At 40.8% G+C, this 60,948-nt stretch overlaps 4 protein-coding genes across 4 annotated transcripts; all 4 read left to right on the top strand.

The window, feature by feature from the left end:
* Positions 1-510: 510 nt before the first annotated feature.
* On the top strand, positions 511-16,069 carry LOC128399192 (vomeronasal type-2 receptor 26-like). The gene is made up of 6 exons (XM_053360439.1): positions 511-676; positions 3,733-3,913; positions 7,784-8,075; positions 10,281-10,508; positions 12,083-12,209; positions 15,168-16,069. The coding sequence occupies exons 1-6, from the start codon at positions 511-513 to the stop codon at positions 16,067-16,069; spliced, it is 1,896 nt and encodes a 631-aa protein (XP_053216414.1).
* A 100-nt stretch (positions 16,070-16,169) lies between these two features.
* On the top strand, positions 16,170-26,609 carry LOC128399191 (vomeronasal type-2 receptor 26-like). The gene is made up of 7 exons (XM_053360438.1): positions 16,170-16,335; positions 17,666-17,846; positions 21,706-21,997; positions 22,438-23,304; positions 23,585-23,812; positions 24,611-24,737; positions 25,708-26,609. Exons 1-7 carry the CDS (start codon positions 16,170-16,172, stop codon positions 26,607-26,609), a joined length of 2,763 nt encoding a protein of 920 aa, XP_053216413.1.
* Positions 26,610-29,884: 3,275 nt separating this feature from the next.
* LOC128399190 (vomeronasal type-2 receptor 26-like) lies at positions 29,885-36,726 on the top strand. The gene is made up of 5 exons (XM_053360437.1): positions 29,885-30,046; positions 32,281-33,150; positions 33,979-34,206; positions 34,788-34,914; positions 35,825-36,726. The coding sequence occupies exons 1-5, from the start codon at positions 29,885-29,887 to the stop codon at positions 36,724-36,726; spliced, it is 2,289 nt and encodes a 762-aa protein (XP_053216412.1).
* A 2,248-nt stretch (positions 36,727-38,974) lies between these two features.
* On the top strand, positions 38,975-47,243 carry LOC128399188 (vomeronasal type-2 receptor 26-like). Its single transcript, XM_053360436.1, has 5 exons — positions 38,975-39,265; positions 40,921-41,790; positions 42,140-42,367; positions 43,065-43,191; positions 46,342-47,243. Exons 1-5 carry the CDS (start codon positions 38,975-38,977, stop codon positions 47,241-47,243), a joined length of 2,418 nt encoding a protein of 805 aa, XP_053216411.1.
* Positions 47,244-60,948: the final 13,705 nt, after the last annotated feature.

The following is a 60,948-nucleotide window of genomic DNA, read 5'->3' as shown; positions in this document are numbered from 1 at the left end:
TTTGAGATTATAACTTGGACAACACTGTCTGCCAATTAATTTTCAGCTGGAATGTGACTTGACTGCTGCCTTAAGAAGAGACATTAGCTAACAATAACTAACAGACTTTAAAATAATACCAAAGATGCAACCTATTTATTTCAGATTTAGAAAGAAGATAAATGGATAAGGATGCTCTGCTGTTTAAGAATCATCATTTTAACTTTCTGTGAGTACTGCCTTCTTTCTTAAAGAGACAGACACAAGACTTCAAGGCAGACACTGTTAAGGTGGTGGAGAGAAATATAATCCAATATAGCAAAGATATTGTTGAATACCCCACTGATTGTTGGTATTGTGTGGTATTTATTGGGTGAGCAATTGAAAGAGTTCATAGCTGAGAAGGATAAAATGATGAACAAAAATGGATCAGGGAAAAATCAGACCAAAGAATACATAGGATCTTTGTTTGTGTGTATGTGTGTGGGGGGGAGTGATACTGATAAAGGTCTGCCTGAATAGGGAAGGAGAATGGTTGCAGGTGATGGAATGAACAAGACCTTCACAAAGGTGTCTGGAGGCATGAACCAGACAAATGAAGGAGTTGTTATGCTGAAGGATTGGAATGAATCCATTGACAGAGATAGCAAGAAACTTCATGAGATGCCAGAGATAGAGTGGAGAGAAAGGATTCCATGTACAAGTTGGCATGAATTTATTTATTTTTTTAGAAGATATTTATTGAAGTTTTAAAAAACAGAAAAAAGTCATAACAGAAAGAAAAACATACAGAAAAGAATTACAAAAAATACAATAACAACACAAAAAAGAAAAAAAATAGTTAAAAACCAAATCGATTTTTCACATTTTTCAGAATTCTCATTATCTTGTTTCTTTGACCTCCTCACACCTCCCTTTTTTGTATTCCCAATCACATCATTAGTTCAGCAAATCCTTACCCCTTTTTCTTTATAACATTTAACTCAATTTTTCAACTAATTTACATCTTTATACCTTAATCAATTATCAAACCATTTTTACATACTCTTACTTATCTTATTACTAAGTCCACTTAGGTCCAGTCCAACATCATTTTAACATTCATTAATTTTACAATATTTCTGTAAGTAGTCTTTAAATTTCTTCCAATCTTCTTCCACCAGCTCTTCTCCCTGGTCACGGATTCTGCCAGTCATTTCCGCCAATTCCATATAGTCCATCACTTTCATCTGCCATTCTTCCAGAGTGGGTAGATCTTGTGTCTTCCAATATTTTGCCATGAGTATTCTTGCTGCTGTTGTAGCATACATAAAGAAAGTTCTATCCTTCTTTAACACCTGTTGACTGACTATTCCCAGAAGAAAGGCCTCTGGTTTCTTCAAGAAGGTATATTTAAATACCTTTTTCATTTCATTATATATCATTTCCCAGAAAGCCTTTATCCATGGGCACGTCACCACAGGTGAAAGAATGTACCTTCTGACTCTTTACATTTCCAGCATTTGTTATCGGGCAAATGGTAGATTTTTGCTAGCTTGACTGGTGTCATGTACCATCTGTATATCATTTTCATAATATTCTCTCTTAGGGCATTGCATGTCGTAAATTTCATGCCAGTGGTCCACAACCGTTCCCAGTCAGCGAACATAATGTTATATCCAACATCCTGTGCCCATTTAATCATAGCAGATTTTACCGTTTCATCTTGGGTATTCCATTTCAACAGCAAGTTATACATTCTCGAAAGTATCTTTGTTTTTGGCTCTAACAATTCTGTTTCCAATTTTGATTTCTCCACCTGGAAGCCCTTTTTTTTGTCCAAATTATAAGCTTCCCTTATTTGATAGTAATGAAGCCAGTCTCACACTTTATCTTTTAATTTGTCAAAACTCTGCAATTTCAATTTATCTCCATCCTGTTCCAAAATTTCCCAATATTTTGGCCATTTGGCCTCCATATTGAGCTTTTTCTGAGCCTTTGCTTCAATTGGTGACAACCACCTTGGGGTTTTATTCTCAAGTAAATCTTTGTATCTTATCCAGACATTAAACAATGCTTTTCTGACAATATGATTCTTGAATGCTTTATGAGCTTTAACCTTGTCATACCACAAATATGCATGCCACCCAAAAACATTATTAAAACCTTCCAAATCCAAAATGTCAGTGTTCTCAAGAAGCAGCCATTCTTTCAACCAGCAGAATGCTGCTGATTCATAATAAAGTTTAAAGTCTGGCAGGGCAAATCCACCTCTTTCCTTTGCATCAGTTAATATTTTAAATTGTATTCTGGGCTTCTTGCCCTGCCGGACAAATCTAGAGATATCTTTCTGCCACTTCTTGAAACAGTCCATTTTGTCCAAAATCTGTAATGATTGAAACAGAAACAACATTCTTGGCAATACAATACAAGTTGGCATGAATTTAGAGGGGAAAGTCACCAAGCCTCTGGCGATCCTTCTGGAAACAGGATGAAAGAAGAGGAAATAGAAGCGACTTTCTTTTTAAGGACACGAAATAATGGCAAACTGGAAATGGGATTGGAAGATATGGAGCTGCATAACACAGTGATTAGTAGCCTACATAAAGGGGAAATGCTCTTTTATGTATTGTGGTTCCAAGCTCTATATAGCTTTGTACACCAATGCCAGCACATTGACCTCATTTGCAGGCAGTTCAGTTCCTTCATCTGCAGTGGTATAACATGATGGTGAAACTTTGCTCCAGTGAGCAGCGCAGTTTGCGCTAGCTGCACATTCCAGGCCAGTCTCAGGGGCAGTCTCACAAATGGTGCATTGCATTCGTCATACAATCTGGAGGTTACCCATGCAAGCAAAACACCATCAGGAAGTTTTAACAGTCTGAATAATCATTTGATTAATTCTCCTCTTTTTGATGATGCATCTGGTGTGTGGGTGTGTTGTGCTTTGCGGGAGGAGGTTCCCCTAGACTATTAGTGTAAAGAAATGTGTTTCCCTGCCTTCTGTAAAACAAGGGTTGCATGTGTGGCCCTTAGTTCAGGTTTTGCTGTTTTGCATCCACAATGAAAATGGCAGCACTCTGACTTTCCTGGGTATGTTTATTCGCCAGAGAAGATTTCAAGCCACTTGCCACTTAGTGGGCCACTCAGGGTCAGAGGTAACATGGAGTCACATTTTAGAAAACAAACCCAGCTGAACATGTTGGTTACCAAAACTGCTACTCTGAGCTAATACTATGAAAACAATATTATCTATTCGTGCAATTAATCAAATCATTATATTTTGCTCAATTTGACCAGGCTCAAGAGACATTTCAGCAGTCACTTGGAAAAATTCAATAGGAAAGCCTAGCAGTTGTTATAATAAATAATGTTGTATTCAGTAGAGTGGTGAGGGTAGAGGCAAAGGCCAGAGAAGACCATGCTCATGTTATTTCTCACGTTTTCCCTTTATTGGCCAGACTTGAAATGGGTGCTGGCAATCTCACCTTCTAACCAAGGCTCCATTTGTTACACTTTGATTCTAAATGCAACTCACGAATATCTTCTGGAATAGTTTTGCCAGAGCCAGTTATTACCTAATGTGGTCTCTTCTTCTCAAAGGAAATGAGAGCAACTGCAAATTATAAATCAATTAAAGCATCTGAAAATATCTAAAGGCTATACCGATATAGACATAGACTGCAAGATTTTTCTCCTTAAGAGGCTTATGCAAAAAGGAAATAAGCTACACTGCTAGAATGTTTTGTGTATTTGTGTTGCTGTTTTTGCAAGTGCCTGGACTATGCAATGCAGATATGACCAGGTGTCCTACCAGTGATCCCTTTCCTGTTCCCCATGAGTGGTACCAGCCAGGTGGCCTCATCATTGGTGGGATTTCCTCTCAGATCTTTTATACATTTGATGAAGTTTCCTTCAGAGAACAGCCTTCACAGAACATGTTCACAATTCCATAGTAAGTTTCTCTGCGCTTATCCCTCCAAATCCCCATTCCTTTTGTGTCATGTCTCCTAGATTGTAAGCATTCATGTAGTGAGTTTCTTAACATTGACCTATGTATAGTGGCTACTTTGGAAGACTTTTCTGGCTGAAAAGGATAAAAATGCTTCAGGCAAGTACAGTGGTACAGTACCTCTGGTTACAAACTTAATTTGTTCTGGAGGTCTGTTCCTAACCTTAAATCCTGCTTAACCTGAGGTACCAATGTAGCTAATGGGGCTTCCTGCTGCCACCGCACCACCAGTGCACAATTTCTGTTCTCATCCTTGGGCAAAGTTCTTAACCCAAGGTACTATTTTTGGTGTTTATTACCTGAGGTGTTTGTAACCTGAGGTACCACTGTATATAATTATACGGCTTCACAATGAATCATTTACATAACTGAGAAAGCTCCAACAGATCAACCCCTGAGCACTTCTCATTGTCAGTCACTGTCTGGGTATTGCCTTCCATCTTCAAGGAAAAGGAAACCACTCTTCCACTCAGCTTGCAGACTTTCAGCACAAAATTCTGTGGATAGGTGGTGCCTATTTTTTGAATATCAGTTCAAAATTCCATAGTAAGTGTCTCCCCCGTATCCCTTCAAATGTCTCCTAGATTTTAAGATTTAATGTAGTGAGTTTCTTATCACTGAAATATGTAAGCCACTTTTGAAGCCTTTTCTGGCTGAAAAGGGTAAAAATGCTTCAGGCAAATATATGATTATACTGGTTCACAAAGAAGCATTTACGCAATTGAGAAAGCTCTAACAGGTCAACCCCTGAGTACTTCTCATTGTCAGTCACTGCCTGAGTATTGCTTCCCATCCTCAAAGAAAATGGCACCACTCTTCCACTCAGCTTGCAGACTTTCAGCACAGACAGTTGTTCTTCATTTTATGAAGTGACAGAGAGAAGAGAATGAGGTTTAAGTTTGGCTTTAATTGCATCCAAAGTATGTGTGATTTCTACACTGCCCTGGTGTTTGGGAAGTGAAGTGTAAAGTTGAGAAAGATAATGTTGGGGATAAATTCAAACATAAATCTAGTGCTGTATCAAAGGTGGTCCTCCAGTTTCACAAAATATTTCTTCCCCCTTGAAAGTGTTTTTTAAATTCCTTTTACCTTTTTTAAAAAATTTGTGCACCAACTTATTTTAGATGGAATAGGGTTGCCATATGAACCTGAAGATTTCGGTAATGTGCAGGGTTGTGTATGTGCTAATTTGGCACCTGGGGGGGGGATTTTTAATTTAATAGTAAATGTCCAGGATTTTCTGTGCTTCCTGCTAAAAAAAGCTAAACTTTGGACGATCACCCCCAAAAAGGATGAGCAACACTGTCCAGATTTTTACTTCTTGAAATATGGCAACCCTAGATTAATCCTGTCTATGTATCTATCTATCATCTATCTATCTATCATCTATCTATCTATCTATCTATCTACCATCTATATCTATCATCTATCTATCTATCTATCATCTATCTATCTATCATCTATCTATCTATCCATCTATCTATCTATCTATCTATCATCTATCTATCTATCTATCTATCTATCTATCATCTATCTATCTATCTATCTATCTATCTATCTATCTATCTCTATCATCTATCTACATACACATACACACAAACAAACATATAGATCTACATGCACATGAAAACACATGCCAGAAAGTTTTATTTAAATTACACACTTCACAGAATATGTTCAAAGTTACATAACAAGGTCTATATCCCCTCAAATAATAAAAATAATTATTGTTTCATTTTGCGGTGGTAGACCTTAGCATTTCAAAAGTAGTGACAGCCTGTGCAACTCCCAAATCTGGTACCCATTCTTGCCTTCCACCTGTGACTTTTGTGTCATATACTTTAGATTTTAAGGCTTAAAGCACTAATTATTCTGTGTAAACTGCTTTGCTGAAGAAGGGATAGAAACACTTCAAGTAAATAAGTAACTGGGTCACAAATAGTCCAATACAACCACCCCTGGGCACTCCCTATCTCAATCACATTAGGAGAGCAAAGTGTTCTCAAAATGTTCTCTCTCAAATTTCAAGCTCATGCTTCTCAAATTGCTTTACATGAGCATAAGGATGAAAAAAGGCATTTTTTCCATACTGCCTTTTATATATCACATGCAGCACTGATTTTGTTCTGTTGTTCTGAAGTTAATCTTCCACAAAGAACTAAACTATTCATCTTGTTGTCCACCGAGATGAATTTATGTAGGTAACCATTACATTATTTCATGCAATTATTTTCAATGCACAAGAAACACAATAAAAATGGCAGGGAAATTTAATAAATCATTTGTCATTTGCAGCTTGTATGCAACTGGAACAGCATATGTTTATAATATTCCTGGGATTGATTTCCTGTCTGGACATAGAAGGAATGAGCAAACAGTGGTAACTTCTGCTCCCATTTCTGTTTTTAGCAGAATTGCAATTGAACTTATCATCATGAGATATGAAAAGAGCTAAGACATAAACACATGAAAGAACAATTTAAAAGCAATAAAACACATATACTTCAACTTTTATATGCCTTCTGAAAATCTTTCTTACGCATGAAACTTATGCAGGCATTTTAGAATGCATAAATGTTTATGTAATATCTGATTTCTGATTGTATTTTCTTATTGTATCATTTAATATAGATTTTTCTAAATGGATGTGATTTTTCAATGAAAAATTGTATATTTTAAACACACACACACACACACACAGAGAGAGAGAGAGAGAGAGAGAGAGAGAGACTCCTAAATCTCAGTGCTTCATTCCTCTGAGAATAAGACCCACTGAACAAAATTGATTGCTGTTCTGAATGAACATATAGGTTGGAATAGGAATGTGTCAGATGTGTTCCTATTGGGATCAATGGGACTTTGAAAGTCACAATGAACTTGCCTCATTGATTTTAATAAGAACTAACTGTAAGGAAATTATGGTGCTGTCCAGAGCCACCATCTTCTCAAGATGACTGAAGGAATCCAACACGATGTCCTGATGTCACAGGCATGAAGTCGCAAAGAGCCGAGGGTGGAGTGAAAGTGTAGTTTTTTTGGGGGGGTGGGGGGAACTGTCTTGGTACCTAGGACTTTCCTCATATGGTGCAGTCCTACAAATAAGCACCAGAAGCTGTCTTATGCAGAGTCATACTATCAGTTAATCTAGCTCAGTATAATAAACAGTAATAGGTAGCAGTTTCCCGGAGTTTCTAACACAGTGACATTCCCAGACCTAGCTGGAGATGTCAGCTATTGGACCTAGGATCATCTAAAAGAAAGACAGATGATCCACCAAAGTATCGCAGAGCAGCAACCCACCCACAACTGTCTACTAAGAGGTAAGCCCCCCAGGGTTCAATGGAACTTATTTCCTGATAAGTATAAGATTGTCACACACATTCTTTATTATAGTCCAAAGACCGACAAAAGCGAATTTGAAAGCAAGCTACAGCAGAGATTCAGGAAAGACATTACTAGGCAGTCACTGTGTTTAGGGTTCTAGGTTTCACGGTCCAGGAAAAACTTGGTATAAGAATTGCTCACATACCAAAGAGATATAGCTGTGGGTTTTGTTCTGTTTTTTCAATCAAGTCAGGTGAAAAGTACAAGCAACAGATTAACTACAGATTTTTCAATGATGCAGAATGCAAATGACTTGATGAAAAATAAATGTTATTTGGATTGTTTGGTGTTTCTTAGCTTAGAAAGACCATTTACGAGAAGAGAAAATAATCTCATTTCAAACTATATTTTAATTTGAGACAGAAATGATCCATATTATGATATGTTGATTCCACACACTGTAGAATTTACATTTGAATTCATTTGCAGTGTGGTGACGAAATTCTACCAGCACACCCTTGCCTTGGCATTTGCTGTAAAAGAGATAAATGACAGCCCCAAGATCTTGCCCAATCTCACCCTTGGATTCCACATCTATGATAGTTATTACGATGCAAGGATGACTTATCGGACAACTCTGGACCTACTTTTCAAATCAAATAGATTTATCCCCAACTATACATGTGACATGGAGAAAAACCTCATAGCCATCATTGGAGGACTTAGCTCTGATACCTCCTTCTATATGGCTGACACCATAGGCCTCTACAAGATTCCTCAGGTAGCAGCTTTGAATGGGAACAGGGATGTGGATTTTCACAATGTACACTCTTCCATTGCTTATAATCCAGATTGGCCATGAAGCTCAATTGGAAAACATCTTTGAAAAATCAATTGGTGCAAAATAGAGGAGTCATGTTAATAGCTGGGATTCAATTTAGAATGATACTAATAATAGTAATGATGATGATGATGATCATAGAGCTTTAGAAAGATAATATAAAGTGATCCACTAGCCTAACATACCAGTGCTGAATCTCCAGAAAATGTACAAAATGAAGGAAGGAAGAAAATTTCCAGAATTTTTTATTTTAAAAAATTGTAATAATTCTAGAGAATTTAGCTAGAAAAGGAAAGTTGGGTTTAACTGTCCCTGAACCCACACCTTGCTCTGAATTACATTTGTTGAATGAACAGGCACATGCTCAAAATGAAGGTTTATCTTAATGTTAACTCCATCATCTCTGTACACTTCCTTTTAGATCACATATGGATCTTTTCCCCCAGGGGAGAGTGATACAGATCACTTCCCTTCCTTTTTCCGCATGGTACCCAATGACAGCCATCAATATATGGGGATCATCAGCTTACTAAAGCATTTTGGATGGACATGGGTTGGACTTTATGTTGTAGAGGGTGACGGTGGAGAAAAATTCCTGCAGACCCTGGAACCATTGCTGTCCAAGTATGGAATCTGTTCAGCCTTCTTCCAAAATATACCACAAGTAGCCCATTTAGATAAGCTGGGTAAAACGATGGATGTGATCTGGGATCTCTCTCTCTCTCTAAGAGATAATAAAGTCAGCGCATGTATAATCTTTGGAGAAAGTTTATCCCTTGTTTGGATGAGAACTGCTATATTTCTTAGTGATCCTGAAAATAAGGAAAGCTCATCATTTAGAAAGGTTTGGATCATAACAACCCAGATTGAATTAATATTAACAGGTTTTCAAAGGTCTTGGGATCTGGATTCCTTTCAAGGTGCAATTTCCTTAACAATTCACTTAAAAGAGCTTCTAGGGTTCAACACATTTCTTCAGAATATAAAGCCTGATAGAACAGACAGAGATGGTTTCCTCAAGGACGTCTGGGAGCAAGCATTTGACTGTACACTGCCAACCCCCAGTGTGCCTTTGGATAGTAATGAACATTGTACTGGGGAAGAGAGACTGAAGAGCCTTCCGGGGGCACTGTTTGAAATGGGCATGACTGGCCACAGCTACAGTATCTACAATGCTGTCTATGTTGTGGCTCATGCTTTGCATGCCATTGTCTCAACTACATTGAAGCAGAAGACTTTAATGACAGATGGAAAGTTGGATCATCAAGACTTGCAACCTCTGAAGGTAATATATTGAAATCAAATTCTTCTTAATTCAGTGGGTTGAATATTCCAAGGAGAGATTGTATCAACAAGTACCTGATGAAATGGCATTATACATTTATTCAATGAGAAAATTAGAATCATTTAGTCATAGAATTCTAGTGATGGAAGGTCCCCAAGGCCCATCTAGTCCAATCCCAGCAATGTAGGAATGTGTGTGGTTTATGTTTACATCACCTCATGGCAAGGCAGCAAGCCAAACCTGAGATCTGCTGGGATGAGGGTTTATTGGAGTCCTTGGCTCTCCAGCTGATCCATCTGTTGTTTCCCATCCCAGCAATACTGAAGATACTCTGATTACGTCTTCCATCCCAGGTTAACCGTGTTTCAGCTGATTGAGCCAAGGATTTGATAGGTTACAAAGAGGGGGAGGTTGGGGGATGGCAGGAAAATTACTCCAATTCTAAAACCTTTTCAGCTCATTCACAGGAGCCAGAGAACCAGACGAACCCATTCTGGGGCGAAGGGGTCGTACCTTTTGAAATACAGTCACACCTTGATTGTTGAATGCAATCCATTCCAGAAGCCTGTTTATCCATTCCAGAAACCTTCCACAACCAAGGCATGGCTTCCAGTTGGTTGCATGGGCTTTTAACACTCAAGCAGGAACTGTGTCAAAGGTTTGGTTACCAAAAGAAATTAAAAAACCAGAGCATTTACTTCCAGGTTTTTGGTGTTCGGGAGCCAAAATGTAAGATAACGGAGGTGTTTGGGAACCATGGCTTGATTATAGTTATAAAAGAGGGACTTTTCAAATCACAGCATTTTGCTTAAATTGTAAATAAATTTTTACCCCTTTATGTCTTGTTATTTTTCAATTAGCTACAACCTTTTCTTCGTTGCATTATATTTAATAACTCTGCAGGAGAAACATTGAGTTTCAATGGTAAAAAGGAAATGGAAGGTGTATTTGACATTGTGAACATAGTCACATTGCCAAACAAGTCCTTCCTACGAGTGAAAGTGGGACAAGTGGACAATGGTGCTCTTGAAGCAAGAAGAATCATCATTCATGAGGACAAGATTACATGGCACAAGGGTTTTAACCAGGTATGGGTCCTGGATTGTGATTGTGGGCCCTGCAGGCTCTGTCCCACTGGAAAAACTCCAGAGCTCATCTGAATAACAAAATGGTTGAAATGCAATGGTCCCATGTTCAATCCTCTGCATCTCCAAGTAGGCTTTGACAGTGGCGTAGCGTGGGGGGTGCCAGGGGTGCCGGCCGCACCGGGCGCAACATCTGGGGGGGGCGCGAGTCCAGAGGGCCCAGCCGTGTCGTGCCCTCGGCCCGCCCCCATTGTCAGAGGCTCAGCGCGGAAGTGTTAGCAAAGTTTCAGAGGGGGGAGCGAGTGGGGGGGGACGCGGGGAGGGGAGGGGGTCCCCGCTTCTCCGGCCGCCTTGCAGATGCGGCCACCGCCCGGCGGCTCTGCCTTTGCTCGCAGGCCTGCCTGGGGGCTCCCTCGGCTCCAGCGCTGAGCTGGCGGCCCCGATCCCGGGAGCAAAGAGGCGTCGCGGGAGCGGCTAGGCCTGCGCCAGGGCCCTGACCCGACAGCTTCTCCGGCTCCCCAAGCCGAGGACAGCTTCGGCTGTGAAGCTGCGCCTTCTGGGCTGGCCCCTTCTCGGCTTATCAGGCTGGGCCTCGCCTCTCCAGCTCCCGGTGTGTGTGCTCCGCGGTGGTCCCCGCTCCTTCCAGACCCTTCCACCGCCCCCTGCCAAACTGGCTTTAGATACAAGAAGGGCAGCTGGGGTGGGCGATAGAGGACCCTGCCTCCCCCTGCGGGGCTCATCTCTGGCAATTGTCTTAAACTGCTGCAAGTGTCTCTGCTCAAGGAGCCCCCTGAGTTTTGGCATTGTCTCTCCGCGCCCCCCCCGCCTCTCCCCAGGAGCTTTATGGAGCCGCCTGGATCGGGTCTGCTTTGGAGGAGGGGAGCCTTCCTTGACCGGCATGTGGGGCGCCCTTTGCGGCCTTTCCCTCTGGAGAGATAGTCACGCTCCCTCTAGCGCAGTTCCTAATCGCCAGTCGCCCTTCTGTGGCGAGGATTCCTCCGAGCCGGGTTCTTCCGGGGCCCTCCGGCTGCTTCTCTTTCGGGCGGCGGCGACCCTCCAGCTAAATACCCCTCGGGGGTTTGTGGCAGCCTCGCTTATTGTTCTCGGGACTCTGGTTTTACCTCGCCGCGCAATTACGCACAATTGCAGCGCCTTCACCAGCAGTGGCGTAGCGTGGGGGGTGCAGGGGGGGCCGGCCGCAGCAGCCGCAACATCTGGGGGTTAGGGGCGCAAATCCACGGGTTAGGGGGCGCAAATTACTTGCCTTGCCCCGGGTGCTGACAACCCACGCTATGCCACTGGGCTTTGAAAGTGACACTGGTCTGTAAAAAAAAACAAACAAAAACAAACAAAGCCAAAACAGCCAGATGGACCAATGATCAGTTGTCCTATCCACCTTTTTAGGGATGCATCCTTTACTTGTACAGCACAAGTTTATACGTAAAATTTCTGAGATGAGTCTTTCAAGGTCATGAGCCAAAAAGAAAACCAAGAAATTAAAGATATTATTATTATTATTTTGTGGGGAGGAATGGAGACTTTCCCCCACCTGAATGTTCTTTCCTCCTGATGGATAGGTGGTGCCTATTTCTGTGTGTAATGACTGCTGCTCCCCTGGTCATCAGAAGAAAAGGAAGGAAGGGGAGAAATTTTGCTGCTATGATTGTGCTCCATGTCCAGAAGGGAAGATTTCAGACCAGAATGGTTTGTGACTTAGAATTCATGTGTTATTTTCATTGGCTAGGATTGGGATGGTTTGCTACTTTAGATCTAATTGCTATCTTTAATTACCATGCTGCCTGGAATGTTTCTCTGTTGACTTCCAATATCTTCCCAGGGACATTTTGAAAAATGAGGAAGCCTCATGCAATACATTTTATGTGGATTTGAGTGTGAGCGCTAAAATAGACAAAATGATCTATGGTAGTTGTACACCTACTTTATAATATCCTAAACAGAAAAAAAAAATTAAAATGGCCAAAAGAAATGGTCAAAAAGTCCATAGAGAAATGTTAACACTCCTGATGATGGTCATGGAGAGTTTGACAAATTTTTACTTTTAAGAGGCAAAATCAAGCTGTGATTATTATTAGTAGATGCTGGATCAGACATTAAAGTTTCTCCTTAGTGGCCTCTGCAACACATGTCAGGTGCAAAAATCCATGGGGCACCCCTCAAATAGACAACCAGATACACAGTTCTAGATAGGAAACAGTGAAGTGATGATGTACCAGGAATACATGTCTGGCCAATCTGCACAGGACATCACAAATTCAAAATTATACCTTTTATTCCCAGGAAAATGAATTTCTCCAGATCTCTTGTTGAGAGGGTAGGAGAAGAGCCTCAGATGGCAATAGGAAATTGCGTGGCAAGTTCCCTCCCCCATGTGAAATGAAGACACCGGACACAGAATTTTAGGTTAATGGGCATAAAAAGGCCACAACTTTATTGATTACAGAATTGGAAGGTATTGGCCTTAGGCATTGGCTCCTATCGACTACCCGGCATGGGGACCGGGGAGGGTTGTCCACAAACCGTGGGAGTCCTGTTGAAGTACGCCAACTAGGATCCCACGGGTGTCACCGCTCTGGGGCGTGCCGGAGGCCCTTACCTCCCTAGGTTTCGGACAAGGCCACGCCCCTCGGAGTCCTCTACCGGACTACCCTTACTTTTGGGGAAGGTGATGGCGCTTCCTTCCCCCCTTCATTTGCATAACAATTGACCCCTGCCAATGCCTAACCGCCAATACCAAAATAAGTTGTGACGTTTGCTACGAGGTAGGCGAAAAAACCAAAAGGCTTGAAGTGCGCCAACTTGGAAAAATTCCTACCAGGCCCCTTGCGGCGACCAACCGAAGTCCATAGCAAGGTCAAGGCTAGCTAAACCTAAAGGGAGGGTGGGATGGGAAAACCGCTCAGCTGGAAAGGGGGCAAAGAGGGCGGTCCCCGGCCGTGCCTAGTCTTAAATAGGCTAGGCTACGCCTCCCCGGCCCGCTGATTGGCGGGCCGGGACGCTGACACGCCCGGGGATTCCCTAACCACGCGGGGGCAAGGGCCAGCCCCCGCGTGTGAGATGTGGGAGGGATTTCTGCCCGCAACCCCCTCTCCTCCCAGGTCGGAAATGGCTTTCTGGTACAGTTCATATGGGGAGAGGCAGTCCTGGGAGGATTTCATCCTGGGGCATTTTAAGGCCTTATATGTCAAAACCAGAACTTTGAAATTGGCCCAAAAACTAATGGGGACCTAGTGCAGTTAGCCCAGAGTGAGTTTTATGTTCACACTGTCTTGCCTATAACCCATTGCAGTTCACTAACCTATATATAACCAAAGGAAAGATGACAGAAGTTAGGCTATCCCTGTCCAGAAAAAGGCAGCTGTGGTGGCGGCCAAAACTGAGGATGCAACCGCCAATTAATCTAGGGAACCTCATTCTTATCTGGATTGTGCTTCAGTTTATAAGTAAAATCATGAAAATAACTATCCACTGTCTCTGCATCCAGCCAAAATAGGTGCAGATGTTGTAATAGCTGCTACACAGTATCACATAAAATACGTTAGAATAATTGTTATACAGAAAGCCCACAACTTACCCAGGAGTTACAATTCCGGGATCACACCTAAAGCCCAAGTTGTGTATAGTCAAAAACATTGGATTTAATGGCAGGTGGGATAGGCCAAGTGTTTTTATCCAGGCACAAGCTCCCGTTCCTCTATTTATTTTTCATTTGCTTGCCAATTTCATTTGCTTGCCAAAAAAAAAAATGAGAGGCACAAATACAAGATGGGTGACACCTGGCTTGAGAGCAGTACATGTGAAAAGGATCTAGGAGTCTTGGTTGACCACAAACTTGACATGAGCCAACAGTGTGGCGCGGCAGCTAAAAAAGCCCATGCAATTCTGGGCTGCATCAATAGGAGTATAGCATCTAGATCAACAGAAGTAATAGTGCCACTGTATTCTGCTCTGGTCAGACCTCACCTGGAGTACTGTGTCCAGTTCCGGGCACCACAGTTCAAGAAGGACACTGACAAACTGGAACGTGTCCAGAGGAGGGCAACCAAAATGGTCAAAGGCCTGGAAACCATGCCTTATGAGGAACGGCTAAGGGAGCTGGGCATGTTTAGCCTGGAGAAGAGGAGGTTAAGGGGTGTTATGATAGCCATGTTCAAATATATAAAAGGATGTCACATAGAGGAGGGAGAAAGGTTGTTTTCTGCTGCTCCAGAGAAGCGGACACGGAGCAATGGATCCAAACTACAAGAAAGAAGATTCCACCTAAACATTAGGAAGAACTTCCTGACAGTAAGAGCTGTTTGACAGTGGAATTTGCTGCCAAGAAGTGTGGTGGAGTCTCCTTCTTTGGAGGTCTTTAAGCAGAGGCTTGACAACCATATGTCAGGAGTGCTCTGATGGTGTTTCCTGCTTGGCAGGGGGTTGGACTCGATGGCCCTTGTGGTCTCTTCCAACTCTATGATTCTATGATTAATTGTGTAAAGTGAACAAAGGTCAAATGTCCGTAAGTTGTGGGCTAATTAAAGTGCACTTTCATTTTACAACAGTGCATTAAGAATGTCCAGGTTTAAATCCCAAAACGGTCATATGGGAGGCAAAAGAAGCAAATGAATTTTGTTTAGTATTTGACCTGTTTCTGTTTTTCAGATATGGATGACTGTTTCAGATGCCCAGGAGACCAATATGCAAACAGGAACAAAGATGGATGCATCTTCAAAACAATGAGCTTTCTTTCTTATGAAGAACCCTTAGCGATCATCTTAGCCTCAATTGCTATTTGTTTCTCCATTGTCACAACTTTAGTGTTTTTAGCTTTTGTGAAACACAGAGATACACCCATTGTCAAAGCCAACAACAGAGATCTCACCTACACTCTCCTCATCTCTCTGCTGCTCTGCTTTCAATCTTCTTTGCTATTCCTTGGCAAACCAGGGGAAATGGCCTGCTTCCTCAGACAACCTACTTTTGGCATCATCTTCTCTGTGGCTGTTTCTTGTGTGCTGGCCAAAACCATTACCGTAGTTGTAGCTTTCATGGCCACCAAGCCAGGGTCCAGCCTGAGGAAGTGGGTGGGGAAAAGACTGGCCAACTCCATTATCCTTTCCTGCTCTTTGATTCAAGCAAGTCTGTGTACTCTCTGGTTGGCAACTTCTCCCCCATTCCCAGATTTAGACATGCACTCACTAATGGAAGAAATCACTGTGCAATGTAATGAAGGGTCGGTGACCTTGTTTTCCTGTGTCCTGGGCTACATGGGCCTCCTGGCTTTCTTCAGCTTCCTCTCAGCATTTCTGGCCCGCAAATTACCTGACACCTTCAATGAAGCCAAGTTTATTACCTTCAGCATGTTGCTCTTTTGCAGTGTTTGGTTGTGCTTTGTCCCAACCTACCTGAGCACCAAAGGGAAGTACATGGTGATGGTGGAGATCTTCTCCATCTTGGCCTCCAGTGCTGGCTTACTGGGCTGCATCTTTGCCCCAAAATGCTATATTATCATGCTGAGGCCAGAGCTGAACAACAGAGAGCAACTAATAAGAATAAAGAATTAAGGCAGCTCAGACCAAAGAATACACAGGACATTTGTTTGTTTGTGTGTGTGTGTGGGGGGGGTGTGATACTGATAAAGGTCTGCCTGAATAGGAAATGAGAATGGTTGCAGGTGATGGAATGGACAAGACCTTCACAAAGGTGTTTGGAGGCATGAACCAGACAAATGAAGGAGTTGTTATGCTGAAGGAGTGCAATGAATCCATTGAGAGAGATAACAAGAAACTTCATGCGATGCCAGATATAGAGTCGAGAGAAACAATCCCATGTACAAGTTGGAATGAATTTAGAGGGGAAAGTCACCAAGCCTCCGGCCTTTTGGAAACAGAATGAAAGAAGAGGAAATGGAAGGGACTTTCTTTTTAAATCAGGGCGTGAAATAAAGGCAAACTGGAAATGGGAATGGAAGATATGGAGCTGCATAACACAGTGATTAGTAGCCTACATAAAGGGTAAATGCTATTTTATGTATCGTGGTTCCAAGCTGTATATGGCTTTGTACACCAATACCAGCACATTGACCTCATTTGCAGGCAGTTCAGTTCCTTCATCTGCAGTGGCATAACATGATGGTGAAACTTTGCTCCAGTGAGCATCGCAGTTTGCGCTAGCTGCACATTCCATGACAGCCTCAGGGGCAGTCTCACAAATGGTGCATTGCATTCGTCATACAAGCTGGAGGTTACCCATGCAAGCAAAATACCATCAGAAAGTTTTAAAAGTCTGAATAATCAATTGATTAATTATCCTCTTTTTGATGATGCATCTGGTGTGTGGGTGTGTAGTGCTTTGCACTATTAGTGTAAAGAAATGTGTTTCCCTGCCTTCAGTTAAACTAGGGTTGCATGTGTGGCCCTTAGTTCAGGATTTGCTGTTTTGCATCCACAACGAAAATGGCAGCACTCTGACTTGCCTGGGTATGTTCATTCGCCACAGAAGATTTCAAGCCACTTGCCACTTAGTGGGCCGCTCAGGGTCAGAGGTAACATGGAGTCACATTTTAGAAAACACACCCAGCTGAACATGTTGGTTACCAAAACTTCTACTCTGAGCTAATACTCTGAAAACAATATTAACTATGCATGCAATTAAACAAATCATTGTATTTTGCTCAGTTTGTCCAGGCTCAAGAGACTTTCCAGTAGTCACTTGGAAAAATTCGATAAGAAAGCCTAGCAGTTGTTATAATAAATAATGTTGTATTCAGTAGAGTGGTGAGGGTAGAGGCAAAGGCCAGAGAAGACCATGCTCATCTTATTTCTCACGTTTTCCCTTTATTGGCCAGACTTGAAATGGGTGCTGGCAATCTCACCTTCTAACCAAGGCTCCATTTGTTACAGTTTGATTCTAAAATGCAACTCACAAATATCTTCTGGAATTTTTTTGCCAGAGCCAGTTATTACCCAATGTAGTCTCTTCTTCTCAAAGGAAATGAGAGCAACAGCAAATTATAGATCAGTTAAAGCATCTGTCAATATCTAAAGGGTATACCAATAAAGATATAGACTGCAAGATTTTTCTCCTTAAGAGGCTTGTGTGAAATGGGATAAGCTCCACTGCTAGGATGTTTTGTGTATTTGTGTTGTTGTTTCTGCAAGTGCCTGGAGTGTGCAATGCAGATTCGACCAGGTGTCCTACCAGTGACCCCTTTCCTGTTCCCCATGAGTGGTACCAGCCAGGTGGCCTCATCAATGGTTGGATTTCTTCTCAGATCTTTTATCAGTTTGATGAAGTTTCCTTCAGAGAACATCCTTTACAGAACATGTTCAAAATTCCATAGTAAGTGTCTCCCCCGTATCCCTTCAAATCCCCATTCCTTTTGTGTCATGTCTCCTAGATTTTAAGATTTAATGTAGTGAGTTTCTTATCACTGAAATATGTAAGCCACTTTTGAAGCCTTTTCTGGCTGAAAAGGATAAAAATGCTTCAGGCAAATATATGATTATACTGGTTCACAAAGAAGCATTTACGCAATTGAGAAAGCTCCAACAGGTCAACCCCTGAGTACTTCTCATTGTGGTTCGAGGACCCGACCCCCGTGATGTGGAAAGAATACACAAGGACACGTTATATAAGGTTAATGGGCAATGAAAGGCCACAACTTTATTGATTACAGCAGTGAAAAGGTATTGGCTTAGGCATTGGATCTCTCAAGCAAGTTGGTTTATTCACCAGTAGGTGGAGCCTGTTGATGCTAATCCAACTATAGGCTCACCCATGATGTCACCGAGGGTCGTGCCATGGCCTCCCGCCAAGCAGGCATCGGACAGAATACACGACCGCCAGATTCCTTTAACGGAATACCCCTAAATTGAAGGCAAAGGCGATGGCCACACCTAGCTGTTCGACACACCACAACACATTATTCCAATGCCTAACCTACCCACCAATACCACAAAAGTTGTGACGATTGCTACGAGGTAGGCGAAAAAACCAAAAAGCCTAATGCCAAATGGAAAAACTCCTACCAGGCCCCCTAGACAACCAGGGCGACCAACCTAAGGTCCATAGCAAGGCCAATGACCTAAGCTCTAACTCAAAGGGAGTGGAGGGTGGGTGACTCACGGCAAGACGGCGAAGAATGAGGCCGGGCAGAGGCTGGCGCCGCAGCAAAAGGCTGCTGAACACGCCCCCTCTCAGGCACCTGGTTTGATGCCTGCCGAGGGGCGTGGGCACCAGCCAGGTGAGATGGAGGCAGGGGGCTAACGCCCCCTGCTAGGGGCGGTGCTCGGCTCCCGCCCACAACCACTCCCCTCACTTGCAGGGAGGAGAGTCTTTGTCAGTCACTGCCTGAGTATTGCTTTCCATCCCCAAAGAAAATGGCACCACTCTTCCACTCAGTTTGCAGACTTTCAGCACAGACAATTGTTCTCCATTTTATAAAGCGATAGAGAGAAGTGAATGAGGTTTAAGTTTGGCTTTAACGGCACCCAAAGTAAGTGTGATTTCTATAGAGTCCTCATGTTTGGAAGGTGGAGAGTAAAGATGAAAAAGATAGCTTTCTTCAGCTTCCTCTCAGCATTCCTGGCCCTGCAATTGGATTTAACTGTCAGGGGTCCTTTACCTTTACCTTTTTTATATGAAAACATTAAGCAAAATAATATAAACTGAAAATGATGAAAAAGAAAGGAAAAAGAAAGAAGGAAGCAGAGGAAAGCTGAGCTCCACAGCAGATCAACAGAGAAGCGGTGCCTGGCAAGGGTTTTCTAAACAGGAATGTGTTCTGATGATTTGCTGTATTGAGTCAAGGTACAGATTACATTGAGATGCTTCCCTTCGTTTCTTTGCTCCCTTTGGTTTATTGAGACCTGGTTTAGAACTGACAAAACATTCTACTCCCAAATTACAGATTCACAGGACAATTCATATATGAGGAATTCTTGCTCAGAGGAAGAGGAAATACTTGTACTGCTACAAACTTGAAGTGCAATTTATTATCTTAAAAATGATATAGAGTGGCCCTCAACATCACTATGGAACACTGTTATACCTGAATATAACACTAGCATGACAACCCAAATTTATTTTGTGATATGTTCTTTATTTTTAACTTGCAACATATCATGACTATGCAAATTAATTAGAGCTAGTCTTGGAGTAATGGGGTCTGTTTACTTTATAATTAAAGATATTTCTGTAAATACATTTCCTAAAACCTTTCCTTTTTTTTGTCATGCCCATCACTTGTGTTGATACGCCCCTAATATAGGTCCCTACCAAACATGTTGGTTACCAAAAGTTTCACTCTGAGTTAAATTCCTCTAGGAATTAGCTACATAATTATAGTTGGTTCACTTGGTTAAAGCTCAAGAGAATTTCTGGTAGGCACTTGAAAAGAGTCAATAATCCACCCTGGAAGTGGTTATAATAAATTACTCTTTTTGCCACAGACAGCTGGCCATAGGGGCAAGAGGCAGGCAGAACCATGTCACTTTTATTGATGATCTTTCCCCTTCTTCATATTATTGGCCAGACTTTAAATGAGTGTTGACATTCCATTCATCAAGGCATGCATATGTCAGACTTCTAAAATGGAGCTCACAAATCACTCTTCTAGGGTTACCACTATTTCTATTGGCAGAGCAGGGCATCATCAAATCCAGCCAATTCCTCTTAAAAGAAACCTAGGCAGAAAACACACAAACTATAAAACAGCTGAAATACCTGAAAACAAATAAAAATAATTTAAGTATACTTGCAGGCTGGGAAACATCTCAGCTTAAGAGGTTTGTTGCAAGAGGATAAAAGCTACACTGCAAGGATGTTGTGGCTATTGTTGTTCCTCTTTCTGCAAATGCCTGTTGTGTGCAGAGCAGGTACATTCAGGTGTCCAATGAGATATCCATTTCCTATTCCAATTAGACAGTACCAACCAGGGGGCTTCATCATTGGTGGAATTACTTCTCAGATCTTTCATGTATTCTATGAAGTTTTCTTCAGAGAACACCCTTCACAGAATCTGTTTGACGTTTCATAGTAAGAGTCTCCTCTCTACCCTACATCTCTCTGAAATCTCTTTCCTTTTGTGTCATGTTCTTAAGATTGTAAACCTGGCGGTTGCGACTGTGCATTGACATATATAAACTGCTGGGCTAGATTTTTAATATTTGCTGCTTTTTTCTATTATATTTTAATGTTTTAATTTGGAATGCCATCGAAATCAAACTGTGATTAAATAAAATACATAGAACATAAAAAGTAAATAAACCAATAGGATACAATTAAAAATCAATATGAATTTTTAATGTAAATGTGCCCTGAATGAATCTTGTGGATCACTGGAAACCTAGATTTAAATGCTTGACAAAAAAAATTCACTTGTTACAGTAAAATGGAAATAAAAATATGTATGAATCAAAATAGCATACAAAAATACATCATGTAAGAGAATATTGCAAAAAGTGGATATACAGAAATGTGAATATTAGGCAAAATTTCATTCAGCAAGTGTACATTGGGCTGGAGCCTTATGTGCAATGGGGACATGCTTTGTGTTTTTTTTAAAAAAATGTCTGATTTGAAAATGTGAAGAACTGAAATTCAGTTTGGAAATATAAGAAACCAAGATAAAACAAAATTGGCAGAATCATCCATACATAGTCATATACCTTCAACACATCTGCCCACTTAGAGAGAAGTCCCATTGATTTCAGCTGAGGTTATTTCAAGGTAACTAGCCTCCACAACAGGTCTGGAGGGTGGTAACAGGAGAACGGGCCTTTTCTGCAGTGGCTCCCAATCTGTGGGATGCTCTGTCCAGGGAGGTTCACCTGGCACCTTCATTATAAACATTTAGGTACCACAGAAAAATGTTCCTCTTTAACCAGGCCTTTGTTTGTTTGATTTCCTATTTCCTTTTAAAACGGGGGGGGGGGGTATTGTGTTTTCTGTGATTTGAAAAAGGTTGAAGAAGAGATGAAAGGTGGATGTGTCAAAGTTCCAGGCAGTACATAGGTGCTCTGATGAATCACTGTGTGTTCTCTATTAACTTAGAAATATGAATTAAAACTAGAATATCTCCATTTCAGTCAAAATCTCTTTGAGACAGAAATGGTCAAAATTGCTGTAAATTAATTTTATGCATTGTAGAATTCTTCACTGAACCTGTAAATTAATCAGCTTTTTTTTTTTTTTGCAGTATGGTAATAAAATTCTACCAGCATCTCTTTGCCTTGGCCTTTGCTGTGAAGGAGATCGACGAGAACCCCACAATCTTGCCCAATATCACTCTTGGGTTCCACATCTATGACAGCTATCATGAAGCAAGAGCGACATATCGTGCCACATTAGACCTGCTCTTCAAATCAGATAGACTTGTGCCCAACTATAAATGTGACACCCAGAGAACCCTCATAGCCATCATTGGGGGACTTAGCTATGATACTTCCTTCCATATAAGAGACAATATAGGCCTCTACAAGATTCCACAGGTAAGATCTATGAACAGCAGGGGGACATATTTAAAGGGTGAATAGACTCCTGATCTTCCTTGTGGACCCAATATCATGAAAGAAGGATGATAAAAACAAAATAGTTAGGAAAGGCTATTGCTAACTACCTAGCAGTTAGTTCCTGCAGTGGAAAATTGAAGAAGCAGATCAAGCACAATAATTCGAATGTTTCAAGGGGCAAAGGGTGGGTAGCTAGAAAAAACCCTCCCATGATGTTATTATTGCTGTGATTCCAAACTTGATAAAGTGTGGATAATTAATAATTAGTCCATTAAGCAAAATATAAATTCCCATAAAAGGTCTCATATAATTGATGACATGTTTTTTAAAAAAATATATTGAACATATTGATGTAGCTGTAGAGAATTAAAGTCATCGCTTATTATGCATTTCTATAATACAAGTGCAATTTATTTTAGCTCACTTATGGTTCATTTCCCACTGAGGATGAGAGTGATGAAAGTCAGATCTCTTCTTTCTACCGAATGGTTCCTAATGAAGCCCATCAATACAGGGGGATCATCAGCTTGCTTAAGTATTTTGGATGGACATGGGTTGGACTCTTTGTTGTGGATGATGAAGGTGGACAAATTTTTTTGCAGACCATAGAACCATTGTTATCCAAAAACGGAATCTGTTTTGCCTTCACACAAAGACTCCCGAAACTACCCCGTTATGATAACTTAGCCGAAGTTTATGGTGTACTAATAAATAGTTATGTGGAAGTCACAGATGACAAAGCCAACACATTTATCATCTATGGAGAATCTATGACACTCATATGGCTAACAGCTATTTTCTTTCTACAAGATACTGAAATAAATGACATTGCATCAGTTACAAAAGTTTGGATCATAACAACTCAGATTGATTTCATATTGTTGAGGTTGCAAAGAAGTTGGGATCTTGGTCTCTTCCAAGGTGCCATTTGCTTCACAATTCACTCAAAAAAGCTTCCAGGCTTCCAGGAGTTTCTTCAGAGCATAAAACCTGATAGGATAAAAGAAAATGGTTTTCTGAAGGAGTTCTGGGAGCAAGCATTTGACTGTGATTTTCCAAACCCCAATGTGTTAATGGACACAAGTGAGCAATGTACTGGAGAGGAGAGACTGGAGAGCCTTCCTGATCCGATCTTTGAAATGGGCATGACCGGCCACAGCTACAGTATCTACAATGCTGTCCATGTGGTGGCTCATGCTTTACATGACATTTCTTTAACGAGATCCAAGCACAGTGAAATGCTGTGTCATAAAATAATGGACCTTCAAGATCTGCAGCCTTGGCAGGTAATGTGCTAAAAATAAGTCCAGATTCTCATGTGAAACTAATTGTATAAAATGCTACTATGGATTTTATTCCTTTGACATTACTCTTCCACAAATTCTGGCCTGAAAAAGCATTTAGGTTTTTATCACTTATTGCAAAAGTGCTGATTTTTTATTCTTGGAATTTGTTTAAAAATATTAATAAACACTAATGGTAAAGAAGTGTTTTTGTATATCATGGCATTACATTCAAAATCTTTGTAACTTTCCCTCCCTTTTTGTCCTTATGTCTTTCAATTAGCTCCATGCTTTCCTTCTTGACTTTTCATTTAACAATTCAGCTGGAGAAACAATATCCTTTTCTGATAAAAAAGAAATGGGAGGTGGATTTGACATCATGAACATGGTCATATTCCCAAGCAAGTCCTTCCTTCGTGTGAAAGTTGGAGAGGTGGCTGATAGTGCTTATGAAGGAAAGAAATTCATCATTCATGAGGACATGATAATGTGGCACAAAGGTTTTAACCAGGTCAGCATCCTGAGGTATTTTTGTCACCTCCCATTTTCTCTAGATGTGTCCTTTCAGAATAGCTGTTTCCCTGCATACTTAGTTTGCTTCTAATTGATAGTCATAGGAATAATCTGGCTACATAGCCCATTGAAAGCCTAAGTTCAACACTGAACTGGCAGCAAGCAATGGTATATTTCTGTATATTTTACCTTTTCCTCATTTATAGATGGCAGACGTTCTGTGGGATTTTGATTAAATGTGTTAGCGATCCAGCACTGGGTTATCTATCTTTCTATTGCACAAGAGCCACACCTCAGTTGGAAGAATCATACTTGACCCACAAAGACAACTATTCCAGTCCTATGCACCTCTAAGTAGCAATGGAAAAAATCAGCAACACCTAATGTTAGTGAGCAATATTTCTCAATGGTCAGACTATATAAAAATTTGTATTCTATGCAAAAGTTTAAGGAACACATTATTGTTGCTGGAATTGTTGGCATCTGTCTGTCTTGGGAGACAATGGAGGTAAAGTCATTCTGTTGTAAGGTTAAAGTGCCTGCTGTGGCAGTAGAGACTGATAAAGGAGAGACTTGTTTTGTTATTGTTGGGGCAGATGAAGGCGTCCGGTTGTGCTACTGAGGGGAATCATGCTGTTACTTCTCTCTGTGCTCCTCCCAGCGGTCATTCATCCTCTTGTTTATGCTGTGGATGCATGACCTTACTGCCTGCCATGGAATGAGTATATAAGAAATTCTGTAGGAGAACTTTTTTCATAAAGTCTCCAACCTGAACCCCCTTCCTGTTTATGGATAGGTGATACCCATTTCTGTGTGCACTGATCACTGCCCTCCTGGTCATCAGAAGAAAAGGAAGGAAGGTGAAAAGTTTTGTTGTTACGATTGTGCTCCATGTCCAGAAGGCAAGATTTCAGACCAGAATGGTACATGATATTGATGTCATTTTTATTTTGATGGCAAAGTATTTTAAATGGATATTGCCTAAGAGCTAATTACAAATGATTATTCACTATGCTGTGCATATCAGTAAGCTCTTCTGCTTGGTATGGGGTGCAAATATTTCTCAGTTGACTCCAGGTACCTTCTCAAAAACACTTAGATATACTAATTACCCTTGTGCAGCCTTCATGGATTTGGCAGGAAGCCTCAGTGAAGTCCAAATCATTTAGTTCTCTATATACTTTATTACATACTAGGCATATAATTGGCACATATTAATGATGATAATAATAATAACATTGAGCTTGATATGATAATAAAATGTATTGTTACATTATCATCTACTCACTAAGAATCAGCAGGTTCAAATTAAACAACTGTCACATGGAAGGCAAAAAAAGCACATTAATTGTCTTTGGAATTTGGCCTATCTGTTTGATATCTACTGGGAGGGCATTCCACAGGGCAGATGTGACTACTGAAAAGGCCCTTGCACCTTGCAATGAGGGAACCTTCAGAAGGCCCTTGGAGCTTGATCTCAGTGTCTAGGCTGAATAATGTGGGTGGAGAAACTCCTTCAGGTGTACTGGGCCGAGGCCATTGGGGGATTTAAAAGCAGCACCAACACTTTGAATTGTGTTTGGAAATGTACTGAGAGCCAATGTAGCTCTTTTAGGACCAGTGTTATATAGTCCTGGCAGCTGCCCAATTCTAGCTTAGTTTTTTTCTGAGTCACCTTCAAAGGTAGCCCCACATAGAGCACATTGCAATCCAAGGGGGAGATAGCCAGAACACATACCAGCCTAGTGAGACAATGCACAAGGAGGTAGAGTCTCAGCTGGTGCGTGAGATGGAGATGGTAGACTAAGAAGGAGCAGGTTAAAATTAGACGACTTTCATATAGATTGCAAATAAATCACATTAATCTCCTTTGGAATTTGACCTGTTTTTCAGATATAGATGACTGTTTCAGATGCCCAGAAGATCAATATCCAAACAGGAAGAGAAACCAATGCATCTCCAAAACTATGAGCTTTCTTTCCTATGAAGAACCTTTTGGGATCAGCTTAGCTTCTATAGCTCTTTCTTTTTCCCTTCTCACAACTCTGGTGTTAGGCATTTTTGCGAAGCACAAAGATACCCCCATAGTCAAAGCCAACAACCGAGCCCTCACCTACACTCTCCTGGTCTCCCTTCTGCTCTGCTTCCTCTCTTCTTTGCTATTTATTGGCAAACCTGGGAAAGTGACCTGTCTTCTCAGGCAACCTGCTTTTGGCATGATCTTCTCTGTGGCTATTTCTTGCATGCTGGCCAAAACGATCACTGTAGTTGTAGCTTTCATGGCCACCAAGCCCGGCTCTAGAATGAGGAAGTGGGTAGGGAAAAGACTGGCCTACTCAGTTGTAATTTCCTGCTCTTTTATTCAAGCAATTATTTCTATGGTATGGTTGATAACCTCGGCTTCCTTTCCGGATTTAGATATGCACTCTGTAACTACAGAAATCATTGTGCAATGTAATGAAGGGTCTGTGATTCTGTTTTATTGTGTCCTGGGCTACATGGGCCTCCTGGCCATTGCCAGCTTTATTGTAGCATATTTTGCCCGCAGATTACCTGACAGTTTTAATGAAGCCAAATTCATTACCTTCAGCATGTTGCTCTTCTGCAGTGTTTGGCTGTCCTTTGTCCCAACCTACCTGAGCACCAAAGGGAAATACATGGTAGCGGTGGAGATCATCTCCATCTTGGCCTCCAGTGCTGGGTTATTGGGCTGCATCTTCGTTCCTAAATGCTACATTATTGCCTTGAGGCCGGAGTTGAACAACAAAGAGCAACTAATAAAGAGAAAGAATTAAAAAGAACCTTAGGGATTTTCCTTCACTGTCTTATTATATATGAAGTGGTGTTGTTTAAAATCGATGGCATTTTTACTACAGCCTCCCTATAGAGATTCTGATGCTATTCCAACATCACTCCAACCTCATAGAGCTTTCTCTATGCTTCAGACCTGGTGATCGGTGGAAATGAGCACAAAGGGAAGAACTGTATTGTGATGCAATATGAACGTTAAAACACCTTTCAGTGAAGAGTTGTATTCTGGTAGAATGTGAGCATTTATGAATTAATTGGAAGGTAGAATACAGGGTTACTGAATACCAAGCATATGACAAGAGTTTTCAGAGAGGAAATATTTACTTTCATCCTGATAGGAAACAGCCTGTGACTTTTTGTTGAACTCCAATTTGCTGTAACATCTAAATCATGAGAGGCTGTAAAACCCCTGGAGCAATGGCTGTATTGAAGGTGAATTAAATGTGGGCCGACAAGCTGATTTTCGGAGGGATGAAGAGAAGCCTAACTCCTACAAAGTACAGTATTTACCTTTTTATGAGAAGGTATTTGTGGAAGGCTTACTCCTGCAGAATGCCATAATGGGCAGGGTACTTGATGGCAAAAAAACTAGTTTTGGCCTCTTCCTTCAAGCACGAGATTTAGGTTGGTGCGGACAATTGCCCCACACAGGGCACCAAGCTGAGGGGACTTTATACAGGTACTTACTGAGTAGATCCATAAAAAGCAACTGTACTAAAAGGAACTACTGTGGAAATAAGAATTATTTAGGGAAGAGTGTTGCGAAATGTCCTTCTCCCTCAAGGTAGCATATTATCAAAATGTGCCCCTTCTGCTTCTCAGCTAAATATTGCTTGGTGTACATGCACTAGCCCCTTTCATGCATTAGCAGCCAGTGCAATTCTTTCAACAAGGGCATAATATGATGGTGAAATTCTGCTGCAGTGAACAGTTGGGTCTCTACATTTTGTACCAGCAGCAGATTTGTGGTCTACCTCAGTGACATCCCTACATAGGATATTTACCTCTGGAGGTTGCCAGAGTAAATAAAAGACAATCAGGAGAACTCAAAAGCCTGAATGAACCACGGATGTTCTTGGTGATACATCTGTTTTCTGCCACAAATTGCAAAATGTGTAGAGATTTGTTGGATTTCCAGTCCTTTATTAATTTCCAGTTGGGAACCACTAAGGGGCAGAGGTAACATGCAATCAGATTTGGGATAAACAAATCCAATCAATTTTGCTGATTACATTTAGACATACAACATAGAACAGTTATATAAAATGAGAATTAAAAGAGAACAGCAGCATGTGCTCAGAAAATGGCGTGTTCAAGTGTATATAACATAATTGTTACATATATGAAATGATGTATAATAATCTTTATGCTTAGATTTTTGACCTTTAGAAAAAGTTATTTTGTATGAAAATCAATTTTAATTTAGAGGGATTTATAGGAATTTTGTAGTTTAAGGTAGAAAAGGGAAAATTAAAATCTATACTTCATGCATGTGAAACAGGGCGGTGAAGTATAAGTAGAATTCTGCCATATGTCTCATAATTCGTATAATCAATAAAATCACTCCAAACTGCATAAAATTGTCATGTTTCTTTTCGCCTCCTGCTACTTTCATGTTTTGTGTCAGTTTTTTTTCTAATAATGCTGTTTGCCAAATTGTATGACACCATGGATTTATAGTCAATAATTGTAATTCTTTCCATGCCTTGGCAACAGTTGTTATTGCAATGGTTAATAGATGTTTTATGAGTTCTTTATTTCTAATTTGCAACATATCGTGACAATAAAATTTATGTAGAGCTAGTCCTAGAGTCATGGGAGCTGTCTGCTTTGTAATTAAAGATATTTCTGTAAATGCATCTTTCCAAAACCTTTCTGTTTTTTGACATACCCATCACATGTGCTGACATGTCCCTAATATATGTCCCTATCCAACATGTTGGTTACCAAAAGTGCCACTCTGGGCCAAAATGCTGAGAAAGTTATATCCTCAAGCAATTATGCAAATAATTATATGTAGTTCACTTGGTCAAAGCCCACGAGACTTTCTGGTAGGTACTTGAAAACAGTCAATAAGCCACCCTGGAAGTGATTATAATAAATCACTCTTTTTGCCCCAGACAGCTGGCCATAGGGGCAAGAGGCAGGCAGAACCATTTCACTTTTATTTATGAAATCTCCCCTTCTTCATATTATTGGCCAGACTTTAAATGAGTGGTGATAATTTTGTCTACACATCAAGGCATGCATATTTCAGGCTTTGAATCAGCTCACAAGTCACTTTTTTAGATTTGCCACAATTTGTAATTGCAGAGTCCGGCATAATCAATTCTAACCAGGATGGCATAAGCAATTCTAACTTTCAGGATGTTGTTGCTATGGTTGTTTCTGTTTCTGCAAATGTTTGTTGAGTGCAAAATAGATGCTATCAGGTGTCCAATGAATGATCCATTTCCTATTCCACATGAGTGGTACCAACCAGGGGGCTTCATCATCGGTGGGATTTCTTCCCAAATCTTTCACATATTCAGCGAAGCTTTTTTCAAGGAACACCCTTCGCAGAATCTCTTTGACGTTTCATAGTAAGAGTCTCCTCTTTACCCTACATTTCTCTCTAGTCTCTTTCCTTCTGTGTTATGCCCTTAGAATTGTACACCTGATGGTTGAGACAGTTCTGTAACATTTGTAAGCTGCTGCCTAGTTTTTTTGTATTGCATATTTCCTTATTTTTTTCTATTATATTTTAACATAGTTCCTTTAAAATGTGTAGGCTAGGCAAAAGTTCACACAGCAACTGAATTAGGCAGGTGCATTTATGTGAGGATTTATGGTGCATTTTAAATAAAGGCTGCAGGGAAAATGTGAAAAAGTGAATTTAGGATTGGGAATGCAAGAAACAATGATAAAGCAAAAGGTGGTTTTGTCAAAGCAGAACACAGATGCCCTGCTTAATAATCATTTTTATCTACTGTTTGTTTTCTCTTAACTTAGAGCCATGAATTACAAACACCATTGTCTCATTTCAATCAAAATCAATTGGAATAAGAAATGGCCAAAACTGTGGTATACTCATTTTATGCATTGTAGAATTCCCTTCTGGAATTGTAAATTAATTAACTTCACTTGCAGCGTGGTAACAAAATTCTACCAGCACATACTTGCCTTGACATTTGCTGTGAAAGAGATCAATGAGAACCCCACAATATTGCCTAATATCACTCTTGGGTTTCACATCTATGATAGCTATCATGATGCAAGAATGACCTACCGTGCCACATTAGACCTTCTCTTCAAATCTCATAGATTTGTCCCCAATTATAAATGTGAGCTCCAGAAGAACCTTATGGCCATCATTGGGGGACTTAGCTCTGATACATCCTTCCATATGAGAGACAGCATAGGCCTCTACAAGATTCCACAGGTAGGATCTCTGAATGGGATGGGTCTGGTGGGCAGATTTCCAAGATGACTAGACTCCTTATGGACCAAAATCATTGCACCTTCTGTAGAACTAATAAATATCTATTATTTATTTTTAAAACATTATTATTAAATATAAAACAAGGATGAAGATGAGATTGTTTGGAAATGCTAGTGCTAGCTACCTAAATCTTACCTACCTAAAATTGAGGGAGCATAGCAATGAATACATTTTTAACATCATTCTCTGAGGGAACCAAAATGAAAGACTTACCCAGTTGGGGAAAACCAGAGTATCTTTGTTATTTCCATATCCTACCCAACAAGCAGCGTAACTTGAAAGATGCTATTTGTGATATTATTGCCTTCCACTAGAAAAAAATGTTCATATTTGTGATATTATAACATATTGCAGCAGCAATATATGTTTCTCAATTATCAAAGTCCCTTTACCACATCTTGCTCTCTCCCAGCCATGGTCATTTTGCAGGACTACCCGTCAATAATAGTTGATTTAACTGAAACATCCTCCCCTAGTGCCCTTGTGACCAGATTATAAATTGGAATTCCATTTAGAGCTCATAGAACCACTTTTTTAAATTAAGCCTTACTGGTTAACAGTTTGCTTGCTATGTGGCAGCCCCTAAAATTTTGAATTCTCGGCAGTGGGATGTCTAGCATCTTCAGTGTACTGTGGTACTTCGGTTTTCGAACGTCTCCGTTGTTGAACATTTCTGGTTTTGAACATGCTTCCATTTTCGAATGCACCTCAGAACTCGAATGTGCCATGTGGCTTCCGCTGAATTTATGAAGCCATTGCAACTAATGGGAAGCTGTGCCCTGGTTTTTGAATGTTTTGGAAGTTGAACAGTCTTCAGGAATAGATTAAGTTTGAGAACCAACGTACCACTGTATAGTTAATACTAATTTGCCTGGTGCTCTTTAAAGACGCACTTCCTCACCCTAGCCTTTCACACCATGTATACATATGGACCAACCCTATAAGTAAAGGTAAAGGGACCCCTGATCATTAGGTCCAGTTGTGGCCGACTCTGGGGTTGCGGCGCTCATCTCGCATTACTGGCCGAGGGAGCCGGCGTACAGCTTCTGGGTCATGTGGCCAGCATGACTAAGCCGCTTCTGGCGAACCAGAGCAGCACACAGAAATGCCATTTACCTTCCCGCCGGAGCGGTACCTATTTATCTACTTGCACTTTGACGTGCTTTCGAACTGCTAGGTTGGCAGGAGCAGGGACCGAACAACGGGAGCTCACCCCGTCGTGGGGATTTGAACCGCCGACCTTCTGATCGGCAAGTGCTAGGCTCTGTGGTTTAACCCACAGCGCCACCCGCGTCCCCTTTGGGTATGTGTAACGGCATTTAAATTCATAACAATGCCTAATTCATAACAATCGTTTTTATTTTCTCTTTACCTATTTATCTACTTGCACCGAACAACGGGAGCTCACCCCGTCGCGGGGATTCGAACCACCTACCTTCTGATCAGCAATTCCTAGGCTCTGTGGTTTAACCCACAGCGCCACCCACGTCCCGCATAGTATATGGACCAACCCTATACTATTGTTTATTATCCATCTTTCCATTCATTTCACTCTATGCTGCTTTTCCATAAACAGAATCTTGCTCGAAGCAGCTCATAACAAAGAAACAGGGATGCATTTCAAGCCAACACTTCAAAAACTATTTCATAATAACACACCAAAGCAATGCCACAAAAAGAATGTCACAGCATAGCAAACAATAACAATATTATACCATAGCAAAAATAATGATATCAAAAATAATGACATGCCAACCCCCCCCCTCATTCTGATGCTATAAATAAAACAAGATTACTTAGAAAACATTCAGCATCTAATAACAAAATAAAAAAGGGAATTTCACAGTTTCCCCTTGGTCCAAAAACTTCTCTCCCATGATGCTTCTCACAGCCCCTCAGCTGCAAAAGCTGCTTAATAGGCTTCCAAGGGCAAAGGGTGGGTAGCGGAAAACACTTCCCCCATGATATCATGATGTTACTATAGCTGTGTTTCCAAGATTCAGAAAGTGCCTGTACTTAATACTCACTTCTTAAAAGCAAGAAGTTAATTCCCATAAAAGGCATAATGATTTTTTTAAACAAAAATTTGGACATATATTCATAGTTGTAGAGAATTAAATGAAAGAGTCATCGTTCACAATGTACTTCTGTAAAATCTATGCAATTTCTTTTAGCTCACTTATGGTTCATTTCCCACTGAGGGTGAGAGTGATACAAGTCAGATCTCTTCCTTCTACCGCATGGTTCCAAATGAAGCCCATCAATACATGGGAATAATCAGCTTGCTTAAGCATTTTGGATGGACGTGGGTTGGACTCATTGTTGTGGATGATGAAGGTGGAGAAAATTTCTTGCAGATGATGGAGCCACTGTTTTCCAAAAATGGAATCTGTTCAGCCTTCACACAAAGAATCCCCAAACTACCCCGTTATGATAACATAGATGAAGTTTACGATGTCCTATTAAGTACTCACAAGGTGGTCAAGGATGACAAAGCCCAGACATCTATCATCTATGGAGAATCTATGGCACTCATATGGCTGACAGCTATTTTCTTTTTTCTGCAAGATCTTAAAAAAAATGATATTGCATCAGTTACAAAAGTTTGGATCATAACAACTCAGATTGATTTCATATTGTTGGGGCTTCAAAGGAGCTGGGATCTTGGTCTCTTCCAAGGTGCCATTTGCTTCACAATTCACTCAAAAGAACTTCTAGGGTTCCTTGAGTTTCTTCAGAGCATAAAACCTGATGGAATAAAAGAAAATGGTTTTCTGAAGGACTTCTGGGAGCAAGCATTTGACTGTGATTTTCCCAACCCCAGTGTGCCAATGGACACAAGTGAACAATGTTCTGGAGAGGAGAGACTGGAGAGTCTTCCTGATCCATTCTTTGAAATGAGCATGACTGGCCACAGCTACAGTATATACAATGCTGTCCATGTGGTGGCTCATGCTTTACATGACATTTCTTTAACAAGATCCAAGCAAAGAGCAATGATGGGTCATAACATATTTGAATTTCAAGATCTGCAGCCTTGGCAGGTAATGAGCTTGGTCCACATTGTCATTTGCAAAAGCCCTTAAAAAATGAAATGGTAATCTGCATTTAAATATTGTTACAAGCTTGGAAATTGCGCTCTACGTGGGACTAGTTCTGAAGGTGACCCGGAAACTACAACTAATCCAGAATGCGGCAGCCAAGACCACATAACACTAGTCTTGAAAGTCTTGAAACATACTGGCTCCCAGTATGTTTCCAAGCACAATTCAAAGTGTTGGTGCTGACCTTTAAAGCACAAAATGGCCTAAAGGAGCATCTCCACACCCATCGTCCAACCCGGACACTGAGGTCCAGCTCTGAGGGCCTTCTGGTGGTTCCCTCACTGTGAGAAGAGAAGTTGAAGGGAACCAGGCAGAGGGCCTTCTCGGTAGTAGCGCCCACCCTGTGGAATGCCCTCCCATCAGATATCAAAGAAATAAACAACTATCTGACATTTAGAAGACATCTGAAGGGAGCTCTGTTTAGGGAAGTTTTTAATGACTGAAGTTTTAATGTATTTTTAACCATTTGTTGGAAGCCATCCAGATGTGTGGGGAATAAATATGTTATTTATTTATTTATTTATTTATATTGTTGTTGTTGTTGTTGTTATATTTAAATTATATTTTGCACATTCTGGCCTGGAAAGGCATTTAGTCTTCCATGTATAATGAAGGTTTTTATCTTCTATGGCATAATTGTTTATTTTTCACTTTTTGTCATTCTTAGATAATACTAACAAGCACAAACAGTAAAATGTGTGTTTCTATATCACGGCATTATATTCATAATCTTCATTTCTGTCACTCCTCCTTTTTTATTTCAATCAGCTCCATCTTTACCTTCCTGACATTTCATTTAACAATTCGGATGGAGAAACCCTGTCCTTTAGTGTTAAAAAGGAAATGGTAGGTGGATTTGACATCATGAACATGGTCATATTCCCAAACAGATCTTTCCTTCGAGTGAAAGTTGGAGAGGTGGATTATAGTGCACCTGAAGGAAAGAAATTCATCCTTCATGAGGACATGATAATGTGGCACAAAGGTTTTAACCAGGTAAGAATCCTAACAGGATATTTTTTTTGTCCGCTCTAAGGTACAAATGTGTCCAGACAGAAAATTTATTTTTTTCCCTGCAAATCCTCTTTCTATTGAAAAATGTCATAGGGATAACACTGCTGTCTAGCAGAATGAAAGCCTAGGCAAAACACTGCCAAATTATATGTGCACCAGGCTCTTAAAGACCCAGATAACTAGCACATTGAAATCCTAGTCGCAAAACCAAATCATCAGCAATCAATGGTGTATCTGTTGTAGATTAAAGCTATGCCTCATCTGAGGGATCTCAAGCAAATATTTTAGTGAGCCAGCATTAGGTTATCTCTGATTCCATTGCATAAATCTCAGTTGAAGAAATTGTGCTGAACATGTGAAGTCCCCTCTTCCAATCCTTTGCATGTCTTAATTGGATTGGTAAACATTAGAAACAACTTTTGATAAAATTAGAAAGCAAGAGGACTTGAATGTCAGACCAGAGATACAGCTGCATTTTGTGCAAATCTTCATTTTATAAGAAATTCAGAAAGAGAACTTCTTTTTGCTCTCCAACCAGAAACCCCTTTCCTATTTATGGATAGGTGATGCCCATTTCTGTGTGCAATGAGCACTGCCCCCCTGGTCATCAGAAGAAAAGGAAGGAAGGTGAAAAATTTTGCTGCTATGATTGTGCTGCATGTCCAGAAGGCAAGATTTCAGACCAGAATGGTACATGAAGTAGAAATCATTTTTTATTTTCATCACAAAGTTTTATTATGGATTTTGCTTAAGACCTAATTGCAAATATTTATTTACCATGCTGTGCATATAAGTAAGCTGCCAGAACATAAAGATAAATTTACCCCAGTAAGGGTAAGATTGGTGACCACGTAATGAGCAATTAGATGCCCCAAAGATGGGATAGTTATACTACATTTCCTTTGAAAAATACAAAAGTATATTACATAATTGCTAATGCCCTTGAATCCTGAATTATCAGATAAATAGTATATTATTGTAACATAACTCATGGTGGTTGTCCACAACAAAAATCGACTACATAAAACAATGTTGCTATACTTTATTATTGCATTGCATCTTTTTCAGAATGGTATGTGATTGGTTCATATAAAATGCATGGTTTCAAAGATACAGGAGTAAGCATTATTGTGATGCAGGAGTTTTGTCACTTGGTACATTTTGTTGTAGGTGTGGATTGACTGAGAAATGCATTTTTAAAGAAGAATGGTGTGAACTCATTTATATCCTATGAATGAGGTTATGTTCAAGAGAGATTGTTGTTAGTTCAAGATAGAAAACATATACCTAGTCTATCTCTCAAGGATATCAACAAGTTAAGATTCCTTTAACTCCAAGTTTGATAAATGTTAATGTGGTGCATTGAGTTATGGTAAAATAATGAATATCATTAGCTGTGGGGCCTCATCCATTATATTTGCAACCAGCCCAAATTGGTGCAGCAGCAGGAGTGTTTGACACATACTGGTACTGATGATAATATTGAGCCCGGTATGATATCAAAATGCAATGTTACCATCTACTCACTAAGAATCAGCAAGTTGATATGGAAGGCAAAGAAAGCACATTAATTGTCTTTGGAATTTGACCTGCTTTTCAGATATGGATGACTGTTTCAGATGCCCAGAAGATCAATATCCAAACAAGATGAGAAGCCAATGCATCTCCAAAACTATGAGCTTTCTTTCCTATGAAGAACCTTTTGGGATTAGCTTAGCTTCTGTTGCTTTTGCTTTTTCCCTTCTCACAACCCTGGTGTTTGGCACTTTTTTGAAGCACAAAGATACCCCCATAGTAAAAGCCAACAACCAAGCCCTCACCTACACTCTCCTGGTCTCTCTTCTGCTCTGCTTCCTCTCTTCTTTGCTGTTCCTTGGAAAACCTGGGGAAATGACCTGTCTTCTCAGACAACCTACTTTTGGCATGATCTTCTCTATGGGTGTTTCTTGCATGCTGGCCAAAACGATCACTGTAGTTGTAGCTTTCATGGCCACCAAGCCAGGCTCTAGCATGAGGAAGTGGGTAGGGAAAAGTCTGGCCTACTCTGTTGTCGTTTCCTGTTCTTTTATTCAATCTATTGTTTGTACTTTGTGGTTGATGACATCTCCCCCGTTCCCTGATGTAGATATGCACTCTTTAACCACAGAAATCATTGTGCAATGTAATGAAGGGTCAGTGACCCTGTTTTATTGTGTCCTGGGCTACATGGGCCTCCTGGCTGTTGCCAGCTTCATTGTGGCATTTCTTGCTCGCAGATTACCTGACAGTTTTAATGAAGCCAAATTCATTACCTTCAGCATGTTGCTCTTTTGCAGTGTTTGGCTTTCTTTTCTTCCAACTTACCTGAGCACCAAAGGGAAATACATGGTAGTGGTGGAGATCATCTCCATCTTGGCCTCCAGTGCTGGGTTATTGGGCTGCATCTTCGCTCCAAAATGCTACATCATTATCTTGAGGCCTGAGTTGAACAACAGAGAGCAACTAATAAAGAGAAAGAATTAAAAAGAACCCTAGTAATTTTCCTTTACCATCTTATTACATATGAAGTGGTGTTGTTTAAAATGGATGGCATTTTTACTATAGCCACCCTATAGAAATTTTTCTGCTATTCCAACCTCACTCCAACATCATAGAACTGTCTCTATGCGTCAGACCTGGTGATCGGTGGAAACTAGCAAAATGGGAAGAACTGTATTGTGATGCAATATGAATGTTAAAACACGCCTTTAAGGGAAGAGTTGTATTCTGGTAGAATGTGAGCATTTATGAATTAATTGGAAGGTAGAACGCAGGGTTATTGAATACAAAGCATATGACAAGAGTTTTCCGAGAGGAAATATTTAATTTCATCCTGATAGGAAACAGCCTGTGACTTTTTGTTGAGCTCCAATGTGCTGTAACATCTAAATCATGAGAGGTTGTGAAACCCCTGGAGCAGTACCTGTACCTGAACCTGAATTAAAAGTGGGCCAACAAGTTGATTTCTGGAGGGATGGAGAACATTGCCCAGCTGTGTAGGCCGCTCCCTGAGAGATGTTTTCCACCAGGCCTAAGGGGCAAGGCCCAGACTCACCCAGCCCTTGGAAAGAGGCTCCTCATGAGGCCAGAGGAACATCACCTGGCTATTGTTTTATTGATTTAATATGCTGTAAACCACTTTGAAATTTTTATTAATTTTTATTAAAATTATATATATATATAATATTTATATATATTATATTATTTCCATGCCTTGGCAACAGTTGTTATTGCAATGGTTAATAGATGTTTTATGAGTTCTTTATTTCTAATCTGCAACATATCATGACAATAATATTTATGTAGAGCTAGTCCTAGAGTCATGGGAGCTGTCTGCTTTGTAACTAAAGATATTTTTGTAAATACATTTTCCCAAAACCTTTCTGTTTTTTGACACGCCCATCACATGTGCTGACATGTCCCTAATATATGTCCCTATCCAACATGTTGGTTACCAAAAGTGCCACTCTGGGCTAAAATGCTGAGAAAGTTATATCCTCAAGCAATTATGCAAATAATTACATGTAGTTCACTTGGTCAAAGCCCACAAGACTTTCTGGTAGGTACTTGAAAACAGTCAATAAGCCACCCTGGAAGTGGTTATAATAATTCACTCATTTGCCCCAGATAGCCTGCCACAGGGGCAAGAGGCAGGCAGAACCATGTCGCTTTTATTTATGAAATCTTCCCTTCTTCATATTATTGGCCAGACTTTAAATGGGTGGTGATAATTTTATCTACAAATCAAAGCATATTTCAGGCTTAGATTCAGCTCACAGGTCACTTTTTTAGATTTGGGCAATTTGTAATTTCAGAGTCCAGCATAATCAATTCTAGCCAATTCCTCTTAAAAGAAACCAGGGCAGCGACCACACAAACTATAGAATGAGTGAAACATCTGAAAATACCTAAAAATATTTTCAGTAGACTGGGTAATATCTCTGCTGAAGAGGTTTGTTGCAAGAGTATAAAAGATACACTTTCAGGATGTTGTTGCTATGGTTGTTCCTGTTTATGCAAATGTTTGTTGAGTGCAAAATAGATGCTTTCAGGTGTCCAATGAATGATCCATTTCCTATTCCACATGAGTGGTACCAACCAGGGGGCTTCATCATTGGTGGAATTTCTTCTCACGTCTTTCACATATTTTGTGAAGTTTTCTTCAGAGAACACCCTTCACAGATTGTCTTCGATGTTTCATAGTAAGAGTCTCCTCTCTACCATACATCTATCTGTAGTCTCTTTTGTGTCATATACTAGAATGGTTAGCCTGATGGTTGAGACAGTACAGTGACATTTGTAAGCTCCTGGGCTAGATTTTGTGTGTGTCTCTGTGTGTATTTGCTTCCCACCCCCCACTATATTTTAACATAGTTCCTTTAAAATGTGTATGTTAGGCAAAAGTTCATGCAGCAACTGTGAATTAGGCAGGTGCATTTATGTCAGGACTTATGTCTTTTTATATAAAGTTTTCTGGGAAAAGGTGAATAAATGAATGTAGGAAACAAAGGCGGTTTGGTCGAAGTACCATGCAGAACACAAAAGTGCAGCTTAATCATCATTTCCATCCACTGCTTGTTGTCTCTTAGCTTAGAACAATAAATTACAAATACCATTGTTTAATTTCAATCAAAATCAATTTGAATCAGAAATGGGGAAAACTGTGGTATGTTATTTTTATGCATTGTAGAAATCTCCTCTGAAAATGTAAATTAATTAACTTTTTTGCAGTATGGTGACAAAATTCTACCAGCACATACTTGCCTTGACATTTGCTGTGAAAGAGATCAATGAGAACCCCACAATCTTGCCTAATATCACTCTTGGGTTTCACATCTATGATAGCTATCATGATGCAAGGATGACCTACCGCGCCACATTAGACCTGCTCTTCAAATCTCACAGATTTGTCCCGAATTATAAATGTGACCTCCAGAAGAACCTTTTGGCCATCATTGGGGGACTTAGCTCTGATACCTCCTTCCATATGAGAGACAGCATAGGCCTCTACAAGATTCCACAGGTATTATCACCGAATGGGGTGATTGGGCAGATTTCCAGGATGAATAGACTTCTTATGGAGTCCTATTCATAAATAGATCTTCCTTAGGGACCAAAATTATTGCACTTTCCATAGAACTGATAAATATCTTCTTCTTCTTCTTCTTCTTCTTCTTCTTCTTCTTCTTCTTCTTCTTCTTATTACTATTTTAAAAAAAACATTATTATTAAATACGAAACAGGAGGATGAAGATATAATTGTTAGGAAAGGCTAGTGCTAGCTACCTAACATTTTACCTGCCCAGAATTGGGGGAGCATAGCAATAAATAAATTTTCAACATCATTCTCTGAAGGAACCAAAATGAAAGTCTTATCTATTTGGTGAAAATGGGAGTATCGTTATTATTTCAAAATCCCACCAAGAAAGTGGCGTAATTTGAAAGAAGTTTTTTGAAGCAATCTTTTCATTTGTGATATTATTAACTTTCAGTAGCAGCAATATATGATTCTCAATTATCAAAGTGCCTTTACAGCACCTTGCTCTCTTCTGTAAATAAAACTGTACTGGTTGACAGTTTGTTTGCTGTGGGAAGGGCCTTCTATGGCGTCCACTAAATTTTGGAATTATTTACAGTGTGATGTCTAGCACCTTCAGTGCATAGTGAATACTAATTTGCCATGTGCTCTTTAAAGACGCACTTCTTCACCCCAGCCTTTCACACTATATATACATATAGACCAGCCTTATTCTATTGATTGTCATCCGTCTTTCCATTCATTGTATTTGCATACTGCTTTTCCCTAAACAAAATCATGCTCAAAGCAGCTTACTGTATATCAAAGAGGGATACTGTACATTTCAAGCCAATATTACAAAGCTATTACATATTAACACACCAAAGCAATAACATCAGAAAATTATCATAGTACAGTGGTACCTTGGTTTATGAACTAAATCTGTTCCAGAAGTCCGTTCTTAAATCAAAGCGTCCTTAAACCAAGACGTGCTTTCCCATAGCAGCGGGGGACTCTACTGTATTTACAAGTGGAACACACTCGACTGGAAGCGGAACATGTTCTTATTCCAAGGCAAAGTGCACAAACCAAAACACCTACTTCTGGGGTTGCAGCGTTCTTAATCCAAGTTGTTCATAAACTAAGATGTTTTTAAACCAAGGTACCACTGTATAGCAAACAATAACAATAGCATAGCATAGCAAAACAATACAAAGATAATAACATACCCCAAAAAAACCCCTCATTCGTATACTATAAATATAACAAGATTATTTAACAACATGCAACAGCTAATAAGAAAATGACAAGGGAACTTCACAGTTTCCCCTTGGTTGCAGAAACACCACTCAGATGATGTTTCTCAAAATTCCTCACCTGCAGCAGTTTGTTATTAGCCCTACAAGCGCAAAGGGTGGGGTAGCGGAAAACACTTCCCCCATGATATCATGGTGTTATTATTGCTGTGATTCCAAGATTCAGAAAGTGTCTATAGTTAATACTCAGTTCTTAAAAACAAGACGTAAATTTCCATACAGGGCATAATATGATTCATCAATGATTTTTATGAAACTTGGACATATATTCAAAGCTGTAGAGAATTAACCGAAAGAGTCATTGTTCACAATGTACTTCTGTAATATCTGTGCAATTTCTTGTAGCTCACATATGGTTCATTTCCCATTGAGGAGGAGACTGAGGAAAGTCATATCTCTTCCTTCTACCGCATGGTTCCAAATGAAGCCCATCAATACATGGGAATTATAAGCTTGCTTAAGCATTTTGGATGGACATGGGTTGGACTCTTTGTTGTGGATGATGAAAGTGGAGAAAAATTCTTGCAGACGATGGAGCCACTGTTTTCCAAAAATGGAATCTGTTCAGCCTTCATACAAAGATTCCCCAAACTAGCCCGTTTCGATAATATTGATGAAGTTTACGACGTCCTATTAAGTAGTTACAATGATGTCAAAGATGACAAAGCCCACACATTTATCATATATGGAGAATCTATGGCACTCATATGGCTGACAGCTATTTTCTTTTTTCTACAAGATATTGAAAAAAATGACATTGAATCAGTTACAAAAGTTTGGATCATAACAACTCAGATTGATTTCATATTGTTGGGGCTTCAAAGGAGCTGGGATCTTGGTATCTTCCAAGGTGCCATTTGCTTCACAATTCACTCAAAAAAGCTTCCAGGGTTCCAGGAGTTTCTTCAAAGCATAAAGCCTGATAGGATAAAAGAAAATGGTTTTCTGAAGGACTTCTGGGAGCAAGCATTTGACTGTGATTTTCCAAACCCCAATGTGTCAATGGACACAAGTGAGCAATGTACAAGAGAGGAGAGCCTGGAGAGTCTTCCTGATCCACTCTTTGAAATGTGTATGACTGGCCACAGCTACAGTATCTATAATGCTGTCCATGTGGTGGCTCATGCTTTACATGACATTTCTTTAAAGAGATCCAAACCCAGAGCAAGGATGGGTCATAACACATTTGAACTTCAAGATCTGCAGCCTTGGCAGGTAGTGTGCTGGAAATAAGTCCATATTGTATTTTTTTTTAGGGGGGGGGATAAAATAAAATAAAATGTTTTAACTGGTACTCCACATTTTATTTTTATTTTTTTACAAAGCTTTGTATATTTACGTCATGTATTGCACATTCTGGCCTGGAAAGACATTGTGTAGTCAATGTATAATGTAGCTTTTTATCTTCTATGTAAAATAGTTGATTTTTCACTTTTGATCTTTCTTAGATAATTCTACCAAACACTAATAGTGAAATGTGTGTGTGTGTGTGTGTGTGTGTGTATCATGGCATTAAATTCAAAATTTTCATTTCCCCCACCCTTGTCTTTAATCTTTCAATCAGCTCCACCCTTTCCTTCATGGCATTTCCTTTAACAATTCAGCTGGAGAATCACTGTCCTTTACTGCTAAAAAGGAAATGGGAAATGGATTTGACATCATGAACATGGTCATATTCCCAAGCAAGTCCTTCCTTCGAGTGAAAGTTGGAGAGGTGGATGATACTGCTCCTGAAGGAAAGAAATTCATCATTCATGAGGACATGATAATGTGGCATAAAGGTTTTAAACAGGTCAGAATCCTGGGATATTCCTGTAACCCCCATGTTCTCCCAAGGTGTCCTGACAGAACAGCTATTTGTTCTGCATACTATGTCTCTTTGTATTGGATAGTCACAGGGACAATCTGATTATTTAGCACATGGAAATCCTAGGTGCAAAACTGAACTGCCAATAAGCATCAATATATTTTTTTGTAAATTTTACCTAATCCTTATTTGTATATGACAGGGATTTAAGGGATATTGATTAAATATGTTAGTGATCCATCACTGGGTTATCTATCTTTCTATTGCACAAGAGCCAACCTCGGTGGAAAGAATCATACTTGAACTGAAACGTCTTCCTCATCTCCAAGAAGTAATGGCAAAGATCAGCAACATCTAATGTTAGCAAGGGAGATGGCTCAATGGTCAGATTATATATATTGCTGCATGCAATGCAAAAGTTTTATTTATGAATTGTTGTTTCTTGAATTGTTGGCATCCCCTGTTGGGAAACAATAGAGGGGTTAAGCTTTGAGGGTGAAGTCAAACTGAATAATGTCACTACTTCTCTCTGTGCTCTTCGTAGCAGTCATTCATTCTCTGGTTACTGCTATATCTGCATGCCCTGACTGCCCGTCATAGAATGAGTTTGCAATTAATTCAGTAGGATAACTTAAAAATAAAAATAAAATCCAACCTGTAACCCCTTCCTGTTTATGGATAGGTGATGCCCATTTCGGTGTGCACCGAACACTGCCCTCCTGGTCATCAGAAGAAAAGGAAGGAAGGTGAAAAATTTTGCTGCTATGATTGTGCTCCGTGTCCAGAAGGCAAGATTTCAGACCAGAATGGTACATGAGAAAGAAATCATTTTTTATTTCATCACAAATTATTATTATGGATTTTGACAAAGAGCTCATTACAAACGTTTATTTACCATGCTGTGCATGTAAGTAAGCTATTCTGCTTGGTATGGTGTGCAAATATTTCTTTGCTGACATCCAGCACTTTCTCAAAAACACTCAGAGAAGCTAATTACTCTTCTGCAATCAGTGGTGGAGCTAGGGGCTTTGGCACCCGGAGTTTGGGGGAGTGGCACGTCGCCCGTGGGGGTGTGGCACGTCACCCACGCGAGTGTCCCAATGGGGGCGGCCCCTGAGCATGAGCATCCCAAAGGTGTTCCTCAGGGATGGAACCCGGGGCGGGCTGCCCCCCGCCCCCTTCCTATGCCACTGTCTGCAATGCTTTCTCATAGACTCATAGAATCTTAAAGTTGGGAGGGACCCAAAAGATGGATGGATTTGGAAGTTGCCCCAACATAGTTTAAGATATCCAAAAGAGAAGAAATAGTTTAAGCATTACATCAGCGGACAAGTGATAACGATGGTAACAATGACAAATTTAATCTGTTCAGATGTGAGGTTTGAACCTGATTATATGCCACAGGTTCTGGGTCTGGCAGTTGTTTCACCCCAGTTCCCTCTGAAGCAGTTACCATATTAAGGGGGAGTGTTTGCCCCATTCCATATCAGGACAAATAGTACTTAACAGTCAAGGATAAGTCTTTGCTATATATGCTGAGAAAATAAAATTAATTTACCTAACTGACCTTCATTGACCTTTATGGATGAGAAGATATCTGAGGCTAAAGGAATAACAACAACAACAAAAGACACATTACAAGTTCACATTATAAATCTAAATTACTGATTGTGAATTTAGAAACACTGGTGAAATCATAACTTCCTGGATCAGCAAGGGTAAGACCGGTCACTAAGCAATGAGCCTCCCAAAGACAAGACTGATTAGACAGCCAAAGGTAGGGATAGTTAGACAGTGGTACCTTGGGGTACATATGCTTCAGGTTACATACACTTCAGGTTACAGACTCCGCTAACCCAGAAATATTACCTCGGGTTAAGAACTTTGCTTCAGGATGACAACAGAAATTGTGCAGAGGCGGGGCAGCAGCAGCAGGAGGCCCCATTTGCAAAAGTGGTGCTTCAGGTTAAGGACAGTTTCAGGTTAAGAACAGACCTCCAGAACCAATTAAGTTCTTAATCCGAGGTACCACAGTACTACATTTCCCCTTGAAGAACACAGATCTATAGTATATAATTTCCAATACCCTTAAATCCCAAATTATCAGAGGAACATCATATTATTGCAACTTAACTCATGGTAGTCCATCACAAATGAAAACCTACTACATAAAACAATCTTGGTATACTTTATTTTTGATATTTGATGCATTGCATCTTTTTGGTATGTGACTGGTTCATATAAGGTGCATGATTTCAAAGATACAGGAGTACGTATCACCTATTTTGATGCAGGAGTTGGGTTGATTGCTTGATTTTGTTGCAGGTGTGTACTGATTGAGTAATTCAAAGTTTTAGAATAAAGGTGCAAACTCCGTTATATCCTAGTAAAAAGTTTAAGGGCAGGCGAGATAGATGTTCATTCAAGATAGGAAATGGTTGAATGATGACATACTAGGAATATTTATATGGTCTGTCAATCAAGGACATAGAAAAGTAGCAAAAACATGACTTCTATTCCCAACCTGATAATTTAAGTGTGATGCATTGGGTTAAAATTAATTAATGAATGATATAATTGGCTTTGTGGCTATTAAATTATCTCTGCAATAAGCCCAAATAGGTGAAGAAGTCATAATATTTGGCACATGCTGATAATCTTGAGCCTGGTATGATAATAAAATGCATTGTCACTTTAACATCATTTACTACTACTACTATTAATTTATATGGTGCCCTTTGGACTGCTGATGTACTACTGAAAAGGTCCTCTGCCAGGTTCCACGTAACCTCACCTCTTGCAATGAGGGAGCTGCCAGAAGGTGCTCAGAGCTGAATCTCAGTGTCCAGGCTGAACGATGTGGGTAGAAACGCTACTTCAGGCATACAGGGCTGAGGCTGTTTAGGGATTTAAAGACAGCACCAACACTTTGAATTGAGATTGGAAACATACTGGTAGACAATGTAGTTCTTTTGGTGTTATACAGTCGCGGCAGCTTCCGCATTCTAGATTACTGGTTGTTTCTGATTCACCTTCAAAGGTAAATCCCACACAGAGTAAATTGCAGTTATCCAGGGGGAAGACAGACAGAGTATGTTCCACCCTAGTGAGACAATACTCAGACAGGTAGAGTCTCAGCAGCCACACCGTCTTAGGGTTACCAGACGTCCCTGTTTCCCAGGGACAGTCCCCAGATTTGCAAATAAGTCCCCGGACAAATTCCATTCCTGGAATGTCCCCAGATTTCATCTAATGTCCCTGGGAAACACAGCAGCGGCAGTCTCAGTAACCCGGAGCAGTTGGCTCTGGCTGGCTTCTGGAGCTGCTCAGAAGTCCCCATATGACCATGGTGCAGGGGTTCTAAGATGCAGCTTTCAGGCTGCCTCCACCTTCCCTGACCCCAGCAACTAAGCTGTGAAGGGAGGCTTCATGCTGCCTATCGGAGCAGCCTCCTAACTCCTACTTGTGTGAAAGCAGGAGGGGGCAGGGATCTCTCAGTTAGGCAATGGGAAACCTCCCTTTCCAGCTGCGGGATCCCCACCCACCTCCTACTTGCAGGCAAGTAGGAGTGGGATTGAGGCCGCTCTCCGCCCTCCTTCTCTGCATTCCATGCCTGACCCACCGCACACTGCTTCCTCACCAGCACCACCACCAGCAACTCAGGGGCTGCCCAGGCTCATGGAGAAAGGAGATAGAAGCCTCAGAGGAAGGGGAAACATGGCGGTTGGGCTCAAGGGGGTGGCCACCCCTCTGCCACGCCATCACTGCAGCATCAACGTCCTGAACATGTAGTATTTTTTTTTTTTTTATTGTGTCCCCGGATTCATTGAAAAAAATTGGGTAACCTTTCACCAGATGGAGTTGGTAGAATAAGAAGGAGCAGGTTAAAATTAGACAACTGATATACAGTAGGCAAAGAAAGCACATTAATTGCCTTTGGAATTTGACCTGTTTTTCAGATACGCACGACTGCTTCATATGCCCAGAAGATCAATATCCAAACAGGAAGAGAAACCAATGCATCTCCAAAACTATGAGCTTTCTTTCCTATGAGGAACCTTTCGGGATCAGCCTAACTTCTGTTGCTCTATCTTCTTCCCTTCTCACAACTCTGGTGTTAGGCACTTTTGTGAAGCACAAAGATACCCCCATTGTCAAAGCCAACAACCGAGCGCTCACCTACGCTCTCCTGGTCTCTCTTCTGCTCTGCTTCCTCTCTTCTTTGCTGTTCCTTGGAAAACCTAGGGAAATGACCTGTCTTCTCAGACAACCTGCTTTTGGCATGATCTTCTCTGTGGCTATTTCTTGCATGCTGGCCAAAACAATCACTGTAGTTGTAGCTTTCATGGCCACCAAGCCAGGCTCTAGCATGAGGAAGTGGGTAGGGAAAAGTCTGGCCTACTCTGCTGTAGTTTCCTGTTCTTTTATTCAATCTATTGTTTGTACTTTGTGGTTGATGACATCTCCCCCGTTCCCTGATGTAGATATGCACTCTATAACCACAGAAATCATTGTGCAATGTAATGAAGGGTCAGTGACCCTGTTTTATTGTGTCCTGGGCTACATGGGCCTCCTGGCCATTGCCAGCTTCATTGTGGCATTTCTTGCTCGCAGATTACCTGACAGTTTTAATGAAGCCAAATTCATTACCTTCAGCATGTTGCTCTTTTGCAGTGTTTGGCTTTCTTTTCTTCCAACTTACCTGAGCACCAAAGGGAAATACATGGTAGTGGTGGAGATCATCTCCATCTTGGCCTCCAGTGCTGGGTTATTGGGCTGCATCTTCGCTCCAAAATGCTACATCATTATCTTGAGGCCTGAGTTGAACAACAGAGAGCAACTAATAAAGAGAAAGAATTAAAAAGAACCCTAGTAATTTTCCTTTACCATCTTATTACACATGAAGTGGTGTTGTTTAAAATGGATGGCATTTTTACTATAGCCACCCTATAGAAATTTTTCTGCTATTCCAACCTCACTCCAACATCATAGAACTGTCTCTATGCCTCAGACCTGGTGATTGGTGGAAACTAGCAAAATGGGAAGAACTGTATTGTGATGCAATATGAATGTTAAAACACGCCTTTAAGGGAAGAGTTGTATTCTGGTAGAATGTGAGCATTTATGAATTAATTGGAAGGTAGAATGCAGGGTTACTGAATACCAAGCATATGAGAAAAGCCAGAAGGTTTCTGCAAAGCGTGTTCTCCTTCAGGGAGAGCACGTGTTGCGGTGGGGTCTACTGAGCCACCCCCTTTGTTGCTGGGTAAGTTCTCCAAGATGGCCAGGGGGCATTGATTGGATTGCTGAGTTGCTGGGGGAAAAGTTATGTTGCAATTTTGGTGGGAGGGGTAAAAGGTTTAAATACTCTGCACACAGCCTTCTACTTTCTCTTTTGCTGCGTGCAACGGATCACCCGCCCACCCGCCCTAGAATAAGGGGTTGTTGCGTTGACCTTGCTATGCCTGTCATGGGGCCGTCTGCCTTTGAGCAGGGGCCTGGTAGGAATTTTTCCACCTGGCAAATTGGCTGGCTGGGTGGTTTTTGCCTACTGCGTAGCAAATCGTCACAACTTGTAAGGTTGTGGTTAGGCATTGGTTATAAATATGGTGGAGGAGGGGTTAGGATAGGCTGGGCCTGCCCCTCCATGGTTGCTGCGGAAAGGGAATTCCGTTAAAGGAATCCTGGGGCTTGCCATCTTTTCGTCCAATCCCTGGAATGGGACTAGGGCCGGCAAGCCTTCGGGGAGCAGGGGGTGAGAGTTGAGGGTCTGTGTCTCAGCTCCAATTCTTCCCTGACTTGCTTTCCCCCGCACTGTATTTCGGTGGTGCCCGGAAGTCAGTTCTGTCCCCAGGCGGGGGGACAGATAGTCTTAACCAATGCCTAAACAACCACTCACAGTTTGTATTTTAATAAAGTTGTGGCCAAAATCATGCCAAAAATCTTAAACAAAAAATTACGTGTCCGTTGTGAGTTATTTTGGGGGGTGGATTGGGGACCTCAACACGCAAAGGTTACCAAAGTGTTTCAGCGTGTGTATCCTGATGTAATTGATCCTCTACCGCTCTCCAGAGGCAATGCAAAGTACTATCTTGTAATCATTGTTTGTTTTTCTCAATATGTTTGGATTTACGTATTGCAGAAGCCGCAACAGACCTTAGCGAAATTCAAAGAGTTTTGTGAAAAGGTGAAATTTGTTCATGATGCCAAAATTGAAAGTCTTTTCACAGATGAAAAGCCAGTTTTTGTTTCACAGGATGTCGAGGATTTCCTAGAGAAACACAACATAGAGCACAAGGTTGCTCTCTCAGAGGCTTCATGGAACAAGTGTTTGTGTCAAGGTGAACACAGAGTTGCAGAAAGGCATGAAAGCACAACTGCTTAGAGCAGATTTGCCCAAAAAGTTCTGGGCTGAGTCGCTGAACGCGTATTCTTACACGTGGGTAAGAAAGGTTTCAGCTGTTATGGAAAGTTCTCCATTTGAGAAACTGTTCCAGAGAAAACCTTCAGTGAAACACTTAAGGGTTTTTGCATCCCAGGTGCGTGTGGAGACACCACAGGGAGTCAAAGGGCATTTTTGTGGGTTACGAAAAGGGTTACTACAGAGTAGTTCTTCCCGAGTCTGATTCAGTGATTCTGACAAAACATGTAGAATGCACTGGTAGACAGGAGAGAGAGATTCTCCACTGTTTTCCCACTGAGATCAATACAAATGTGTATTCTGATATTGAGAGTGACAGTGAAAGCACCACTGAACATTATGATGACACAGTCATTGAGAAGGGTTCATACACAATGTCCAGGCCTACACAGGTTCAGGCTGAACTGGAATTGCAAGAACCACTGTTTACTGTTGGACGTAATTCTCCCAAAAGTCCAAAGGAACAACCAGCCAGCAAGGAGGATCTGCACCTCATTCGCAGATCTGAGAGAGTTACTAAGGGCATACCACCCAAAAGGTACTCTCAGGAGTTTGCAAACTCAGCTATGGCATGTATAGCTGTAGTTAACAGCTCAAGCCAGGTTCAAGGTTTGTCCAGGGCAGAGACAAAGCCATTCCTGGAAGTTGCAGGGTGCAACGCAATTCTCCCTAGCCAAGGTAGAGCCGAAGCTCTAGTTCCTTGGAAAAGGAGTAACCAGAGGTTTCAACTGGTGGATCCAGTTGCAGGTAGTTCCAAAGGTGGAACTGGGACAACAGGGGATGGTTATGTGTATAACAACTGTTTGTTTTCCTCACTTGATGCTGCTTTTGTTTTTGTGTTACTCAAATGGGGGAGGATGTTGGGATTTTAGTTCCCACAAGCTGCGAGGAAGCAGCAAGGTTGTTGACATCAGATGATGTCTCTGAGCGTGGAACAGGAAGTCTGAGTCAGTTCTCAGAGTACTCAGTCTAACTGGGTGGAGTTTGCTGAGTGTCTCTTCTGCTTCTGGATTGAAGCAGTGTCGAGTCGCAGACTCTGATGCTGGACCGCTCAGGGAGAACAGACATGTGTGTTTGTATGTACAGTTTGTATGTACAGTCGAATAAAGTAGCTGGAGACTACAGACTGCCTCTTTCTTCTGTGATGGATTGCCAGGAGAAAGTGAGTGTGCTTCTCTCAAAAGGGAGGAGTCGCTTATTAATAGTCTCTCTGGACTGAGGAGGTTTCCTGGGTTCCAGTCAGATAGCGACCTCCGGATAAATGCCCCGGTGGGTCTGGGAGCTGGCAAGCAACCCGGGCGGGCGTTTTTCCAACAGGAACCACTAAGGGGCAGAGGTAACATGCAATCAGATTTGGGATAAACAAACCCAATCAATCCAACATACTTTGTAATCAATTTTGCTGATTACATTTTGACATACAACATAAAACAGTTACATAAAATGGGAATTAAAACAGAACAGCAGCATCTGCTTAGAAAATGGCGTGTTAAAGTGTATATATCATAATTATTACATATATGAAATGATGTATAATAATCTTAATGCTTAGATTTTTGACCTTTAGATAAAGTTATTTTGTATGAAAATCAATGCATCTCCAAAACTATGAGCTTTCTTTCCTATGAAGAACCTTTCGGGATTAGCTTAGTTTATGTTGCTTTTTCTTTTTCCCTTCTCACAACCCTGGTGTTTGGCACTTTTTTGAAGCACAAAGCTACCCCCATAGTCAAAGCCAACAACCGAGCCCTCACCTGCACACTTCTGGTCTCTCTTCTGCTCTGCTTCCTCTCTTCTTTGCTGTTCCTTGGAAAACCTGGGGAAATGACCTGTCTTCTCAGACAACCTGCTTTTGGCATGATCTTCTCTGTGGCTATTTCTTGCATGCTGGCCAAAACAATCACTGTAGTTGTAGCTTTCATGGCCACCAAGCCAGGCTCTAGCATGAGGAAGTGGGTAGGGCAAAGACTGGCCTACTCTGTTGTAGTTTCCTGTTCTTTGATTCAATCTATTGTTTGTACTTTGTGGTTGATGACATCTCCCCCATTCCCTGATTTAGATATGCACTCTGTAACCGCAGAAATCATTGTGCAATGTAATGAAGGGTCCGTAATCCTGTTTTATTGTGTCCTGGGTTACATGGGCCTCCTGGCGATTGCCAGTTTCATTGTGGCATTTCTGGCCCGCAGATTACCTGACAGTTTTAATGAAGCCAAATTCATTACCTTCAGCATGTTGCTGTTTTGCAGTGTTTGGCTTTCTTTTCTTCCAACTTACCTGAGCACCAAAGGGAAATACATGGTAGTGGTGGAGATCATCTCCATCTTGGCCTCCAGTGCTGGATTATTGGGCTGCATCTTTGTTCCTAAATGCTACATCATTATCTTGAGGCCTGAGTTGAACAACAGAGAGCAACTAATAAGGAGAAAGAATTAAAAAGAACCTTGGGGATTTTCCTTCATTGTCTTCTATATGTGAAGTGGCATTGTTTAAGACCAAGGCCATTTTAACTGCAGCCTCCGCTAGTGATTCTGCTGTTATTGCAATGCCAAATCAATGTCTCCAAGTGTTCCTATTTTCCAGGGACAGTCCCAGATTTACAGAAGGTATCTCAGTTTCTGAGGTGATCCCAGGATATCCCAGTTTTCCTTAGGATGTCCCTATCTTCATTGGAGAAATATTGAAGGATATGGAATGAGATGTCCCTATTTTCATCACAGAAATGTTGGAGGGTATGATATAACTTAGAAGAAACCCAGTGCAGGCCTGCACCGCTTAGAGACAAAGGGGGAAATGTGGTACTGGTTGAGGTAGCTCTGAGTTAGTGACAGAAAACCGCACAATTAAGGGGAAAGTGGCATGAGAAGGGGAAAGTATACATGTTAGGCAGATGTGTTAGTAAAACATTTGAATGACAATGCAGTTCAATGCACAGGGTATACACATACTATATCAGAATAGAATGCAGCCCGTTTCCATACTAGGTTATCTCCTACACAATTTTAAAAGCTTATTTTCCTTCCGCTAGGGTTTGGCCAGTACAGCGAACAGTAGTCCCGCTCCATAGTGTTCTTTATCCCAATGTAATTTAATTTTACACTAGCTCGTTGTGTATCTGATTGGTCTGTAAGGATTGGTCACCTTGATGACAAAAGTGTATTCTGCTCTGAATTCATTCATACTCTTGAGAAATGGGAGCTGCCCATTGCTTTGGTAAAACTGGAATTTGGCAGTTGCCGCAGGGTGAGACCCAAAAACGAATCCTGGTTTTTGTTTTCGTCCCCCCACCCTCCCATCTTTACAACTTTACTTCTCCAATAAATGAGTTATGGAAGAGCTGGGTTGTCATGCAATCTGAGAATTGAAATGAATAAAACTTGGAGGATTTTCAAAATTATATTGTCCCTCCCCTCCTCCCCGTTTATTATTGCTGCTAATACTCTTCAGTGTTTGAGGAACCATTGGGTTAGTTACTTTTGGAGAGTGATAAAATTTGATGGATTCCCCCAAGAAATGAGGGATTTTCAGGCTGACCTGCATAGTTTTGGCTGCAGTCAGTGTTACTAAATATCTTTGAGCACTGCAGAAGTTGTGCTGTGGGGTGCTGCAAAGGACCATTTTCCTAGTGTCCCTAGTGATAATTACATGTTGTGGTCTATGCGATTTGAGCATTAGGAAATTTGAGGCAGTGGGTCAACAGAAAACTGATCGTACTCAGCTCTGTTTTGCTGTAACATCTAAATCATGTGATTTAGAAATCCTTGCTCTGCAGTCACAAAGCATAAGTTTCACCATGACTTTCCAGCCAGCTTGCTTTGAAAAATTCCACATTGGGGACCACTAAGAGGCAGAGGCAATATGTAATCAGATTTGGATGAACAAATCGAACCAAACATGCTTTTTTAAAAAAGTGTAACTGAGCTAAAATACTGAGAAAATTATTATCTCTTCCAACAATTATCCAAATAATTATATTTAGTTCACTTGGTCAAATCTTAAGAGACTTTCTGTTTGCACATGAAAAAAGTCAGGACTTTAATGGATGTTGACACTCTTATCTATATATCAAGGCATGCATTTGTCAGGTTTTGGTTCTAATATATAGCTGACAATTCACTCTTTTAGATTTATCACTACTTTTATTTCCATTGCCAGGCTTCATCCAATGCTTCTGATTCCTCCTAAAAGAAACCAGGGCAGCAAACACACAAAGCATAAAATGATTGAAACATCTGAAAACATCTAAAAATAATTTCAGTACAGCTGTAGACTAGGAAATCTCTACTTAAGAGATTTGCTGTAGGGGAGAAAAGCTACACTGCTAAGATGTTGTGGCTGTTGGTGTTGCTTTTCCTGCAAATGCCTGTTGTAAGTAGAGCAGATAATATCGGGTGTCCAATGAAAGAGCCTTTTCCTGTTCCTCATGAGTGGTACCAGCCAGGGGACTTCATCATTGGTGGGATTTCTTCTCAACTCTTTTATATATTCTATGAAGTTTTCTTCAAAGAACACCCTTCACAGAATATGTTCGATGTTTCATAGTAAGAGTCTCCTCTCTTCCCAACAAGTCTTTTTTCTTTTTTGTTATGTTTTTAAGTTTGTAAGTTTGATGGTTGAGACTGTACATTGACATTTATAAGCCACTGAGCTAGATTTTGAATTATACATTTCTACTTCTTTAATTTTTTATATTGTATTTTTAAATTTTTTTGCAATGGCATATAAATCAAAGGAAATTCAATATAATACACTGAACGTAGAAAGTAAATCAATCAATCAAATACAATTAAAGATCATCACAAATATTTAATGTGAATGTCCAGCGAACCACCTTACGGAATTTTTGGATCACTAGAACTCTGTATTAAAATTCTCCAGAAAACAGAGTGTACATAAAACACTCTGTATTGCGCATCCCAGGGCGCTCAGTCACTTCCACAGTCTCCTTTCTTCTGGCAGATCAAGCAGAGCAGACAACAACAAAGGTTGCTAGGTTTTTAGCAGGGGCAATCAGAATAAGGTTCATTATCTGACTGTTGACTCAGGACCCCAAACTGTCCTGTTAATATATGATTTTCACTTTCTTCTGTGTATATTGTAAAGTTCTCATGTTGCTATGGCCATTGGCTGAGGCGAATAAAGTTTATATTCAGCACATGTATTAATCAAAATACTTCATGCTAGGGACTATTGCAACACACACACACACACACACACCCCCAAACCGGTATTTGCAGGAATCAGTATATTAGGCAAGATTTCATACAGCAAGTGTCCATTGGGCTGATGTGAAAATGTGAAGAACTGAATTTAAGATTGAAAATATAAACACGATAAAATGAAATGGGCAGAATTGCTCATATGGAACCACTGAGCTTCAATACATCTGTATATACCCATCCACTCACATAAACATCCTAATGAGTTCAGTTGCGGTTATTCAAAGTAAATGAGTATAGGAGACAAACTTTTCTGAGTCAGAAAGCACTTCATGAGATATGTGAAGTATTCAGCTACCAAAAGAGAAGGATGAGGGAAAGGGATTTTTTAAATCATCATCATCATCATCTGAGCTACAAAAGTTGAGGAAGGGATGAAAGGTGGGTGTGTCGAAGAACCATGCAGAACACAGATGCCCTGATGAATCAGACATGTTCATTAACTGTGTGTTGTCTGTTAGCTTAGAAACATGAATTACAGATAGCATAAATTCATTTCAACAAAAATTATTTGAGATAAAAATGGCCAAAATTGTGGGGTGTTGATTTCGTGCATTGTAGAATTCTCCTCTGGAATGATATATTAAATAACTTTACTTGCAGCATGGTGACAAAATTCTACCAGCACATACTTGCCTTGGCATTTGCTGTGAAAGAGATCAATGTGAACCCCACAGTCTTGCCCAATATCACTCTTGGGTTCCACATCTATGATAGCTATCATGATGCAAGGATGACCTGTCGTAGCACATTAGACCTGCTCTTCAAATCGCAGATATTTGTCCCCAACTATAAATGTGACACCCAGAAGAACCTCATGGCCATTGTTGGGGGACTTAGCTTTGATACATCCTTCCATATGAGAGAAAACATAGGCCTCTACAAGATTCCGCAGGTAGGATTTCTGAATAGCAGAAGCAGCATAATGACTTCTAGGGTGAATAGACTCCTGATCTTCTTATAGCTTTGAGCTGGTTTTTGGCACTTTCTGTAGAATTTATAAAACATTAATATTAAATATGTAACAAGTAGGTTGAATATACAGTAGGGAGGAAGGGCTTGCACAAGATACCTAGCAGTTAGTTCTGGCATTAAAAACTGAGATAGCAGTGCAATGAACACACTGCAAATGAAAAAGTAAAGTATTTCAAAATCATTCTCCAAGGTTAATAACATGGAAAATTGACCAAGCTGGTAGAAAATAGTGTCTTTATTATTTCAAAATACTTCTCAACAAAAACAGTAATTTGAATGATGCTGTTTCTGATATTCCATTAGAAGCAAATATCTGTTTCTCAATGAGCAAAGTCCCGCTACTCTTCCTCCCTCTCTTCTGGGCCTGGCTATTTTGACTTGTATTTTCCAACTCTACAGTTCTATGATTCGGACTACCAGTCATTATTAATCCATTAAATTGAAACTTAAACTTCCTCCCCAAGTCCCCCATGGTCAGATTATACATTTAGAACTCCCATAACTTTTTTTTTAAGGTGTACCTTGCCAATTTTTTTAGTTGGTGATGCCTGAGAAAAGTCATTATATGTGCCAGCTCTTAAAATATGGAATTCTCTGCAGGGTAATGTCTAGTGCCTTCATTGTATAGTTTTTGTCATGTGCTCTTTAAATATTCACTTCTTCAACTTGAATTTTCACATGTTATATTTACATTTTAGCACCAACCCTACTCTCCTTATTGTCATTCATTCATTGATTTTCTTTGTACGTTGCTTTTACACACACATACACACACACAGAGAGAGAGAGAGAGAGAGAGAGAGAGAGAGAGAGAATGCTCAAAGTGGATTACTACAAAGGAACAGGGATGCATTTCAAACAAACAGTACAAAAGCAATTCCATAATGACATAACAAAACAATAAAAACAGTAATTTTCATAGTAACACAGAAAACTCATAGTGAATGTTATTAGCATCTGCCTTTCTTGAGAGACGATGGAGTGTGCATCCAGGGGTGAAGTCAAACCTCTGAAGAATTATTTTGTTATTTTGGCTGCACTAGAAGAACTGAAGTGACCTCCCCAGGGCACAAGCCTGGGCAGTGTGTATGGATGTCGAGTCCTACTCTGCCCATACTAGAAGACCTCTCAGCCTTGCTGATGTGGTCCAAAGGAAAACAGAGCAATACATTTGGCACCAGCTTGGCTGCAAATGTTGCAAGACAAAGGTGTATAAGAACTACGCAACTGTATTAGGGACTCCACTCCAGATTTGTGAAGAGTTTACTCATTAATCATCCCTTCTCCTGAAGACATACCAAAAAACCATATTCCAATACTATAACACAAACAAGAAGAAGAGTTTGGATTTGATATCCCGCCTTTCACTCCCCTTCAGGAGTCTCAAAGCGGCTAACAATCTCCTTTCCCTTCCTCCCCCACAACAAACACTCTGTGAGGTGAGTGGGGCTGAGAGACTTCAAAGAAGCGTGACGGGCCCAAGGTCACCCAGCAGCTGCATGTGGAGGAGCGGAGACGCGAACCCGGTTCCCCAGATTACGTGACTACCGCTCTTAACCACTACACCACACTGGCTTAAGATCTGGATCTACTTAAGATCCAGTATCCAATAGCAAAAATAAGAAGGGAGCTTCACAATTTCACTTTTGTCCTAGAAACAACCTTCCTTTGATGCTACTCACACTCCCTCGCCTTAAAAAGTTTCTTATGAGGCTTCCAAGGGAAAAGATAATGCTAGCTGGAGACACCTGCCATGATTCTGCTCTTCTTTCTTTTGTATGCTAAATTATTGTAAGTATCCCAGCACCTGTTGTTAAAGGGCAGGCTGGAAAGAAAATGATTGTATTTATTATCACTATTATTGATATGATTCCAAGCTTCAAAAAGTGTCTATACACAAAACATAAATATGAGCGGCATATTCCCAGAAAAGGTCTAATATGATTAATGAAATATTTTTTGAATCATGAAAATATATCAATAATTGTAGAAAATTAACTGAAGTCATTGCTCATAATGTGCTTCAGTAATTGCTGCATTTTTTGTAGCTCACTTACGGCTCATTTCCCATTGAGGAGGAGACTGAGGAAAATCATATCTCTTCCTTCTACCGCATGGTTCCAAATGAAGCCCATCAATACATGGGAATTATCAGCTTGCTTAAGCATTTTGGATGGATATGGGTTGGAATCTTTGTTGTGGACGATGAAAGTGGAGAAAATTTCTTGCAGACTATGGAACCTTTGTTATCCAAAAATGGAATCTGTTCCGCCTTCACACAAAGGCTCCCAAAACTAGCTCGTTTCGATGACTTTGATGAAGTTTATAGTGTATTATTAAGGAGTTACAAAGTTATCAAAGATGACAAAGCCCAAACATTTATCATCTATGGAGAATCTATGGCACTCACATGGCTGACAGCTATTTTCTTTACAAGAGGTCCTAAAGAAAATTACATTTCATCAATTACAAAAGTTTGGATCATAACAACTCAGATTGATTTCATGTTGTTGGGGCTTCAAAGGAATTGGGATTTTCGTCTCTTCCAAGGTGCCATTTGTTTCACAATTCACTCAGAAGACCTTCTGGGGTTCCATGATTTTCTTCAAAGCATAAAGCCTGATGGGATAAAAGAAAATGGTTTTTTGAAGGACTTCTGGGAGCAAGCATTTGACTGTGATTTTCCCAATCGCAGTGTGCCAGTGGACACAAGTGAACAATGTACAGGAGAGGAGAGCCTGGAGAGTCTTCCTCATCCATTCTTTGAAATGGGCATGACTGGCCACAGCTATAGTATCTACAATGCTGTCCATGTGGTGGCTCATGCTTTACATGACATTTCTTTGAAGAGATCCAAACACAGATCAAGGATGGGTCATAACACATTTGAACGTCAAGATCTGCAACCTTGGCAGGTAATGTTCTGAAATTCAGTCAACATTGTCATTTGTAGAAACTTTTTTTTTAAAAAGTAGAATGCGTGAATTGATACTCTGAATGTTATTCTTTTACAAAGCTTTGTATATATACATTATATTTTTCACATTCTTGCCTGGAAGGCCCTATTTTCCTCAATGCATTATGTAGGATTCTGTTGTCTATGGCAAAATAGTAAATTCTTCAATTTTGGTCTTTCTTAAATAATAATATCAAATACCGTATTTTTTTCCCTATAGGATGCACCTAGTTTTTTGAGGGGGGAAATAAAGGGGGGGAATTATTTTTTTTCCCCCCAGGCACGGGGCTGGCGCGGGGGAAGCCCGAGCTTCCCCCAATCCCAGCCCCGAGAAAAGCCTGCTATCCGCAAGCCTAGGGATGCCAGCGGTAAGTCGCGCTGGTCTCCCCAGGCTTCGGAATGCAGGCAGCTCTTCGCACCCCGCTCCGGATCCCTGCGCAGAGCTGCGCTCGCCCCGGGACAGCAGGCAGCTCTGCGCAGCCATCGGGAGGTGGGCACGACTTCGCGCCCCACTCAGGATGGCTGCGCAGAGCTGCACTCGCCCTGGGACAGCAAGCAGCTCTGTGCAGCCATAGGGAGGCGGGCGCGAAGTGGCGTCGGTCTCCCGAGGGTTGCGCAGAGCTTCCTGAAGCCTGGAGAGCGAGAGGGGTCGGTGCGCACCGACCCCTTTCGCTCTCCAGGCTTCAGCGAAAGCCTGCATTCGCACCATAGGACGCACACACATTTCCCCTTCATTTTTGGAGGGGGAAAAGTGCGTCCTATAGGGCGAAAAATACGGTACTAATAGTAAAATGAATTATGTTCAAAATGTCTATTTCTTTCCTTCCCCCTTTTTTATTTTAAACTTTCAATTAGCTCCACCTTCACCTTCATAGCATTTCATTTAACAACTCAGCTGGAGAAACTCTGTCCTTTACTGATAAGAAGGAAATGGGAGGTGGATTTGACATCATGAACATGGTCATATTCCCAAACAGGTCTTTCCTTCGCGTGAAAGTTGGAGGGGCAGATGATAGTGCTCGTGAAGGAAATAAATTCATCATTCATGAGGACATGATAATGTGGCACCCAGGTTTTATCCAGGTCAGCATCTTAATGGCATTGTTTTTCTTTTTCTTTTTGGTGTGCTGTGTCCTACAAATGTGTCCTGACAGAAAATTTATTTTTTGTGCAAACCCTCTGTCTTTCTATTGAAAACTTCATTGGGATAATACTGCTGTCGAGCAGAATGAAAGCCTAAGCAGAACACTGAATTGAAATAATAAAGTTACATTTTCTGCAATGTTATATGTGCATCCGGCTCTTGAAGGTCCAAATAACTAGCACATTGAAAGCCAAGTTGAAACACTGAACCACCAGAAATCAGTGGTATATTTGTTGTAGATTAAACCTATGGCTCATCTGAGGGATGTCAATCAAATGTATTAGCGAGCCAGCATTGGGTTATCCCTTTTTTCATTGTATAAATCTCAATAGACGAAATCATGTGAAGTCCCCTTCTCCAATCCTTTGCATCTCTAAGTTGGATTGGTAAACATTAGAAACAACTTTTGATAAAGTTAGAAAGCAAGAGGACTTGAAGGTCAGACTGCTGATAAAGCTAGATTCTATGCAAAAATTCATTTTATAAGAAATTCAGTAAGAGAACTTCTTCAACCTGAAACTCCTTTCCTATTTGTGTATAGGTGATGCCCTCTTCTGTGTGCAATATGCACTGCCCGCCTGGTCATCAAAAGAAAAGGAAGGAAGGAGAAAAATTTTGTTGTTACGATTGTGCTACATGTCCAGAAGGCAAGATTTCAGACCAGAATGGTACATGAGAAAGAAATCATTTTTTATTTTATTTTTTTACAAATAATTTTTATTGGTTTTACATATAATCACATTACATATTATCTCTTTGGCTCAACTGAACCTAACGACTTCCCTCCTTCCCATCTAATAGTTTACAAAATAAAAATTTACATCATTACGTTTCACTTCGTTTCCTATCCTTGTTATATCATTTCCTAAAATACTAAATTACTAACCTGAATAGGTAGCAATTTCATCTTACAAATCTTCAGATAACCCTGCTAGTGGTGTTATTTGCTTACAGTTGTCTTTCAGATACAATATAATTTTATTCCAGTCTTCCAGTCTTTTTGGAATGCTTGGTCTTGTTGGTTCTGGATTCTTCCCATCAGTTTTGCCAGTTCTTCAAAGTCCACCAATTTCATCTGCCACTCTTATTTTGTTGGTAATGACCGCTCCCTGCATAAAACGGGGGCGTCCTTTGCGTGGACGCGCGCAGACCCTGGATCTCGAGCGGCTCCATCAACACAGGCTTAGCTTCACCTTCCCTCAGGTGGGATACCTGGAGGTCTCCGCCTACCTCAGTCAGTTGTCCAATCCCACCTGGGGGAAGCGTTGCCAAGGAGACCAGGCCAGGTAGGGGAGGGACTACCTGCCCACACAATAGAGGGAGGATCTTACCTGGGAATCCTTACTTGGCTCCAGAGCTTCTCCCACCCTACCCACCCTCAGTTAACTCTTATTTTGCAGGTTAACTTTTATTCACAGGTACGCGGGTGCTGCTACATCAAGGTCGCTGTTAAAGGGCTGGAAAGGAATTCCCCTGCATTTGCAGGTTTTGCCTTTCCCGTAGCAAAACGTCACAACTTTGGCGGAATCAGGCCTTGGGCAGAATCCTTTAGTCTATCTTCCTCTTTGCAGCGGCGATACCAGGGTTCCCTGTTAAAGGGGTTTCTGAAGGGAGGCTTTGACCATACACCGACCATACAGGTCGTCATTGCTCTCCCCTGTGGCAGTGGCGTAACGGGAGCGGCTATCTCTGCTTGAACATATGTTCTTCAGAGCCGGCCCATCCCCCCCCCACTGGATAACCCTGATGTTCGCTAGGTCCCCGGGTGGGGACTGGTGAGGGAAAACTCCCAATGCCTGAGCGAAGGTCTACCCACATCTGAAATATAATAAAATTGTGGCCAATTTAATC

This window comes from Podarcis raffonei, chromosome 13 (assembly GCF_027172205.1).
Source record: "Podarcis raffonei isolate rPodRaf1 chromosome 13, rPodRaf1.pri, whole genome shotgun sequence".
NCBI classification, from domain to species: domain Eukaryota; kingdom Metazoa; phylum Chordata; class Lepidosauria; order Squamata; family Lacertidae; genus Podarcis; species Podarcis raffonei.
Note: the sequence above shows the minus strand (reverse complement) of the source record. Positions and strands in the feature narration are given on the sequence as shown.

Bases quoted from the DNA above. Each gene is read 5' to 3' on its own strand.
- LOC128399190 (XM_053360437.1), top strand. From the start codon at position 29,885: ATGACCTACCGTGCCACATTAGACCTTCTCTTCAAATCTCATAGATTT. The intron at 30,047-32,280 runs GTAGGATCTCTG...AATTTCTTTTAG, and splicing joins GCCTCTACAAGATTCCACAG to CTCACTTATGGTTCATTTCC. The intron at 33,151-33,978 runs GTAATGAGCTTG...TATTTCAATCAG, and splicing joins AAGATCTGCAGCCTTGGCAG to CTCCATCTTTACCTTCCTGA.
- LOC128399191 (XM_053360438.1), top strand. From the start codon at position 16,170: ATGGTTGCAGGTGATGGAATGGACAAGACCTTCACAAAGGTGTTTGGA. The intron at 21,998-22,437 runs GTAAGATCTATG...AATTTATTTTAG, and splicing joins GCCTCTACAAGATTCCACAG to CTCACTTATGGTTCATTTCC. The intron at 23,305-23,584 runs GTAATGTGCTAA...TCTTTCAATTAG, and splicing joins AAGATCTGCAGCCTTGGCAG to CTCCATGCTTTCCTTCTTGA.
- LOC128399188 (XM_053360436.1), top strand. From the start codon at position 38,975: ATGGTGACAAAATTCTACCAGCACATACTTGCCTTGACATTTGCTGTG. The intron at 42,368-43,064 runs GTCAGAATCCTG...GTTTATGGATAG, and splicing joins GGCATAAAGGTTTTAAACAG to GTGATGCCCATTTCGGTGTG. The intron at 43,192-46,341 runs GTACATGAGAAA...CCTGTTTTTCAG, and splicing joins CAAGATTTCAGACCAGAATG to ATACGCACGACTGCTTCATA.
- LOC128399192 (XM_053360439.1), top strand. From the start codon at position 511: ATGGTTGCAGGTGATGGAATGAACAAGACCTTCACAAAGGTGTCTGGA. The intron at 8,076-10,280 runs GTAGCAGCTTTG...TTTTTCAATTAG, and splicing joins GCCTCTACAAGATTCCTCAG to CTACAACCTTTTCTTCGTTG. The intron at 10,509-12,082 runs GTATGGGTCCTG...CCTGATGGATAG, and splicing joins GGCACAAGGGTTTTAACCAG to GTGGTGCCTATTTCTGTGTG.